We start from the raw sequence: 72,089 nt of genomic DNA on the forward strand, positions 1-72,089 counted from the left end.
TCTAAATCAGCAAACCAATTAATCTGATTAAATTTGCCTATGTTACCATGAAAACACTTGTCATGCCTTGTGAGACTTATACATTTAGTCAGTCGCATAGAGAAAGGTAAAATTCTCCTCTCTTCAACTACTTGTTAATTCTTCACTTGTCTCCAACAGTTCTCTAGTTTCCTTTCCTCTTCATTATTCTGAAGAAGTTTCTAGATTACTGATAATTATCACCCCAGGTCACAGTTCTTCACGAGGCAGTAAGGAAGAGGTTTCCACTGAGACCAAGGAAGCAACAAGCAAATAAAATACCTGTTATCCCAGCTGCATGTCATACAGCTCCACAAAAATGTTTCTCATTCACAGCTGCTTGCAGCCCTCCCCTGCCTTTGTGATTACACTGAAATTAAAGGCAATAGTGGTGACTATACTTGTCAAAACATGTTTATGAATAAGTGTTGCTAATTTAAAAAGTAGCAACACTTTCTTTGGTATAATCACTGGAAATGTAAGGATATGACAGTTGACACAAGACTGTTTTAATAAGCTCATCAGCTGACTGAATCAGTTTCATAATTATTTTAATCTAATTATTTTAATCTGTATGATAGCAACTGAATTGATTATAAACAGCATAGGTATCATTTTATAAGAAGTAATCTTTTATTCCTTTGTCTGTAAAGCAGGTATATCATTTTTGAAGGTTTAATAACTATCAGACAAAGGCTTTTTGCCTTAATAATGATGCAAGGACATTACGTTTAGATAATACACTTCAACATTTAGTACAACAGTTAGTTCTTTATGTAAGCTGGAGTTGCTTGAGATTTTTGGGAACAATATACCCTCATTGCGATCCATTTCAGGCCAGTCATCGGCTGTGAAAGGAGTAGATAAATTGTTATCCACTGTCCACAGCTGTGCTGGAGTGTTATACAATCCAGTCTTTATGTAGAAGTTACTCGTGATTTAGGTACACGGGTGTTGTGCTGTTATAATACCCGATTCACACTGTTGGAGATAATATTTGTTCACTTGTTAACCTGCTCCGTGGATTAGCTTAACGATTCGGGCTCAGCCATGAACTGAGCCAAAAACAGAGGACAAAGGAACATAATTCAAGAGAATTATGCATGTTAGAACCAGGTAATACATTATCAGATGTAACCTAAGAAACTACCATTGCTTTAGCGTGAGCATTATAATCATTAATATTACCAATTACTGACCCCATCTAATTCAGAGTTGCAGGAGAGCTACAGACTCTATCATACATGCGTACAAGGCAAAAAGTAATCCCATGCTATACACCGATATCTTCTGGGTCATGTACACAGAGGCATGCACAGACAGAAGTACAGACTGCATATACCTACCCAAAAATGGAGAAATGCTAATTCATTGAAGGTGTGTCACCCACCTCCCAAGGCCAAGTCATCTTTGACATAAGCCAATATTAAGGCAGTATAACTAACCAAGTTTGCTGATGAATGCAAAATGTAGGCGGTTATTAAATAACATTCCTATAATCAAATCATCTAGCATGGGCTGGACCAAATAAAATATCTAGAATATAAGTGATAAGCTTACCCACAATATCAAGAAATGCAGCATAGTTTCTATTGGTAAATCCACCATTATTAGACATACCAAACAGCCAACAGTCCGTTCAGACCTGACAAAGTCACTAAGAAATTGGGCACCTGTCCCGGTTAGGATCCTTCTCATTTTGCACAACTTCTACTTTGTGGTAAGTTCTCAAGGTCCAGAGCAGTTAAATTTCTCTGGTACCCTTCCTTATTAGGTCCTGGATATACTGTCTCCTTCGGTATGCACCTCACTAATCACATAAACCAACTTAACAGACATTACTGCATCCTTGCCCAAAGGATTTGGGGTCACAGTACCCTAATACACTCTCTGCTACACTAACAGTCACATCTCTGTTTTTAGTCTTGTACATACATATCTCAGGGATGATTTTGGTTTTGCCCTTGTGGGAGGGTGGCCCAATGGTTAAGGTGTTTGTCTTACAAATACAAGGTGCAGGGTTTGAGTCTCACAAGGGATAATTGGCTAGGCTTAAAATAGCTTGCAAGGGCAGTTAGCTTAGTACTAATCTATGAACCTATGAACAACTCAGCACACTCTGAACTCTGCTTTACCACTGTTTAAGTAAACTCCCACTCCAGATATCTAAAACCTCGTCTACCATATCAATAACACCAGGTGATGTGTGTCAGGGTCCTAATCCAAAGTTTTCCATTTTATGAAGCAGAATGTCTTTCCATGTAAATCAAGGTACTTTCCCCAATAACATTTAAAACCATTCTAGATAGCAAGATGAGTGGTCGCAAATTTTTTACCTGGTATATGTAGAGAAAAATGTACTTAACAGGAAGTCTCTCGTCAGTACTGCGTCATGTGTCTGAGCTTCTCAACGGTCTTTGTAGCAAAAACCTACGAACCTACATGAAATAGTACACTAAGAGGAGGAATGTCAGACACACTAAAATCATTAACAATTTATTACACTTCCATATCATAGGAAGGTGCACAGACCCAATAACTTATCTGAAGTAGAAAGGTAGTGGCTACAACTGACATGAAGGTAAACTAGAAAATGAATGATCTGTACAAGAATGAATGTAGGAAAACTGAAGGAGCAAAGAGGACAGAAGAGGATACCACTGACTGGTGTTAATAGACAGGAAATTACTGTGTTATGTCTGAAAAATAAAGTTATACTAGCATATAATGTTCTGTACAATAATAAGGCTCGACAATGAAAAACAGGCAAAAGCAGTAATAGGTGTTCGTAAAACAAACAGGGAAGTATTTAACCCTATACTATAGCTGGAATGAAAACATTGTGGGGCAATGTTAGGCTATATATTATAAATCAACTGCATATCTGAGTACTGAAGGTTAGAACAATAAACTATACTACCATAAAGGAGATTATGTACAAGCAAAGGTGATTGCCTTAGCCAGGGTAAAAAATATGACAGCTAGTCATTATTTTCTATAGCTGAAAGATGCAACCTGTAGAAGTTTGGGCCCAAGACAAAGTCCAGTGGGACACCTTGACTGTAAGACAGAATTTCACCTGTCCAATGGCTCTGTGATACTCGGCACATCCTATAAACAAGTCATGCAGCTATCCATCCTATCAAGATTACATCAGTACCTGTTTCCTCTAATTTATTAATCAGTGTTTTGTTTATTCTCCTATCAAATACTGAAATTAAGACTGCTGGCATTATGGAATGGTTGTTGCAAAGGCAAAAGTGCACAGATATCATCTTTTGTGGTCTCTGACATTAGCTGCAAGATTCTTCTGGCATCTATGAGGCATTACATCTTAAAGGTGCAAAGGTTGCCATGCTCCACAGCCCCTGATATTTGCTGCATGCATGCCCGACTACCGATGGTGTCTTACATCTCAAGGTCACACTGTATGCCATGCAGCTCATTTCTGGAATCTGCTGTGTGCCTGACCTGCTGCCTGCTTCACCACACTGCACATTACGTGGGCATACAGCTGCATGTTGTGTACCACGGACATGTATGGCCCTATATAGGCACTTGTGACACTATTCAATCCTGTTGCACGCTGTACTTTCTGCCTTGCCTAAACCATTCTACTCCCCATAACTCCAAAAGAGTCATGCGTGATGCACAGAGGCGTGGATCTATATGCCATGCATTTCCATATTGGTATACTAAGCATGCGCCAACTGCCCAGTTCTATTACATAAATATGACTGTCAGTACCACATGCAGGATCACCTCTAATATTGCTTTTAATAGGCTGATGGTGCATCTCACTGCCTGTGTTGTTTAACCAACTGCAAACAGATGCCATTATCTACTTATTTACGTGTGCATTAACTGGGGTACAGCACTTAGCAGCAGGGACATATGTCAGACTCAACACAAAAACACTGCATAGTTAAGTGGCTTACAGAGTCACACTGCTAGCAAACAGAAGCTGTTGAGACTCAAACCCCTCGACCACAAAAAAAGGGGTAAGAGGACATTAAGAATCGCAGCAACATTTTGGATGGAAGCCTGACAAAACTAACTAGTAATAGTGCTCTGTACGTGCAGGATATTCAGCCAGTTCACATGCTCATTTCTTGATGTGGAGATATACATGTGTGGCAGCAGGACTGGGTGGGTGGGAGCAGAACAACCCACTGGAGGGGAGCGGGTCAGAGCAGAACAACCCACTGACAGGAATAAGAGAAACAAGCTCTTGTATTCTGTAAATAGTAAAACTACTACTATATCTTTTGCTCTCAGATTCAAAACACATTATTTCAGCTATCATATTTTGTAGTTATATATCTTGATAAATTCACAGTCATTTGATCATTGCAATATAATGTTATTTGCACTGTTTCACAGTGATGACCCTGAAAATATGCAATGCACCATCACATCTGTAAAAATTAATGGAGATCCAGACAGTAAAAACATTTAATAAACGATTATCAAGCCTCAGATCTGGAAACACTTTATCAAGTGAAATGTCACAGCTTAAATATTAATATAATATTTTACAAAATGACTAATATCAATGTCTAATTTCCTAATGCTTATTACAGAAGCATATTATTCTGAAAAAGATGGAGTCATTCTGTCACAGCAGTTTGTTTCCTCCGTGCATCCCAAGCAGATGAAATGCAGCACTTTGACAGAAAAGGAAATAAAATGTACAATACTGAGCAAACTACTTTAAACACTTAAGAACATATTCACATACATACCATATTAGAGGATTCTTAGTCCCAAATTTAGTGAATGTCTTTGTAAAGATAATCCCTGAATGGTGCATTCACATACTATTGTCTGTAGTGTATGTTCATCCCAAAACCTTCCAGTCCTGTCAGCCAAGCATGCAGACCAGTGTATCTACTTGGGAATATAAAACTGTCAGGTAAATAGTAGGCACTTAGCTGTACCTCATAATCAACCTCACTCCAGAGCCCCCTGAACCAAACTGTAGAATAGACAGCCCACTCCTTTCCATTTTTGCACTCAAACTCCAGCAAACTATCCCTCTCACCTAAAATAAATCTCTTCTTACCTTTCTTTCATAGCACAACTCAAAAGACACCTGCACCAAAAATCGGTTTTCCCACTGGACACACCCTCCCTCATCTATATAACTTCTGCTTTCACCCTCTGTTCTCACCACCTGAGATTCATATCCCAGATTTATTGCTAAAATTAATCCATATTTTTTTTCTTCTCTGTTATCATTGTTCCAATTGTCTGGTGGACCTCATACCTCTTCTGATTACTCAATGTTTGTATATCAGTTTTGTTTTATATTTTTGTAAATTTCTTCACCTGGGTTGTGCCTGCAAATGGTTTATTGTGATCACTATACTACCCCAATTAACAAAACTAAAGAAAGAAATTAATAAATCAGCTCTAGGTGTACATATATTAAGCAGATGGCATTTATGGCATCAGATGTTAGTCATTGCACAATCCAGTTCTGTAAATGTAAGTAGATAGCAATGGAAAAAAATACTAACCAAACACACCGGACTGATTTTTGCAGGTAAACATCTGTTTATTGTTGCATTCTTTAATTTGTCTCAGGAAGTTTAAATGTTTCCATAAATGTATGGCATCTAAGTCCAAGGAATTCATTGTTTCAGTGTACTTGACAATCATCAGACCTATCAGCGAGTACAATGACTCCCTTTGGTATATACCTAACCAGGCATATCCAACAACTGGGATGTTCACAGTGGTTCCTCACTGAAACAATACAGGGACTAGGTAACATGTCCTATGCAGACTGCCTCATGGCCCTATTCCTGTATTGTTTCCTACAGGCTGTTGAGAGGATATCTATGCCTGGCATACAAGGCATTGTCAGACCCCACTCTGATGGACCTCCTGCATATCTGCAAAACAAATAGAACCAGAATTACTCATTCTAAAGACTTAAATCTTGCCTGCGATATAAATAGGACCTGCTGGACAGACAGGTATTTATCCCAGAGACTACCCCTTCTTTGGAAAGGGCTCCCCATCCATGTGAAGCAGAGGTCCTCCCTAACTCAATTCAAGTGTAACTTGGACAATTGGATGGTGAACAGCAAATTCACCCCTAGCTTGGCACCTACTTGTATAATGGACACAGGCAGCATCTCCTAGGCACCTGCTTGTAAATGTTTCACCTCCCTAGCCCCTGATTACACTTATGAAGGGTACCAGAACTTGGCAGAAATTTCTAGTACATTAGTGCTATGTAAAGGAAACAAGGGAGAAATGAAGATCTCTCCATCTTTTTTTAATTAAGAAAAACTGGGAGGACATTCAGGAGAGATGGGAAACTGAAAATGATAATCGGGTACTTTTTTTTTTTTTTTTTGAGTTTTGCATACTATATATGAAATGTACCCAATTAACCTTTTATTTTTCCTTATAACGTCTCTTTGAGGTCTTAAGTTTTGTAAATTTATTTAAAAAAGAAAGAAAACTAAAACTTTTATCAGATATACTTATGGAGAAAGTCCAGGCGACCAGACCTTTTTCCACTGGAATATTCTCAGATTTACAACAGGCATAATGGTTGTGTTGACCAATCAGCATGCTCCTTTTTGAAAATTAATGGACATCATTGAATATTTATTATATAATTTATTTTCACACATTAATTGTATTTTGTCATCTGTGTGTGTGTGTGTGTATATATATGTGTGTGTGTGTGTGTGTGTGTGTGTGTGCGCATGTGAGAATGTGTGTGTGTGTGTGTGTGTGTGTGTGTGTGTATATATATATATATATATATATATATATATATATATATATATATATATATATATATATATATATATATATATATATATATATAAATATAAATATAAATATACATTCTCAGTATGTCTCTTGCCTGGATGAGTGGATAGGCCACTGAAAATTCTTACTGGGGATAGTACAACCCTCCTGGACATGGGCAATTATTACTAAATACAATCCTGGGTACTGACTAGAGTATCTATGATTACACTGGGATTAAATAGCTAGGCTTGAAATGACCTTTGGGTCAATAGCCTATTAACCCTCCTATGATCCTACTTCATATTTCTTACCATGCTAGTAACAGTCTCCCTTATACAGTCTGAATCACTTTGATATGCACCTCCTGCTGAATGGAACACTATATCCCACACTTGGCCTTATTACACTGCAGTATAAGAAGACATGGCATTCCTACAATCCTGATATATTCCAGCATATGGCTGGCTGTTGTATCTCCAATATCTCTCACATTTTGGAAACCATGAATCAGCCTAGTGGTGATTTTAATGAGGTTTTTCAGATCCTCAGTCCATGCTAATAGTTCATGGTCTAACCCAATTCATTTTGTGATTTCTTCAATTAAAGTCTGCACTGCCTTTGTTTTGCAGTCTAGTAGCTACTTAACCATATGTTGAGCACATTATTTCAAAGTGGAACTGAATGTGTGTAGTCTATGGAAAATGGAATATAAAAATCATAAAACCACTCAAGTGAGTCTCTGACTACAGCTTGGAGTCTACCAGTACAGTTCAGAACCAGAATTATTCCATATGGGCCAGGATTTAACCGTGTTTAAGCTCATGAATTCTGTGACATAATTTTGTTACAAAAATATTAATACTAAATGAATTCTGAATAATTACAGCCCATTAATAGCTACTCTATGATAAGTCAAGTAGGGAACTATAAGTGGAAGCAAGCCAGGGTGAATCCTTCCTCCTGAAATGTTCATTTCTCCTTCACATTTACTCATAGCTTAAGTGAATAACACTAACAGCTCCCCACAGAATGCCAGCTTCACAAAGTATTTTGAAAAAGTGTCTCTCTTAGATATCCCAATTTCCAGTGAGTTAGTAACCCTCTATGAATACATCAGAGATCAATAATAGAAATCAGTTATGTGGCTATGTATAAAACTAATGTTGAAAGTCCAAAAAAAAAGTCCAGTGGATTTTTTCAAGCATGTTGAAATTTTACATCTAAGCTACAGTTTAAAAGTAATTTTTTGGCTAGATAATGTGCATAAAATCTCAGCTTTTCATACTTAATGAAGATATGCCTTAGGCCCATTCAGGGGCCAGATGTAAAATCTGGACTATTCAAGAGGTCCACACATTTTCATAGGCCTTGGAATTAGGATTTATTGTTATACATGAAAAAGAAGAAACAGTAGGACTTTGTATCGTGGCTGCTAATGTTTCAAACTGAAAGTCTAGGATCAACAATAGACTCGCTAAATACATTTATTAATCAGTCTCATTTCTTATTGTTCGATAAAGGTGAAAAGATAGGCCTAAAGTGGAAGAATGCTACTATGTAAGCTTATAGGTTATTCACCAGAAAGGTACCATAAACATACATTTTGATAATGTTTCTAACTGCAGATTCAATGATCCAAAGACATACTCTTCAGGTGATTCTGGAGAACAATGGAGGAGATGTCAGATGCCATACCTGGCTGCTCTAACAGTAGAGAGAGTTTTGGAATAAAAGACTGAATCAGCCCATGGAGGTATAAGGTAAAATGAGTAAAAACCTGCTAGTAACTCTGCTCTCGACAGTAGGTGGAAGGTGAATTTCTATATCACAGCATCTTTGCAGCTGCACACATTGTAACCTCAAGCACATTAGAACTGTCCCTAAGAAATCAAACATGAGACGTGCAACAGTAGGTCTTCAAACATTAGAGAAAGCAGGTGGTGGTGTGGTAACAGACTAAAGGTGAAAAAAGTGATACAGAATGTGGCAGGGGAACAAAGAGCTAATGTGGATCATGGACAGGAAATATTACTCTGAAATGCACAGCATTTGGGTAGGAAGGCAAGGGAGGTTCAAACAATAATGATATGGAGGAGACATGGACTCTGCTGTTACCAAAGAAATATCAATCAGTGGCAAAAGTTGGGACATGGAGGTTTCTGGACAAAGGCTGCTTAAAATGACAGAGGAAAGAAACAATGGGACATGACAGCAGTTTGCACAGAAGAAGGCATCAGATGCATGGTAAGACACAGGGGAGAATACCAAAGCAAAAATGGGACAGAGTCAGGACCTGTACTAAAAGCCCTATAAATTAGGATAGAGGCCATTTGCCCAGTACTGCTTGGACACAGAAGCCACTGAAACTAAGCCTTTATACAGATGGGTGAAAAGGGTTAACTTTATCCTTGACTACATCCCAGAAACTGAGGACATATGCTAACCTGACCACTTGTGGTAAAGTGAGTATGTGTGTCACTTCAGGGCCACCTATGCCCATCAAGTCTTGCACATACATGCTCCTTCTCATGTGGAAGCAATGGCTGCCATCACTGGCTTTAGTGGCCACAGTGCATCTCTTCTATACATTGGCTTGCTGCTATGATCAAAGCCTCTGCTTTGACCTGTAGCATCAGTAAGCAGACCAGGAACTACCTCCCCTACACAGACCATAGGTAGAGCACAACAACCTGGCGATTGTGCTGGGTACAGGTGGTTAGGAGGGTGACTGAGTGACATTAAAGTAAGTGGCTATCTGGCTCTACAGCTATAGCTAAGAGGTAGCTATGCACTTGGCTACAGTTTAGAGGAGTTTAGGACATTTGTTTTCAGTCCTCATCTTTGGGCAGGGGTCATTCTGCACCCATGGCTATGGCCATCAAACATCTGAACTGTTGCTCAAACTGAAGTCATTGCTTGCAAGACAGACAGACGGATGCATGTATAATCAAAACCTTTTTTAACCTATAAAATATTTTTAAAATCATTTATGGAAGACTGTAATTTTGATGTATTTCACATAAAAATATTGAAATACACCCATCTGTGAAACTATTGTTTTTTTTTTTTTTTAACAGAATAAAAAAGTAAGCATTTCCAATTGTTTTCTGTTTCTTCAAGCAGATAAAATGAACAGCATTTCTGAAACATGACCATTAAATGCAGATAGCCAATTTCATGCTTCTTGGACAAGAACACATACAGCCCCAACAAACACTGAAGCACACAAGTTAACATACATCTAAAAACATTGCCGAAAATTAAATAAGTGCACTTCTGTACATGGTAGATTTTAACACAAGCTTAATAGTAAATTTGTCTTTATGTCCCAAATCTATACAGACGCCAAAACACAATAATCACCTAAAATCGACAAGCTGCTCATTGTAATTCCCCTCATTCTCTCTCAAAGACATACAGTACTTGCAGAGTATTAGAAAACAATGTTGGCATCAGTGTGTTTTTGGCTACTGCATACTAAAGGCATATTTTTTCATTTATGTTCAATGCTACAGCTCTTTCTCTAGTCTGCAAACTGTTTTCCCAGCATAAAATAATCATGTTTGCATGAAACCCAATATACAAAATAAATAAATAAATCAATAAAAATGCTACATTCTGTCAGTCTTGTAAAATGGGATTGTATTTGGAGTTAGAATTCATGAGGAAAGAACAAGACAGATAACTACATGCAACATCAAAAATGGAATCATGAAAGCAGGTAAGATCCAAGCATGTCTAACAAAATTAACTTTCAAAACAAAGTTTTTTGCCTTTTTCTGAATTTAAGAAATCTGTGAGAAAGACACATTTACTTACTGGGTGATACAGGAGAAGCAGCCCGCTACCCGCCCCCTTTATACACAGTGATGGAGGAGTGCCTCGCCCACCTGCAAATACAGATTTCATCTTTCATCGTCTTTCAGTGAAATCTCATCTAACTATATAGCATTTTACCCCAAGATCACTTCATTTCAGTACTTGTAGGGTGCATCATAACAGTCATATCATTACTAAAATTTAACTACCAACATCTCTTTGCTGGCTGCAGTATTCTGAATCTTTTTTTTTTAATTACAATCGCCACCTGTTGGTAGAGTAAGGTTTTATTTTTCCAGATAAATGTGTTCATACTGAAATCTAGTTGTGATTCCCTGGGATGGAGATTTAAATCGGCTCAATAGGATCAGTGCTCTAGACCTATTAATGAATTTGAAATAAAATACAATGATTACAATTACCAGAGTGGGGAATGGATATTAGATGACCAGCACCTGTCCTTTGCAGCTGCTTTGGTTTAAAACTATTGGGCAATCTTGTAGCCCACTTCTAAAGTGCTTGTAACCTTAGAAATGGTAGCTGTTACACATTTTGGTTGCACTATCAGTAAACAAATGTCAGTGAACAGCGTATATGTTGATGATACACCTTTTACCAGCTTTGTATACAACCCGATTAAAAGAGAGTATTCTAAATGTATCCAAGCCCATACAAAGCAATTCCAATAATAACAGCTTTTTTTTAATATCTTTTAATGTTTTCCATTATACGGTATTATGCAGACTTCACCTTCCCCTTTTCATGAAGGAGTAACTAAAAGCTATTTAATTCCTTAATGGAGCAGTCGTAAAGCAGTGGATATAATGAAGTAGAACAGAATTAGCAACATGCACAAAAATGTATGCTGGCATCAGATCTTAGTGGAGAATCTTCTTCATCCATTATTTCTTTCTATATAAGGGCTTGAAAGTAGATAAAGAGTCGTGTGAATGTAAAATGCATAATTCTGGACATGCACAACAACCAAGGAAGAGATTTTTTTCTAGTATTTGAGATAACTCATTGGAAGAAAATATTTTTGAAAGTTATTTTTCCTACCGCTTGGCGCAATTTAATGAGACAAAATGAAGAAAACAGACATGTTAGCAGTACACATGTACAAGTTCAGAAAATTATAAACTAGTAAATTATATTAACAGCTTAACAACTAAAAGAAAATGCTTGCAGTTCCAAACAGCACCATTTAAGCTGCTACTGGCAAAAGCAGTGGACAGCTGAGAAAAGGGCTATTAGTGCAACATAATATATGTTGTAAGGGATAAAAGCAAAGAGCAAGGCCCAGATAAATTCTTGACATAGATGGCATAGCCATTCTGGAGTGGTAAATATGACAGTGAGCAACCACAAATGACAAGAAAGAAAGAATTAAATGTTTAAAAAGTGGCCGGACATTATCATAGAGAAGTACGTTTGTGTCTGGATACTTGCAGTCACTGACCATTTGAATTGACTGATCATATGTTACTGATTATGCCATTACATTAATAGTCAAAACTTCTAACTACCAAAAATGCTGTGGTTACAACTGCATTTCATTTTCTTAGGTTCAAGTATATATTAAACAGTCAAACTAAAGACAAACACCAAAGGAATAAGAAGGCAAAAGTGATCATTTTGACTATATAATACCTTTGATGTTAGTATTTGTTTATATATTTATCTTTTTGAACAATGCCATTGAGTTATATATTAGAGCAGTCATGCTCAGCAAGATATGGCCAGTATACACAGAACTAGTGGAGGTGAGTGGTGTGTCAAAATTTGCTTATAAAATGGCTGTGTGTGTGTGTGTGTGTATCAATCAAAAAAATTGTATTTTTAAAGAAGGAAATTTGGATCCTAGATGGGATTCCTAGAAAATGCTATCCTTTGCAGGTCTAGGCACGAAGGCATGGCCATCCCATGTAAATTGGCTTCAGTTGCATAGGTAGTTGCACAGCATTATAACACAGCCTAGTTTGTGTACTTTCTCCAGGGTTTGAGAAGAGAATGTCAAGGCCTTGCAGACCATGACAAATTCCTCACAAATGATGCCAATGCTATCTGTACCATAAAAGGAATGATCAGTGATGGGACCAATAAGCATTGTACCATGCACCCTTAATCCATCCTACTGGGCAAAGAGATGGCTCAGTCTGGAGAACTCCATTTTTCACTAACCTGGTTAGATAAGAAGACAGACAAACTGAAAAAACAATTTCTCATAAGATTAGGATTTCCAGATTTACAAAAACAACTTTACTAGACTTGCAATGGAATAAAACAGGGGAAGATCCCAGGGGACAAGTTAAGAGAAGTATAATGTGGACAACCATAAAACAGAGCAGTTAGCTGCCAGAAGTACAGAGACAGGTCAGCAATGTGCGAGATATCCTGCAAAGGAAAATAAGGTTTTAAAAGAAACACCATACCAGAGAAATCTTAAATTAGGAAAGGATTGACACCTGGCATTTTACTTCTTTATTTCGTTTGTTTACTGGGAGGGTCTGGCTGGACCTAAAGATCACTTTTCAGCAGAGTCCCAGGGAGAAAAACTTCACAGGAAAAAATGTAATATGGGAAATGCTGTTATCAGAATTTTGTTAAAATTCTCAACATTTTGGCAAAATCAGTATGATTAAAATTCCACTAGCGTGTAGTAGTTTTAGAATATGGTTGGCGATAGTATGACTGAAAATGAAAAGGTTAAGACAGCAATAGACGCAAGTTAGATTAACCAGGTGCTGAACATGTGCATAGCCAAGAGATCATTAGATGTTATTAAAGCTTAAATTTAAAGGCTTTGAAAGGCAGAATTTGCTTTCGAGGAAGAGGGGTAAAATTCCCCTATTTGGCCATCAGATGAGGAGGAGTTGGCAGCAGAACTGTTAAATTTAGTAATGGCCTTAAGCACAACTGTTAAATTTTGTAGTAGCCATAAATAGCTTACCAATCTATTGAAGTAGCCTGGTAAGGAATAGTGAGAAGGCTAAGCTAAGCATTAGATAGAGCAGTTAAGACCAACTGTATCTATCATGTTAGCTAATTCAGTATGATACTGGTAGCAAAATTATGAGACATGGAGGCACACCTCTAATGAGGAAAGTTCCTCGTTTTGAGTCTGAAAGAGTCTGCATCTCATCCTATTCCACACTGAGAGAGTCCGTCACATATTCAGTGTTAAGAATTGGTTAAATATCTGTGCCAAATAATACTGAATTATATTACTTTATCAAAATAACTTTTTACAAGTATAATGTAACCATTTTAACAACCCTGGGAGAGTCTTGTTTAAGTTGTCAGCGTGCTGTTAGCAAGTGTTCAGCGTTTTGTCTTTTTGTTCCACATTTCTAGAAAATGAAGGTTGAGACCTATGCATTGAGGATTTGAGACACCGAGGCATTCAATGAAAGCCTTTGTGTACTAGTACATTAACAGTCTAATTTTAAACATTTCTTTTGAACTAGTTTATATTGACAGGAAATTTGGAGATGGCGATATTCGGCCCAAGTGAAGGGCCTAAAGCAACTCATCCAAATAAAACTGATATTCGCAGAGAAAGGTTGTTTCCACTAAGCACTAGGCACTTTTATTCATTTTGTAATTAAAACAGAGGTGGCTTCTGCAGACGTGGGAAAGCCATGAAAAAATAGCAACAGCCATCAAAGCATAAAAGAACCAAATATTAGACCAAATCAACTTTCTAGAAATTATCTTGGAGCTGAGGCATACAAAGCATGTTAGGCTTTGGAAAACCGATCTCTAAAGACAGATCTTTCAGGAAGGAGGGCTTAATCAAATTTGACCAAAATTACTCTAAAAACTTTTCCTCAGGTAGACAGCAATTGTTAGAGTTGTGATAAGGAAGAATGAGGTAACTGGGAACGTATTTTCTTGGAGTATACTGAGCTGGCAGACTAAGGATTCCTTGCAGACTGCCCTATTAGGAATGCTGGGTGAGCAAATTGGTGCAACTAAGGAAATTATTTTTTTTGAGCTATGACACAGAATCAAAATTGAGTAGATATAGTAAGGCCTTGCTGAGAATAATTATGGTGGCTACCAAAAAAGCAATTACTAGAAAATGGAAATCAAAGTCTAAACCAACTTTACTACAAGTAGCGAAGATAGTAACAGAGATGCAACAACTGGAATTAGAATCTTTAGAAAAGGGTGGGGGCAAATTACATAGGAAAAACTGGAAGTGTGGGCTCAATAATTTTAGAGGAAGACGACTGTTTAAAACCAGGCAGAATTTGAATGAGTTATGTGATGTTTGACTGACCATGAATGGATATGTTAAAAGTGATTTATAATGTTTGCAGCTACAGTTGCATCAACATCGTATGGAATGCATAATGTTTGCAACTGAGATTGTATTGCTATGGTTTATTTTCATTTGTATAAATGTAAGATTGCCTATGTCGTACACATTTATTTATTTATTTCAGTTTAACCGGGAAAGTCCATCGGGCCGAGGTAGCCCATTTTCAATGGAGGCCAGAGGAGAAAAGCTCCAGGCAGAAAGACAATATACAATGTATTAGTACAGCATATGAGAACAACAGTTTAACATTCAATATACAGCAAAACAAGATTTTACATATCTTTAAATATATGAGCTGAGTCAATCACTTATAAGATATTAGCAAAAACAATACATTTATGTTCATTTAATACACTACATGTATTTAGGCAAAGGAATTTTAGAGAGAGGAATTGAAGCAGTGGCAGAGATTAGAGTAGAATAGAATAGGGATAGGTATCAGGAATCAGGTAGGATGGGTACAGGAGCACTCCCAGAGGGAGGAGAGGTGAGAGTGGACTAGGGTTTTAAAGGATGGTAGGTTAGGGGTAGTTCTAATGTAAGGGGGAAGAGAGTTCCATAATCTGGCAAGGGAGAATGATAGTAGAAGTTGCCCTGGTGCGTGTAAAGGCTTGTAAAGTTCTAAGAGGTTCTAATTTGTGGATCTAAGTGTTCTATGTGGCTGGTGAAGTTTTAGAGAAGAGGAGAGTGATGGACAGTTAGAAGGTTTGAAACTTATCTTGCGTGCTGTAGTTAGTTGAATGAAATTTAGGTAGCTTGGGAGTTACAACCAATTTAGAGCATGTAGGGGGTTGCAATGGTGAGTAGTGGATTTGGATCCTGTGGCAAACTTTGAAATTTTGTTATAACATGGGGAAAGTTTAGATTTTAGGGATGATTGAAGGTTACAGAGTAGTGGAGCTCCATATAAAAGGGAATGTAGGAGGTAGGTGGTAGATAGTTGTTGTCTAAAAGACAGAGAAAGGTAACACCTGTGTCAATAAAGCATACCAAGTTTTTGAGGAGTCTTTTTAATATTGGTTTGTAGGTGGATATCAAATTTTAGCTGGTCATCGATAAGAACGCCCAGAAGTTTTGTATGGGGAACTATTTCAATAGTTATTTTGTTTAGGCTAAGTATAGAGAAGGATGCTTTCTCAGCAGCAATACGTCTAGAAGGGGGTAAATATCATTATTTTAGATTTGGAGGCATTTAGGGCTAGGTGATTGTCAAGCATCCAGGACTCAGTGGAGGAGAAGGCTTCTTGTGTATGGTTTATTAGTAAAGGAAGAGTTTTGGCTGAGCAGATGATAGTGAAATCATCTGCGTATTGCACCAGTTTAGCATTGGGGATCATTTGGTGGAAATCATTGATGAAAATGTTAAATAGAAAAGGACTCAAAATAGAGCCTTGGGGTACACCTGTTGGGGTGTAAAGGAAAGACGAAGTGCAGTAGTTTCATTTTACAGCTTGTTCCCTGGCTGAGAGACAGCTGGAGAACCATTTGATAGACAAAGTGGAGAGATTAAGATGGGAGAGTTTAGAAAGTAGAAGCTCATGAGAGACAGTGTTGAAAGCTTTAGATAAGTCGAGGAGGAGCGTAGAAACTATGTTCGCAGAGTTAATGATTTCGAGGAAGGAAAGAAGGGCAGTGGTGGTGCTATGTCCTGGTCTAAACACATGATGGGTAGGACTTAGTTGGTTGTCCAGTAGGTAGGGTAATAGTTGGAGGTGAATACATTTTTCGAGTATCTTAGAGATAGGGGATAGGATAGCAATAGGGCGAAAGTTGGAGATTGAACAGTTTGTACCTCCTTTATGGAGGGGGATGATTTTTCCAGAGGTATGGTACATAGGACTCCTGAATGGAGCAATTGATTAGGATGCTGTTTGGAAGGGCTATGCCATCAGCAGCTAGCTGGAGAAAGTTGGATGGAATGTCATCTGGGACATTAAAGCAAGGTTTTAACTTTTGTAGGAGGTTTTTTATAGTGTGGGTAGGAATGGATTTGAGAGTAAAAGGGGAGGACTTAGGGTTCTTGGATGTTGAGTTTTTGTCATCAGTTAAGTTGGGGGGGGGGTGTTGTTAGGAAAAGAAGAGGTGAGTTTGCCTATGGAGTCAATGAAAAAGGAGTTAAATTGGGTAGCTAGGTGGAGTTCTGGGGTGTCTGGGTCAGGGCAAGGGTTCTGTTTTTTGCCTGGGGATAATATTGATGAAATACTATTCCAAAATTTTCTGGGGTTGGTTTTATGATTATTTTGAAGTTTAAGGTAGTAGGATTTGCGGTCAGTGGCTATTTGTTTTTTTACTTGATTTCGCAGTTGCTTGTATTCGGCAAGAGAATTGGGAGTTTTGCATCTTTGGTAGTATTTCCAGATTTTATCTTGGTGATGCATTAGTAGTTTTGTGTCTTTAGTTAGCCAGGGGGCTGTTTTGGATCCGAGTCTTTTGGTTCTACTGGGGGCGAAGTGGTTAAGCATATCAGTGAAAATTCTATTGAAATTGTGAGACTGCGGCATCTAAAGGGAGGGACTTTGGAGGGTTTCAGTCTGTTTTAAGGAATTCGAGAAAATTAGGGGGTTGAAGTTTTGCATGTTGCTGGTGGTAATGTGTCTGTGTTGAAAGAGGATGGTGGAGGGGGAATGGCATATGTAGGCAGGGAGATGGTCACTAAGGGAGTCTGTGAGAATACCACCATCAGAAACTCGGTTTGGGTGGGAGACTAGTATCCAGTCAAGGATGCTACCTGTGGTGTAATTTTATTTGGTCTAGTAGGGGTTTTGATTAGCTGTGTGAATTGATATAGGTTGATGCTTTGAGAAGGGGTAGATGAGTCAATGGAAGACTGGTTTATGTTGACATTGCCTCGGATTATAGTCTCACTATTTATGATGGAAGTGAACCAGGCAAGAATATCTTCCAGTATAGGGATATCATTACCAGGAGGAATGTACAGGGAGGCGATGCATAAAGTTTAATTGTTATTTACTTTGAAAAGGGTGAGGGTTAGCTCGGCGGTGTCAAATGAGGGTATGGGCTTAGTAAAGGGTGCCACTGTTAAGGAGTAGGAGAAGAGTAAGGCTACTCCTCCACCTTTCTTTTGAGGTCTGTCACTTCTTATAAGTTTATAGTTAGGGGGCATAATTTTGGTATCTTTTATGTGTGGTTTTAGCCAGGTTTCTGTGATAGAGACACTATCAGGTTTGTTATGAGAGATCCAGGCGTGAAAGGAAGGTATTTTATTACAAAGGCTCCTGTCATTAAGTGTGGCAAGGAGAAGAGATTTGTGATGCACGGGCGAGCTATGTGAATGTGGTTTAGAGGTGGAGTTGTATGAAGGCCCTGGGTTAGGGTGTATGTCTCCAGAACGGAGGAGGAGGGTGATAAATTTTGAGTGGAGTATGGATAGGTATCTATTTTCTAATGGGTCATAGGTGTAGATATTTAACCTAATGAGGTGAGTTTGGTGGGTATACAAAGTGGTTTACTAGGGTTAAGGAAGAGCTTCCTTTGAAATAGAAAAGATTCATTATGTTTGTAGAGGTGGGGGGAGGCTTGGGTTATAAAGGGAAAGTCTTTTTTAATGTAAATACCAGTTGTATGAAAGGGAGGGGAGTGCTGAAACTGTGGGAGATTAGTAAGGTAGAATAGGCAGAAGAGGGTTAGGCTTAGAAATAAGGGTATTAGAGCATAGGCAGATTTTGTTTGCATGGTGGGAGACAGACTATGAGTTAAGTGAGAAGGATGTGTAGGAAAAGAGATGGTTAAGTTTGAGAGGAGAGGATTAGAATGAAATGTGTGAGGGTGTATTCACAGGGATATAGAAGGGTAGGGTGGAGGGGGGGGGAGGCAGTTGTAGTAGTGAGTGGATAAGTAGTAAGTGGGGATGTTAGTTGTGTACCCAAGAAAACTGAATGCTGTAATTAAATCAAAAGGTGATTCAACAAAGTATTAGTTTAAGGGTGTGCACACACAACAAAGTATTAGTTTAAGGGTGTGCACAATTATGCAACCAGCTTATTGTATGTTTTTTATTTTTTAGATTTTTTCCCCTAGCAGATTGGTTTGTTTTTCAATTGAGTTGTACAGGTTATAGATCACATTAACGGTGGGAAAAGTTTTGAAAGGATTTACTGTGGTCTTTTTTTTATATCACAAAAACCTGGCATTTTAACAGGGGTGTATAAACATTTTATATCCACTGTAGGGGTTTACTATGAGCACAAGGGCCGTTATAAGCCTAGTCATGCATCCCAAATCTCTGACAAGTTCTGATACCCTTGATAACTGTAAGCATAGGCCTGGGAGATGAACCGTTTACAGGTTACCTCTTTGTATTAGAGACTTAGGTGCCAAACCAGGTATGAATTTCCAGTTTCCCATCCTATTGTCCAAGTTGCACTTAAACTGTGTTAGTGAGGAAATCTGCTTCACATGGATGGGGTGCTTGTTCCATAGATGGGGTAGTATCTGGGATACATACCTATCTCTCCAGCAGGTCCTACTTATATCACAGGCAAAGTTTAAGTCTTTAGAACAGATAACTCTGGTACTGTTTGTTTTGTGGATATGTAGGAGGTCCATTAGAGTGTGGGAAACATGAAGGGTGATGTGTACAGTTGAAAAATAAGGGAAATTGATTTGGCTCAAAATGGTTCATACAGGCAGCTAACCTAATATTCGGTACTTCATAAACTATTAGAAGTGTGAAAATGATGCTGTGTTCAGGATAACAGTAAAAAATGAAGTTTACAAAATCAACCACATCAAAAGCTACAGCAAAGCATCGAAGACCAGAATAATGTAGACAGCAGATCAGAGGAATGCAGTCCCATCATGGATCCTTGACAAATGTACAAGAATGGCTGGATAAGACTAGTGTAGTAGAGGCAGTAGTGGACATGTACTAGAGAGATCCTAGGTGCAGACGTGCAGCAGATGCAATGGGTTTGACATGCAGAGTAAGGCAATGTTATTTAAATGCCTGACACCAGGCACTTTATAAAGGTGCGACACTGTCACGTTCAACGGCACAGAGAGAAAGAAAGGCTTGATTTGGAAAAGGAACTCCATGGAGATTATTCTTGGAACCTGGTTCAGTGGCAGATATTGTCTGACTCAGTGACAGGACTGAAAACAATCGACACAACTGTCATTTACCCATGGCTGCTGTTTTAGGATTTATACTGAACATCAGACAGTGTGTGTAAGATGCATGTATATAGAAATTCGCTCAGTGCATAATAAGAACAGACAGTTCTTCCTTTTTTGTAAAACGCAGATTAAAGGACAGTTTTCCCAACCTCTGATTACAGCTCTTCCAGCACATGGTGGAAATACCTTGCAGGTCCTTTCTAGCTCTGGATATTCCACCTCTCTCCCTACTTCTGGAATCTCTTCCTAACAGTACTATCCCTTTTGTATACTATTTCCAGCAAGCTCCACTCCAACTTCCTGGCAGTCCTTTCTACCACTCTGAGGTTAACTTAAATGCACAACTTTCTTATAAAGTCACAGCAATCAGCTAAATAATATAGGTTTAAGTAACGATCAAGTTCACAGGTTCATAGGGGTGAAGGTAGCTAGTACTAGTCATGCAGTACGAGAGACATTTAAAGAGCTTAGACCGAATTTCAAACTGCATCAATGCAATATCTGGTTAAGTGGCCTGTTAAAAGTCACACAGTATGCAAATGAAGGCCGGGGGAATTAAACTCTGTACTAAAGTCGCTCATTAACAGCTTATAGCCTTAACTCTCTGTGCTAACTGCCAGAATATTAAGTAGATTTACGTATACATAAACAAGAAGTGGTTAGTCTCTCACTATAGATATTATTTAAAGGAAGACTTGACCTGTGGAATGAGAATCTATTTGAGGCTACAATGTGGCAGGGCTAGTTTCTAAAGCTTAAAGTTGAGGCAGGAAGAGATCTGCAACCTTGGATTTTTTTTAAATAGGCTTTAACCTATAGGGATGGTTTGGACTGTAAACCTGGGTGGATATGATCTGAGGTTCTATATGAAGATATATAGGTTCATAGGAGGTTACTGGCTATTGCCACTAGAGCCTTTATAAGCCTAGCCATGGTACACCCTTGTTCCCTTATTGACATGTTTGTATGGTCTATATTTGCATTGGGACTTTATCATCAGCACCAACTACCCTTATCTAAGATGGATATAGGGGACACCCCTGGGGTAAATTTACAATCTCTCATATTGTTGTCTATGTTGTACTTAAATTGGGTCATTGAGGAGCTCTATTTTACATAAATTGGGAGTTTGTTGCAGGGAAGTGGCACTCTCAGAGACATATCTGTCTCTCCAGCATATGCTGTTAATATCACAGGCTAGGTTAAGATCCCTTAAGCAAGTGAATCTCGTCCCATTTGACTTGCGGATGTGCAGCAGTTCCATTAGCACAGCGTCCAAGACTGCTCTGTAGGCCTCTCAGCAGCCTATCAGATACAGAGTACAGTGTCCGGTCTGTCCATGTAGTCCATGTGTTGAAGGCCCTGAATTTTCTTGTTGGGAAACCTCTGAGGTTTCTCCAGCTGCTGCAGGTGTCTGGTGAGGTACATACAGAATGGAGCATTATACTCTATTTGTGGTCTGATGAGGGATTAGTACAGAGGAGATGTAACATCCTTAGCTCTGGATGCGATACCCTTACTTATGAGATGTGCAATGTAGGAGGACTTCCTTACCACTGTGGACACATGGTGACAGAAGTTAAGGTCACTATAAACCTGTGTTCGCAAATCTCCCACCACAGAGTTTAAGCTAAGAGGGGTACTGATGATACTGTAATTTGCATGGACTTCCCCTTTGTTGAAAGGGATTCTAACACATTTTTTTGTGTTTAGTTTAAGTCTATGGCTTTGGCATCAATAATTTGTCTGTGTAAGCTCTTTTTGTAGTATGTCAACATCACTGGGGGACTCAGTGATTTTACCCAGTTTGCAGTCATTAGTGAACCTGGTAAGCCACAGGCCATCTATTTTTACCTGGACTTCTGAAAAATAGATTCCAAAAAGTAGGGGACTCAGCACAGATCCTTGTCGCACACCAATGATAACTGGTTTGCTGGTAGATGTGGAATCCCAAGCTTTGACTGTATGCATTCTGTCAGTGAGCCAGTTGACATATGGGTTAATTCCCAGCTGGGTGAGTTTCTCAATGATACTTGAGTGGGGAATTGTGTCAGAAGCCTTGGCTAATCAAGATACGCTGTACGTACTGTTTTGCCTTCATCGAGGACTTTGGCGAAATTCTCAAAGAAGTCCACCAGGTTTAATAAGCATGATCTACCCTTAACGAAGTGAAATTAGTTCAGGTCTAGAATTTGAAGGTCACTTATGTCTGTTGATCATGTTCAAGATGATTATCTCCATTACTTTGCAGATAAGGCTGGTTAGGCTTATGGGTCTATAGTTCCCAAGTCGGTTGAAGGACTCCCTTTGTGCAAGGGAATTACTGTTTCTGTTTCCACTTTGGTGGGACAAAGCCAGTACTTAGACTGTGGTTTAAGAGAGTGCCAAGTGGTTCAAACTAGGTCCTGTTTTAGACCATTTAGTAGGCAGCTTAGGAGGTTATCCAGTCCCATAGAGGCTGTGTTTTTGGCCATGGAGAGTGTGGTTACGACCTGCTCTTTGGATATACTAGGTAGAGGATGGGTATGTTTTAGAGTATGTCTGGTGGGGACAAGGGGGGGTGAAGTTTGCATCACATCTGTCTGCTAGCAGGTTGATGATGTCCACAGGTTCAGTATGAGTGGCATCATCCACTACTAGTTCAGCACAAAGCTGGGCCTTCCCTTTTAGATTTCTGATGTAGCTAAAGAATGCCTTGTGATTATCCTTAGCTAGGGTGCTAATTTAGCTTCAAAATTGGCTTTGGAGAACTTTACAATATACCTAATTTGCTTGTTCAAGCTGTGGAGGGTGTCCTCCTGCAGAGTCAGTACCCTCTCGTTTTTGGACATTAGTTTTTCCACTTGTTGTATAACTTTAAAAAAATGTGGTTTTATGGCAATTCATGGAGGACTCATCACTAAATAATGACATACGAGTTTCAGACTTCATAGCCTTCAGAAAATGCATGACAACACAGATCCTGTTGTTCTAGCAACTTTCTAAGTTAAAAAGAACAATATTTAAAATCTGTCCCTATTTTTGGAAAAGTGTATCTCCATTATTTTAGGCTTTGTCCAAATTTCTTGCACTAAGAGTTTGAGAGGTGTACATACCTCTCTACTGCCCAGATTTTCACCTCATATGTTTGGCCTGTTTCTCATATAATTTGCAGTTTTCTGGCAAATCACTTAAGACTGAAATATTTAAATGGGATATATTTGAGTTTCAGACTTCATTTCCTTCAGAAAAATACATGCCAAGACAAATTCTGTTATCCTAGCAATATAAGAGCAATATTTAAAATCTATCCCTATTTTTGAGCCTTTGTCCCACCATTGTTTTAGGCTTTGTCCAGATTTATTGTGCTAAGAGGTTTGGTATGTAATGCCCTAGGTGGAAGGGGGTGTTAGTCCATTAACTCGAGCAGGCTTCACCCTGTAATGTGATTACTGGAGACACAAGCTTGAATCCTCTACACCAGCTACCAGACTGCTGAAAGAATTGAGTTACAATGGACACAAGAGCCTGAATCCTCTAGTCTGTACCAACTACCAGAATGCAGATGGAATTGTGAGCTTGAGGTTCAATACATTTTCAGGGAATTATGAGTTTCAGTGCACTTTCATAGAACTGTGAGTTTCAAGGGAAGATATATTTACTGTTGCTCATGCTAGGTCTGTTTTCAGTGTGCAGCTAACGGTTTTGTTTAGCAAATGGCAGTCACTGTTTGTGCTGTAGAATCTGAAAGCAGTTTTAGTAGCGTAACTGCCTTGGTGCAGAAGGCTGTGGATTCCACTCCCACACCATGTATATGGAGAGCTGATATTGCAGTACCCTTTCAACTGCTGATTACTTGATGTATTTTAAGGTGGGATAGGGGTTCTGCACTTCTGTGTGTGTCCTACTTTGTATGAGATGCCTAGTAACTATGAACTTATCAGTTTGTCAGTCATTCCCAACTGCAATATTAGCAGATTACCATTTTTTAATGTAACAGAGGCAATTAATTCTTCAAGAACAGCAGGTACTGAATTTGTAGATGAAACACTGAAATGTAAAGTTGTTTGCTAGTAGCAACCTCTTCATTAGTTGGAATTATTCGGATGATTTTTACTTCTGCAGAGATTGTGTTTATTAACTGATATTGGTGAATTATGACAGACGTCTGAATGGCCTTTTCTGGTTGAAATTTTCTGAAACTGGTAGTTTTGTCATTATTGGTTCATACATGTTGTTTCACTGTTTACTGGCAAAATGTTCAAAAAGTACAGTTGTGTACACTTACCATAAATGTAGATGTTTGAGTGTATTCACTGTTGCAGTCATCACAATTGGGTTATCCCTGCCAGGGTAGTCCTCAGCCGGCCCGAATACCAGAGGCTTAGTATTTCTGCATTGGTTGCTGTCACTTTAGGACTGATGTCAGGTCTTCAGTAGTATAAAGTAAGGCAGACAGTACCATTACATCAGTTTTTCTTGCCCTGTCAGCAGCCCCCAAGTGACAGCCAGGTTATGGTGGAAGAACCCCACCAGTAGAAAGTAAATACCAAAATGTTCCTTGTAAGGAGAGAGAGAGAGAGAGAGAGAAGGGAGGGATGGAGGGAAACTAGGACCGCAACAGTGAATAAACTCGAACGTCTACATTTATGGTAAGTGTACACAACTGTACTATGTTCTTTGTGTTTCACTGTTGCAGTCATCACATTTGGGTTGATTCCCAAAGCTGAGAAAAAGGGTGGAGGCATTCAAGGAGACTAGGGGCTGGACAGGAAGCCCTGCAAGACTGCAGTGGCAAAGCCTGCCCTGGATTTGGAGAAGATAGGCAGGTGGTAATGCTTGGTGAAAGTGTGAACAGATGTCTCTGGTGGAGGCTGCTCTGCTGGAGTGAGCCCTGACCCCCACTTAGGTCATACTTCCCTGCTATCCATTTGGAAATTGTTTGTTTGGATATGGCTTTGCCCTCTGCTCCTGCAGCAGAGTTAACCAGTAATTGATCAGACTTTCTGAATGATTTAGTCCTGTCTAGATAGAATCTGAGTGGTCTGTGCACATCTAGAGAGAGCAGCATCCTTTCCCCCTTGTTTTGTGGGTTAGGGAAAAATGTGGGCAAATGAATGGATTGGTTGAGAGCCACACTGGACACCACTTTGGGCATGAAGGATGGGTTAGTCCTGAGGGAAACCCTGTCAGCATGGAAGATGATGAAGGGCTCCACAGCCATAAGTGCTTGCAGCTCGGAGACTTTTCTGGCTGAAGTGATTGCCAGAAGAAAAGCTGTCTTCCAGGAGAAAATGTTAACTCTGCTGAAGATGCTGTTTCAAAGGGGGGGGGGGCAGGGTGAGCTTTTCCAACACAAAGTTAAGGTCCCAAGCTGGGGTAGGTTCTCTTCTGGGTGGCCTCAAGTTGCTAGCCCCTCTTAGGAACTGTTTGATCAGAGGGTCTGAGAAAAGGGGGCTGCCTGGAGTGGAAATGAGCAGATATAGCAGAGGCATGAATTTTAATAGAGGAAAAAGAGAGACCACTGTGTAGCAGGTCAGCTAGCTCCCTTAGCCTGAATCCAGTTGCAGAACCTTTTCCACTTGTCAGCATAAGACTTTCTAGTGCAAGGGCATCTGGCCTCACATATGACATCCAGAACCTGTTTACTGGGGTTGGCAGATTGATCAGTGGTCAGGGAATACACCAGACTGCCAGATTGAGGGTCTGCAATTGGGGATGCATGAATTCTCCTTCCCACTGGGTCAGGGTGGCTGGGGTCTGAGTGAGATGCCATGGTGGCAGTGGGGACAGGCTGAGCAGCAGTGGGTACCAGTGCTGGCGAGGCCAGTCTGGATCAATAAGAATTGTCCTTGGTTTTTTCTCCCTTATTTTGAGCAGTACCCTGGTGATGAGAAGAAGTGGAGGAAATGCATAGACTGATAGACTGACGCAGCAGAAGGATAGGACATCCACTTTCCAAACCATGCAGTGATGCTCCCTGGTGCAGAATTTGCTGAGCTGATGGTTGGTGTGGGAGACAAAGAGGTCGACCTTCTGGGTGCCCTATTTTTGAGTTATTAGGGTGAAAGTTCTTTTGCCTAGCTGCCACTCGTGTGGATCCAGAAGTTTCTGCTTAAGTGGTCTGCCAGAGAGTTTAGAGAACCTGGCAGGAATTGTGCAAACAGGTGGAGTTGCATGGCAGAGGCTGTATGCCAAAGGGTCATGGTCAGCCTGCATAGAGGGTAGGAGCGAGTCCCTCCCTGCTTGTTGATGTACCACATTCACAGTGGTGTTGTCGGTTTTGAACAGGAAAGTCCCTGGGTAGAGGAAAGTGCAGAGATCCTGCCATGAAACGTAGATATTTCCTGTCAATGCATAATGGACAGCTAGCATCTCCTTTTGGTTGATGTGCAGATGGATTTGCTGTGGGCTTCATTGGCCCTTTATGCACCTGCCATCCAGGAGTGCACCCCAGGCATAGTCTGATGCTTCTGTGGTGAGGGTCTGGGCGGCAGGGAGTGGTGAGAAAGTTAGTTCCTTGTTGTGGCAGCATGCTGCTGCCTACCAAAAAAAAATCTTTCCTTAGGCAAGGAATCATTAGTATAAGAGTTTCCAGGTCTTGAGAGTGTTGACACCAAAGGCTTTTTAGGTACCATTGATGTTTCCTCATATGCAGTCTGGCATATGGAATGAGTAGAATGCAAGATGCCATGAATCCCAGAGCTTGCAGGATTTTCCTTGCAGTTAACTGGGGTCTGGGTGGCTAGTTGAGAAATGTAGGCCGTCAGGTAGGTTTGCTTTTCTGGTGTAAGGAATGCCATCTGGGATGCTGTGTCCAGGCTTGCTCCCAGGAATATAATCCTTTGGGTGGGTACTAGTTTGGATTTCTTTTCGTTGATAGTGTACCCTAGGGAGGTCAGTAGGGACTTTACAAAGGCCAGGTGATTGAGCAGCTTTTCCTGTCTGCCTGAATTAGGCAGTTGTCTAAGTATGGGTAAATTTGGATATTCCTTTGTCTGCAGAAGGCAATGGCGGGAGTGAGATATTTTGTGAAAACTCTGGGAGCAGTAGATAAGCCAAAGGGAAGTGCAGAGATCCTGCCATGAAACGTAGATATTTCCTGCATAATTCCCTGATAGGAATGTGCAGGTAGGCCTCTTTAAGGTCTAGGGTGGCTAGTCAAGCATCCTTGGAGAGCATGGGTAGCAGTTGCTGGAGGGTGAGCATTTTGAATTTTGGTATCACCGGGAAGGTGTTTAATATGGATAGATCAAGGATGGGGCACCAGGTGCCCTCTCTTCTGGGTACGAGAAATAGTCTGGAATAAAAACCTTGGCCCATCTGTTCTGCAGGAACATGCTCTATTGCCCTCATAGAGAGCAGGGAAAGGACTTGCTTTTCTGCCTCTGCCCACTGGTTTGGAGGTAGATCTGGGAACCCTTTTGAGACTGGAAGATTGTGGAAAGAAAATTTGTATTCCTGGGACACTGTTGAGGACCCAGTGTTTTTTGGTAATGGTGGCCCAGGTGCTTGCGTGAAAGGAGAGTTTTCCTCCTAGGGGTATGTGTATGTGGGCAGAGGGATGGGGTGGGGGAGTAGAGTCATTGTGAGTTCTTACCATGAGGGGGTGGCTCAGAACTCCCTGGTTTTGAAGTGAGTAATTCCACTGTTTTGATTTCTGCATTCCCTGTGGCTGCTGTCTGGGGGGGTCTGCTTCCACGGGGTCTGGGCTGAATTGACCTGGTGGAAGCCAGATAGGACCACTGCTTGTAGGGGCAATGCCTACTGAACCTAGGTGGCTGAACCTGTAGGAAATCCTTAACTGTGTGCATAGATTTAGCTTTTTCTTCCATCTGTTTTAAAACCTCCTCTGCCTTAGTGCCAAATAAGTTGTTCAAGGGTGCATCCAATAATTTAGATTTGACATGGTGTGGCAAGGGCTGTTGCTTAAGCCATGCACGCCTTCTACGGCTAGAACCAGTGACTGCTGCCCTGCAAGAAGCTTCTAGGGCATAAAAACCACAGTGTAAGGTATGCTTAGTCACTTGACTTGCAGAATACATTAACTCTTGTAACTCTTTAGATTCTGCACAAGCAGGAAAGGAAGACATTTCTTGTTTGAGGAGTTCCAGGGTATGTTGTTGAAATTTTAGCATATGGAACTGACAATGTATTGCCCTGATAGCAAGAGTAGCTGAGGTATATATTTTTTTACCCCATCTGTCTAGTGCTCGGGAATCCCTATCTGAGGGAGTGGGATTCTTAGCAGAGGTTGCTTTAACTTCTTTAGGCCCTTGAGAAATTACCTCAGGGTCAACAGTAGGGTTTTTGCAAAGAAATTTGTGCGAGTCAGTGACTCTAATATCTGTCAGGTTTTCTGGGTGCAGGAGGGAGGGTGTCGGGAGTCAAACTAGATTCCAGGAAAACATTGTCCACAACATCCAGGACTGAGGGAATGGTCAGGGGTCTGTGCTGTGGAATATCTAAGAATTCTCTGAGTCTCTTTTTAGACTGAGGGTAGTTCCTGACATTCCCATTAGAAATGCTCCCTTATGGTATGAAGTGTTTCCCCAAAGGAAAAGTCCTCGGGTGGAGGGGCTGAAGGAATGGAATCCTCTGCATCAGAATCCTCATAAGCAGAGAGGGGTTGCATGTCTTCATACTGAGATGCATAAGAGACATCAGACTCCTGTTCAGACAGAACTACTGGGGATAGATCTATTTTTCCTTTTGGAAGGGGTAGCATGGCTTCCCCTGATCAGCATGATAAGGTCTTCTGCCATTTTAAGCATTTGAGACAGAGGCAAGGAAGCAGGTGCCTGAGATTGGGTCATCAGTTTCTTGGGTGTGGGTCATAACCTGGGCCTTAGAAACTTGGTAGTTTCTGAAAGAATGGTAGATGCGAAAGAAGTCGTTGGTTTGTGTCGAGAATTGGTAGTGCAAAGTACTTCCTAGAAAGCTCAGCGTCTCCGGACCCATCTAGGGAAAAACAACCACAGAATCCTTAGTCAAAGAAGAGTTTTGCGGCATACTGGACTCCGAAAGGGTCTTGGTAGTGGCCTGCAAATCCACAGAACCGGGCATCGAGGGCTGCGAAAGCACCTCACTGAGGACTGAAGAACTGATGGCTAACTTTACAGAAGCATCGTCGGTAGGTTAGGACCTGTGTGGTCTGTGTCTGTCTTTATCCTTACGTTCTTTTGGAAGATCTGCTGTCGGATGTCTTACCTAAGCCATATCAGAATTCGAGGACCATAAGCAAAAATATTTAGCTACAATAAAGGCCTGACAATGTATAATTCTGGCATTAAAGCAAAAAAGTGACAGCGAGGGATGTTGTGGTCTGGGCCTAAGCAAGTGACACAGTCAGAATGAAAGTCTCAGTGTGGCATTTGCTTTGCACAGGGCAAGACAATTGTTAACTTTTTCTGACATCGGTGTTAGTGCAAGAAAAAAGGAACCCCAATGGGGTACTTAGCTTTAGAAGACTTCAGCTTCAATTCAAAAGACAAAACTCAGGCAGCAGCCGATCTGCACTCATGCAAACTGCTTCTGCTTTGGGCTCCTCAGCAAGAAAGACTGATGTAATGGCATCGGCTGCCTTATTTTATACTACTGATGACCTGATGTCAGTCCTGAAGCGACAGCAACTGACGCGGAAATACTGAGCCTCTGGTATTCGGGATGGCTGAGAGATACTCTGGCAAGGATAACCCAAATGTGATGACTGCAACAGTGAAACACAAACAACATCTACAAATTTAAAACACATTCTAACAAGGGGTGCTGGAATATAATTTAATACAATCAGGAAGGTGAATTAAAGAACACATACATGTATGCATGGCCCTAAAAATGTGTGTAAGGAGCCTATAGTTTGAAAATGTCCCAAAGGTAAAGTTAATCCTCCACTGATCAGATGCATTTTCTTTGAATGTGGGTTTTAATACCATTTAAATGAATGGGAGTTTCAGCAGCAGAGAAGTTACTGCACATGCCAAGTCTGTTTTTATTGTATTGTTTGATTAGCAAATGGCTACTAGTTTTTGTGCTATTTTATTTCAATATCTATAATCATTGCAGAAGTGTAAAAAAAAAAAAAAAAAAAAAAGCAGTATGCACACTGACAGGTTTGAACTGTCTTATGGTAACTGGAGAGAAATAGCCAAGTACTGGAACATTGGAATGACTAGGGAGGGGGCTGTTGACAGGAATGGAAAAAGAGGGTTGGATGGGGAGTAAATGGGTGGGGTTATTGGAGGTGCAAAGGGTATCATTGATCTGGCCCTCCAAAACAGTCCCAGCTTCTTATTTGGCTCCTTGAGAAAACTAATTGCCAACGTCTGGTCTAACACAAGCATTGGAAGCACAAGGGATATGTTACTCCAAATTGCAATTATAGTAGCACTGTTTAGTAGGAGTAAACTACCATAACCACTATGAATCCACAGGTGAATTTTCCTCAGACAGTTCCAGTTGCACATCAAACAAACTGAGCACTTGAAATTTGCAGAGAGGAGTAAAGTAGAACAAGCTAAATTAGGCCGAGAAAGCAGCTTCAAGAATATAACCAATTACCTGAAGTAGATAAAGACCAGCTAGTAATATAATAACTACTGTTTAAGTTTGTAAACCTTATAACCAAATACCTGAAGGAGAAAATGGCCATCCAGTAATATAGTAAATATTGTTTAAGGTTGTAAGCATGGGTTCTGTGGCAGGACACTGGTAAGCATGGGTTCTGTGGCAGGACACTGGTAAGCATGGGTTCTGTGGCAGGACACTGGTAAGCATGGGTTCTGTGGCAGGACACTGGTAAGCATGGGTTCTGTGGCAGGACACTGGTAAGCATGGGTTCTGTGGCAGGACACTGGTAAGCATGGGTTCTGTGGCAGGACATTGTCCTCTCACTTCCATTATAAGACAGCAGATACTAACAAGTAGAGCAGAAATCCTCTATAAGCCTTAAGTGAATACTACAGTGGCCCTAAACAACATTACAATGGTACACGCTGAGGTCCCTGCTGAAATATACCTCTATGACAGAGGTAAGAACTCCAGGTTTCTGAGCAGTAGTGAAGCTTTTTTTTTTTTTAGCAGAAAAGATGGTGTTTATGAGAGACCGTCATGAATTTTAGCTGTGTGACTGAGGCAAGAACTCAGGATGTGATCAGTAGTCAAGCTTCTTTTGTTTTTTTGTTAGCAGAAAGGATGGTGTTTCAGACAGAGGCTTGAATTTTAGTTGTGTAACAGAGCTTAGATCTCAGGATGTGAGAGCAGTAGTCTAGCTTCTTTTGTTTATTAGCAAAGCTCAGGGTGTTTTAGAGAGAGTAAGTTCTGAATATTAACAAAGATATATAAGTCAGCAGGCAGTGTCCTTTGACAGAGCAAAAGGAGCAATGGGAGGAAGGAATATTAGTGTGTCATAATAAGGTACATTTAGACTGCGAGTTAATCAGGCTCCATAAGTCAAAAAATGTTTAGTACAGAGTGTTATCAGAGGCTCTGTGATTCAAGCTGTGTTATATAAACATTAAAAGAAGCATAGAAAAAAAGAGAGATGTGTTAAAATGAGAAACAGATGAAAATAGCCTGGGAGTCAAACAAGCAGAAAGTATTCCCAGTACGTCATCAGTGCCTTAGTAGTCCGATAGACCTAAGGTTCGTAGGTGTTCTTTAGGCTAATGACAACAAGGGTCTTTTTAAGCCTCGCCATGCATCCCAAATCTCTGACAAGTTCTGATACCCTTGATAAGTGTAAGCATGGGCCTGCGAAATGAATCATTTACAGATTAGCTGTTTGCATTACAGACATAGGTACCAAACCAGGAAATAAAAGAAAAAAATAGAAAACAATGACAATTAAAATCGATATACTAGTCAGAAGCACTGCTTTCACACCAAAAGGGGAACTTCGTTAGCACAAGAGATGACTACGAATGGTTACAGCAAGGAGGACCTTAGCATTGTGCAATCATTAAAACTTAACAAAAGGGATACTAACTTGAAGTGTCAACTGTGAAAACAATATCTAATGGAGATGTACGAAAAGTATACCCAATAAGTAAGCTTAAAAAAAACAAAAAACTAAAAATTCCAAATTGGAATCCTGCAAAATAAAATGACCAAGAATAAATCTACTGTAAATAGTAAACAAAAACAATTCAAAATGATCTGCCATACCATTTCAATGTACACTACAGCGATCAGTTAAACGAGGTTGAATGTCTCTCTTAATGAAAGTATTATTTCAGTGGAAAAATCATTACATGAACATTTTGAACACTCCGTTAAGCAAATACTGCAGTTATAGCATGACTTTATATGGTTTGTGGCAGGCAAGTGGGATTTCTGATGCTAATGCCAAAACCTGTGGTATAGCTGAAAGTTTTGGCATTTGGGTTAGAAGTATTTGTGCATGAGTGTATGAGGGTTAGATAAAGGGAAAAAATGTTGTGGTGTGTGTGTCTAAGCGTTTTTTGTAGTGGTGGTGTTCTACAACTTTTTGTCAGGGTCTACGGTTAGAGTAAAAGCACAAGTTCCAATGCTGCTGCATCAGATCACACATGAGAAGTTAATCTGGGTCGCAATTTATATCTGTCTTGCTCTACTGCAACCAATGCATTTACTATGATGTAAAATATACCAGTCCTGCAACCAATGCATTTACTGCAATGTAAAAGATACCAGTCTTGCAACCAATGCATTTACTGCAATGTAAATGATATCAGTCCAGCAACCAATGCATTTACTGCAATGTAAAAGATACCAGTCTTGCAACCAATGCATTTACTGCAATGTAAATGATATCAGTCCTGCAACCAATGCATTTACTGCAATGTAAATGATATCAGTCCTGCAACCAATGCATTTACTGCAATGTAAATGATATTAGTCCAGCAACCAATGCATTTACTGCAATGTAAATGATATCAGTCCTGGCATACAGCTGAGGGAGTATAAGAAAAGCAATTTTACTTACTCTTGATTAGTTTGATGCCCGGAAAACACAGGTTGGTATTGGAAAGTTATAGCAATACCAAAAAGCAGAATGGTAGCCATATGGAGAATGTTTCCAGTTCTTGCAGAGCTTATATTTCTCTACTCTGCAACAGAATACTCATAAGGAGAAGCAGCTCTGGGCAGCCTACATAGTATCCTTTGAAAGCTGAAGATTTTCCATTTGACTGTGAAGTCTAAATCCATGCACCCAATCCCAATTTCTACCTAAACCCCAAGCCATCAGGGATTACACATTTCTGTCCACCCCTTTGGCTATACAGAAAAAAGATGCGCAATAGTCATATATGTGGAATAAAGAATCACCAAGTAAACTGCTGTTATTATAAAGTAATTCCGATATTAGTGCGCAAGCATAGCTAAAAAGTAGCAAATAATTATGTTTGCAGAAATGCGTGCATGTACAGTTACTACTGTGTTGAAACGAGTGATAGACTATAGCTTATCATCAGCAAATTAAAACTTGCACTTATAGGTTCATAGGTTCATACTAGGCTATCTGCCCTAGGGCATTTATAAGCCTAGCCAGTGTGTGTTTGGCTTTCGCCACCCATTTTAAATTAATTTTGCTATGCCCTTTTTCGAGGTTAGTATACTGTGCCTCTGTCTAACAGTGACACAGAAGTGATACCCGGGGTAAACCTACGATCTCCCATCCACTCATCAAGATTCCTCTTGAAGAGGGTCAAGGAGGGACTCTGCCTAACCTGGACTGGGATTTTATTCCAGAGTGAAGGGAGCCTCTGGGTTATGAATCTGTCCCTCCAGCATTTCCTATTTATTTCAGTGCTGAGGTCCAAGTCTCTCGAGCACGTAGCTCGATGGGATTTGGATTTTCTGAGGTGCAGCATGTCCATTAATTCCAGGTTGGACATGGCTTTATACGTCAGGCACAGATCGCCTCTGAGCAGGCGGTATGCCACTGAGTAGAGCTGGAGTTTCTTTAACCGGGCAGCATATGGCATCTGTTTGAGCCCTTTGATCCTCTTGGTGAGGTACTTTTGGGGTCTTTCCAGTTGCTGCAGGTGTCTGATAAGGTACATCCCAAAAGGGGCATTGTACTCAATTATGGGCCTGATGAGGGATGAGTAAAGAGGCACGACAACCTCCCCTGATCTAGATGTGAATCTCTTCATGATTAGGTGGGCTATATAAAATGTTTTTCTAACCACTTTGGCCACGTGGTTGTCAAATGAGAGATTGCTATCAACTTGGGTCCCCAGGTCCCTAATTACTTCTTCTGTACTTAATGGATTACCACCTATATGGTAATTTGTGGGCACTTTGTTTTTGCCAGAGGGGATGACTATACACTTTTTGGTGTTTAGCTTGAGGCCATGGCTCTGGCACCAGTTGTCTGTTTCTATGAGGCCCTTTTGTAGGATGCTTGTGTCGGCTGGAGAGTCGATTATGGCACCCAGTTTGCAGTCATCTGCGAACTTGGTCAGCCACAGTCCTTCCGTGTTGGCCTGTACCTCCGAGAAATATATACCGAACAAGAGAGGTCCCAGGACTGAGCCTTGTGGGACGTCACTTGTAACTGGGTTGGAGTCTGACATGGCTCCAGCAATTCTAACCATGTGGGTTCTGTCCTTGAGCCAGTTTGCAACCCATATAGTGACATAGGGGTTTATATTTAAGCTGGTGAGCTTATCTATAATGCCAGAGTGGGGTACTGTATCGTAGGCTTTTGCGAGGTCCAGGTAGGCTGTGTGGACCACCTTCCCCTCGTCAATGACCTTGGTGACTATTTCAAAGAAATCGACCAGGTTTAAAAGGCAGGATCTGCCCTTAACAAAGCCGAACTGGGTAGGATCCAGTGTCTGTAGGTCCCCAATATCTTTATTTATGAGGTCCATGATGATCCTTTCCATAGCTTTGCAGACCAAGCTAGTCAGGCTTATGGGGCAATAGTTTCCAGGATCCGTTGAGGCACCACCTTTGTGGAGAGGGACCACTGTTGCTGTACGCCACTCTTTGGGTACATATCCTGTAGTAAGGCTGAGATTGAACAGTAGTTTTATGTTTGGGTTTAGCTCTTCTTGGAGTTCATGTAGGACGCAGCCCGGGACACCGTCTGGTCCCATTGATGCTGTGTTTTTTGCTTTGGAGAGGGCGGCTCTTACCTGAGCATCTGAGATGTCAGGGGGGCAGCACTCTGCTGGGATAGATATTTGCCCTTTTGGTGGGGAGGGGGGTTTGCGCTGAACCTGTCAGCTAGGATGTTGGCAATGTCTGTGGGTTCAGTGTATTTTTTGTCATGTTGGACTAATTCTGAGCATATCTGGGAATTCCCACCCAGGTTCCTAACATAACTAAAGAAAGCCTTGTGATTATCCTTAGTGTCCTGTGCAATTTTTCTCTCGAAGCTGGCCTTAGACGATTTTATGAGTGCCCGTAGTTTTTTGCTAATACTGATCAGAGATGCCTTCCCTTTTTGGGATTTTGCTCTATCATGTAGTAGCTTCCTCCTTCTATTGTATAGTTTGTTTATGGCTGGGGTCCACCAGACAGGACGTCTGCCTTTGGAGGATTGGGTCTTGGTTTTATTTGGGATTGCAAGATCCATGCATTCCTGAAAGTCTTCATAGAATGCGTTTATAAAGGATTCTGCGGTCTGGGGCGTATTTTCCACAGGCCCGGGGGCTTTGAAGGATTCCACCTAGGTTTTGAGGAGTGTGAAATTTGCTTTAGAAAAGTTTTTCACTCTGGTTTTTTGGGCAGGGGGTGGGGTCGGGATGTGAATATCCAGTGAGATTAGTTTATGGTCTGATCTTACCAGTGAGGGATACACTTCTGGTCTGGAGCATAGAGTCCCCATGTTGGTGATGATCAGGTCCAGTATGTTTTCCCCTTTTTTGGGAGTGGTGACAAGTTGTTCCATAGCATTTGAGTTTATAAATTCTAGGAACCTTTGGGCTAGGGTGTTGGAGCTAGAGTAATGCTCCCAGTCTATGTTTGGGTAGCTGAAGTCGCCCAATATAATGGTGTTTGGAGAGACCTTCATATTTTCCAGTGTTCTCAGGAAGGCCGAGTGGGGTTCCTGGGTTTGGGAGGGTGGTCTGTAGCAGTCTATAAACTGGAAGGCAGTTTTACCCACTGTTAGTTGCACATGGATAGTCTCTGATGCTTCGTGCTGTGCCACCAACCTGGAGGTGTGGGTATCTTTGACGAATATTGATACTCCCCCTCCTTTTGTGGTTCGGTCCAAGTTTTGGGGGCGAAAAGCATGGTATGAGGTATAACCTGGTAGTGGTGGGGTGCTCTCGGGAGCCTTAAACCAGGTTTCTGTTACTGCACAGATATCGATGTTCTCCATGCTAAGGAGAGATTCGAGTGCGTGCATCTTGAGGTTTAGACTTCTGGCATTGAGTAGCATTACTCTTAGTTTCTTATCCCTTGTGATACCTATGGAGGTGGGTTTGTCTTTTGAGCCTTGCCTAAAAAAGGCACTATGGGGGTAGCACGAGCCTTTGCCAATATCCTAAAGCCCATTGGTGACAGGTGCAAGCCGTCCCTAGCGAAGCATCGTAGCTTGTCGAGCATGTCATCCCAGGCTGACAGGCGTTGGATCCCCTTTGAATGACACCAATACTTAAGCCAATTGTTGAATTTGATCATCTTGTCATCATATTGTGGCATCATTCTTGGTGAGGTTAAGATGCTACTCAAGGTCAGGGTCATACCGGCCTGGGCTACATGCTCAGAGAGCTCCTCTATGTCTCTTATCATGTAGTCCAGGGAGGTGCGTCTCAGGTCATTCACACCAGCATGGACAATGACGGAGTCATATTTGTACTTGCCTTGTAGTGACCTGAGTGCTTGTGTTATGTGGCGGATCCTAGCTCCCAACAGGCAGCTCACCGTGACCTTCTCCTTGTTCAGCCTGGTGAGCGGGACGTCAGGCTGCCTGACAATAGAGTCACTTATTACAAGTGTATCAGGTGTGTTGTTTAGCCTTAAGGGCTGTGACTGTTCGGCACAATGGCTTTGTGAGCTATGTGTTGCACGTGTTTTGTTTTGGGGTAGCGGTTGCTTGGGTGTCTGCTTTGGAGGTCTCTGCTGCTTAGGCAGATTTTTATTTAGAGTCTCCGAGTATGTTTTTGTGTGTTTATGTGTTTGGTTTGCTGTCATGGTAGGTCTATGTGAGACTGGAATTGTAGTGAGTGTGGTTTCCTTTTCCTCCTGACTGGTTACACCAGTACTGAGTTGAGAGAGCTTAGCCTCCAGTTTGGCTATATGGTTGCATCTCTCACATGTGTTGGAATTTGTTGGGAGGAGGAGAGGGTTGTCTGTGTACATGAGGCAGTTGTAACATTGCCTCAAGATTCCCAGATTCGCCAGCTGGACCGGAGAGGAGATTGACAACTGACCTTTGGACATGCTAGAATAGTATTGGGAATTCCTTTATAATTGAAAAAAAGGGCCAATGGGGAACAGGGTACTCAAGGGGAGTTTGTGAAGGTGTACTGCTTTTAATTTTTTAGTGCCGACTTATATAATTGCTTTAGTGAGCAAGTGCCAGGTAACTTAAATGCAATGTGTTACAGGTAACAAATGCAAAAACGACAAACAGTAACTTTCTTTCAAGTGAAACAAGGAAATAAGTACAGTAAGCAATGCAGATATCACTAGGGATCCACAGAAGCGCTGAAAAGCCGTGTTTTAGGTGGAATTAGCATTTCAGGGAAATAACAAGCAAACAAACAACAAGCATACAAACAAAGCTAGATTCAGCAGGCCTGGATCTAGTCTATGCTACAGCAAACAAGGTGTACCAATTTCAGTAAGAAGCAGTTCAAATATGCAGGCACTATAAGCCTTTAACCAGAAATTCCCAGCTCAGATGGGCAGAGACCAGCCTCTCCTCCCACAAGAGTGCAGACCACGAACCCTCTTAATGTAAAATAACTGGCCTGAAGCCCAAGTGCTTAAACCAGAATTAATACACTTTTAGAATAACAGACACTGAGCCCTCAATAAGCAGTTCCCAACTTAGAAGGATGTAAGCTACCTGTTCTGCCACTACAGTGCAGACCACAAACCTTCCTAATGTAAAACAACTGGTCTGAAGCCCAAGTGCTTAAACTAAAAGGCTTAGAATGAGTTACACCAAGCAGTAATAAATACAATTGAGTACTTTTAAGATGACGCAAAAGCAAAATAAAGTAGGAAGAAACACAAATACAGTAAAAGCAGATAACATTTTTTTTTTTTTTTTGTGAGTGAGCAAATGAGATGGGCCCAGGAGTTACAGGACAGAAACAAGTGCAAATGCAGGCCTTCAAATCAGAAAGTTGAGAGAGATGGAAGACCGCCCAAACGGCCAATAACTACAAATTCTGGGCCAGAACCACTCCTTATGTGGTAGACAGGTTACCTAGTGCTTACCACTCCCACTGATCAGCTAGAAGGCTTCCCTCCAACACAGTGAAATTGGAGAAGGGAACAAGGAGTAGTTTCACTGCATTGTTAGGGAATATACGGGTGACACCAAAGAGGAAGGGCAGCTTATGGCTGTTATCTTGAAAGGAGATGGTTTGAGATAGACATGCGACTATTTTACCTCACGGAAAGGGAGGGAGGTATGATCCTACAATTTACTGTTGAAGCAGTGAAAAGTGCAAGTCATGAGGCAGTGTCATAAACATCTAAAAAAAAAGTTAGAAATAAAACGGTAACAGAAAGAAGGATAATAGAACAGGGGATAGATGCAATACTGAAGTGCATTTTAAAGTATGCCTTTTATCACCATGTTTCCCGGTACATCAGTACCTAAATTAGTGCAGCTGCTTTTATGCTACAGATTCAGCTTCTAGTGCAAGATGACAGATGCATCAAAAAGGAAACTGTCAGTCTTAGCCACCGTTATTTAACAAGAATAAATCTGAAACTACTTAAATATGTAACCAGTGATTTTTTATAACTAAAACACCAGACTGAATGGGGGTCCTGAAAACTGCAGCCCACGTCTACGGCATTAGGAATTGAAATCTTCACAAAGTGCCTTCAGCATCTCTTAGAGAAATACTCTCAAAGATCAGACCAACTCTTTTCACTTGAGTATTGCTGCGTGGAGTCGTAAAGTTCTAATGGAAAACAAAAAAGTATTGCTGATTCCATAGACAGCAACATGCACACACACAATGTTACTCTCCCTAAATGGTACATCATGGCAGCATTCTTAGAATCTAGTGCATTAGTAAACTCACACCTGTGCCTAAATCATTTCAGTCATTTAAATTCAGAAAGGCAGAAGGTTAAGTATTTGGTGTACAAAAGGTAAAATATTTCACTCTAGTAAAAGGCACTCAATTATTTCTCACATCATGTCTTGTACATAATAAGCTTTTTCTTCAGTTTGTTGTGTGCACTGCTCCAGATAAGCCTGTTGTCTATGATTAATGGTGGACAATTTAACACACCTTCTGTGCAGCTGACTTCTCAATAGCTCATAAATTAAATACAGTATTAGAAACCCAGAGCACAAGCCTAAAAGATAAATATAAACTAGAAACAGCTCTACTAAAAGTTAAATTATTTTGTTTCAGAAACAATGCTGTAAGACTTTCCAGTCTGTGGTTTAAAGTCACTTTACTCATATCCAAGACTTATATTCCATAACTCCAAACATTACTGTTTTGTGAAGCACTTTGAAAAAAAGTGTAAACGTTTTTTTTTTCCAAAATGTTATGTCCAGCATCTCCTGCCACATGTGCTATGGAAAAAGAAAGCACCACCAATAATTCAAAATGTGACATTGTTTTTCCTCATCAGAACTGCCCTGGAATTATTCTCATTTCTATGTGGCGAAGAAAGGATAAACAATATTTCCTTCATCTCACCACGTAAGAGTAATTGCTAGTTTTCATTTAACGCCATCTGAGCACTTACAAGTCATTGTGCAACTGCAACAGGCACCCTTTCTTTCTTCCCCGTTTCACCCTACAGATACAATATCTAATAAATAGTTCCATTACTAAATATTCTCTATTATTTATTTAAAAACTAAACTCTGTAAAATGTTTCATATATAACTACACAGAAAGGGTGAAAATATAGCAACTAAGTGGATTTACTTAAGTTTTTTCTAAGCAAAGCCATTCTAAATATTCAATTGTCCAAATGTCTGCCCTTTCTATAAAATATTTAGTTTCATTCCAGAGTTATTTAAAGATAAAATGACATGCAGGTGGGAAGCTATCAACTATTGTTATACAAGTTAAATGACAGTAAAGACCAGGCTTCAAATTATTTTGATAAGTATATAATCACTGTAGCTAACACAAGATATAGCCCTTTTTTAATTTCTATAAGTGTATTGGGTTTCTGTTACCATGACAGGAATGTACCCTAATTCCTAATTTGAAGTACGATTTAAGTTCATGAAATTACTATTGCTTCAATCCTTGAAGTCAGCCAGAAGTGCTCTTCGCAGCACCCAGTATAGCTCCTATTGAGTGAGCGTTTATGGAATAATAAATCATTTTATAAGTTTAACTACCGTTTTCTCATGCTTCTCAGATTTACTTCATAATTACCATTAACATCCAATTTAACAATAATCCAGTGTGGGCCACATTTGTGATAATCACTTTTTATTTTTATGCACTTAATATGAAGTAGATGTATTAGCAGTTTTGCTCCTTGTCACGCATTAAATCCATGAAATGTAGGTTACAATAACAGTTATATATTTCTGTTTGAAAAGGCTAAATCCGAATTCATCTTAAAGACCATATAAGACATTCCAATCATCAAATGTTTAGAAGATGTGGACTGGCCTTTAAATATTTTAAATCTACCTTCCCACAACCATGGGAAAAATAAAGCACAAAGTACACCAGCAGTAATTTTATAAGAGAAAAAGTAATTGAAGGATTCCAAATTAGAGATTTCATAGGTTCATACTAGGCTATCTGCCCTAGGGCATTTATAAGCCTAGCCAGAGTGTGTTTGGCTTTCGCCACCCATTTTAAATTAATTTTGCTATGCCCTTTTTCGAGGTTAGTATACTGTGCCTCTGTCTAACAGTGACACAGAAGTGATACCCGGGGTAAACCTACGATCTCCCATCCAGTCATCAAGATTCCTTTTGAAGAGAGTCAATGAGGGACTCTGCCTAACCTGGACTGGGATTTTATTCCAGAGTGAAGGGAGCCTCTGGGTTATGAATCTGTCCCTCCAGCATGTCCTATTTATTTCAGTGCTGAGGTTCAAGTCTCTCGGGCGTAGCTCAATGGGATTTGGATTTTCTGAGGTGCAGCATGTCCATTAATTCCGGGTTGGACATGGCTTTATACATCAGGCACAGATCGTCTCTGAGCAGGCGGTATGCCACTGAGTAGAGCTGGAGTTTCTTTAACCGGGCAGCATATGGCATCTGTTTGAGCCCTTTGATCCTCTTGGTGAGGTACTTTTGGGGTTTTTCCAGTTGCTGCAGGTGTCTGGTAAGGTACATCCCAAAAGGGGCATTGTACTCAATTATGGGCCTAATGAGGGATGAGTAAAGAGGCACGATGACCTCCCCTGATCTAGATGTGAATCCCTTCATGATTAGGTGGGCTATATAAAATGTTTTTCTAACCACTTTGGCCACGTGGTTGTCAAATGACAGATTGCTATCAACTTGGGTCCCCAGGTCCCTAATTACTTCTTCTGTACTTAATGGATTACCACCTATGTGGTAATTTGTGGGCATTTTGTTTTTGCCAAAGGGGATGACTATACACTTTTTGGCGTTTAGCTTGAGGCCATGGCTCTGGCACCAGTTGTCTGTTTCTATGAGGCCCTTTTGGAGGATGCTTGTGCCAGCTGGAGAGTTGATTATGGCACCCAGTTTGCAGGCATCTGTGAACTTGGTCAGCCACAGTCCTTCCGTGTTGACCTGTACCTCCGAGAAATATATACCGAACAAGAGAGGTCCCAGGACTGAGCCTTGTGGGGCGCCACTTGTAACTGGTTTGGAGTCTGACATGGCTCCAGCAATTCTAACAATGTGGGTTCTTGTCCTTGAGCCAGTTTGCAACCCATCTAGTGACATAGGGGTTTATATTTATGCTGGTGAGCTTATCTATAATGCCCGAGTGGGGTATTGTATCAAAGACTTTTGCGAGGTCCAGGTAGGCTGTGTGGACCACCTTCCCCTCGTCAATGGCCTTGGTGACTGTTTCAAAGAAATCGACCAGGTTTAAGAGGCAGGATCTGCCCTTAACAAAGCCGAACTGGGCAGGATCCAGTATCTGTAGGTCCCCAATATCTGTATTTATGAGGTCCATGATGATCCTTTCATTGGTTTGCAGACCAAGCTAGTCAGGCTTATGGGGCGATAGTTTCCAGGATCCGTTGAGGCACCACCTTTGTGGAGAGGGACCACTGTTGCTGTACGCCACTCTTTGGGTACATATCCTGTAGTAAGGCTGAGATTGAACAGTAGTTTTATGTTTGGGTTTAGCTCTTCTTGGAGTTCATGTAGGACGCAACCCAGGACACCGTCTGGTGCCATTGATGCTGTGTTTTTTGCTTTGGAGAGGGCGGTTCTTACCTGAGCATCTGAGATGTCAGGGGGGCAGCACTCTGCTGGGATAGATATTTGCCCTTTTGGTGGGGGGGGGGGGGAGAGAAGTTTGCGCTGAACCTGTCAGCTAGGATGTTGGCAATGTCTGCGGGTTCAATGTATTTTTTTGTCATTTTGGACTAATTCTGAGCATATCTGGGAATTCCCACCCAGGTTCCTAACATAACTAAAGAAAGCCTTGTGAGTATCCTAAGTGTCCTGTGCAATTTTTCTCTCGAAGCTGGCCTTAGACGATTTTATGATTGCCCGTAGTTTTTTGCTAATACTGATCAGAGATGCCTTCCCTTTTTGGGATTTTGCTCTATCATGTAGTAGCTTCCTCCTCCTATTGTATAGTTTGTTTATGGCTGGGGTCCACCAGACAGGATGTCTGCCTTTGGATGATTGGGTCTTGGTTTTTATTTGGGATTGCATGATCCATGCATTCCTGAAGGTGTTCATAGAATGCGTTTATAAAGGATTCTGCGGTCTGGGCCGTCTTTTCCACAGGCTCGGGGGCTTTGAAGGATTCCACCTCGGTTTTGAGGAGTGTGAAATTTGCTTTAGAGAAGTTTTTCACTGTGGTTTTCTGGTCAGGGGTGGGGTCGGGATGTGAATATCCAGTGAGATTAGTTTATGGTCTGATCTTACCAATGAGGGATACACTTCTGGTCTGGAGCATAGAGTCCCCATGTTGGTGATGATCAGGTCCAGTATGTTTTCCCCTCTTGTGGGAGTGGTAACAAGTTGTTCCATAGCATTTGAGTTTATAAATTCTAGGAACCTTTGGGCTAGGGTGTTGGAGCTAGAGTAATGCTCCCAGTCTATGTTTGGGTAGTTGAAGTCGCCCAATATAATGGTGTTTGGAGAGACCTTCATATTTTCCAGTGCTCTCAGGAAGGCCAAGTGGGGTTCCTGGGTTTGGGAGGGTGGTCTGTAGCAGGCTATAAACTGGAAGGCAGTTTTACCCACTGTTAGTTGCACATGGATAGTCTCTGATGCTTCGTGCCATGCCACCAACCTGGAGGCGTGGGTATCTGACGGATATTGATACTCCCCCTCCTTTTGTGGTTCGGTCCAAGTTTTGCGGCCGAAAAGCATGGTATGAGGTATAACCTGGTAGTGCTGGGGTGCTCTCGGGAGCCTTGAACCAGGTTTTTGTTACTGCACAGATATCAATGTTCTCCATGCTAAGGAGAGTTTCGAGTGCATGCATCTTGAGGTTTAAACTTCTGGCGTTGAGTAGCATTACTCTTAGTTTCTTATCCCTTGTGATACCTAAGGAGGTATGGAGATTGATGACATTAAATCTCAACCAGTTGATCGCCAAAGAAAGAATTATATAATGTAGTTTTATATGTCTTGTCAAATCTGATTTTTTAAATTTATGATTCTTATGAAAAGTCATACCTTTTGTGTCCATTTTAATGTTTTGTTTACAGTGCATGTTAGACGCATCAAAAAGTGAAACTATGGCTATTTTGACTACTTTAAGTTAGAAATATTCAGGTTTCCAATTCACTCTATACAGGGATTGGACTTTTCTGAATAGGTTTTCAGGACATATTTTCCCAGGCTTTATTTCAATAAACAACAGTTCACCTAGTGTTAGGAAAGCTCTGCCCTACTCTTGGAACACTTTTTTCTGCCTATGGTTTAAGTTCAAAGTATATATCTAACAAATCTACACATTAGTCATGTGCTGTTCTACTGACCAGAGGAGTTTTGTTCTACCCATTTTGAAAAGTAAGTAATCAAGACTGAGGGAAAGATTTGCAGCGTATCTTCTTAATGACCATTAAAAACCATAGTAAAACAAGACACAGGCAGTTCTGTTTAGAAAACAGCATTGCCATCCTTTCTGGGGAGCACACAGTTGCAGTTTTCAGTCACATTATTCAACTGAGCCTTCACTGTCCAGTCTGCTGAATTTCTTACCACAACCTGTTCTAGCGAAACTTATCTCAGTCATCTCCCCAGTATACTTCTTTAAGGGGGAAAATTGAGAGGCCAATCATTAGGGAACAAAGCGCTCAAATATTTCAAATGTTTTCTACACTGATTTTAGTCCTGTAATCACAGTAAAATGCTGTCACAGTTCATGTTTAGAAAACAAAGTAAACTCTAAATTCCTCCAAAGACACTCGGATGCTTTAAAATAGCCATCAAAATACTTTGATATAGATGAGAAATAAGGCCAGTTCTTCATAAAGATGGTGATGTAAAGTCGGTAAACTCACCAAGTGGTATAATTAAAAGTTTACTACTGCATGTTTTTGGCTAAACTCAAATGTGTTTACATGAATTTAATCAGAAAAAGAACACAGTGGCTTTTGATTGGTTAGTTTAACATCTTATTAGGCGTTTCAGTAGCTTAGCGGGTTTTGTTCAGGCATTTGGTACCAAAATATCAGAAAAATGTAAATTCTATCCCTGCATGAATTTGTGTTTGTTATTCAATACCAATTCTGCATGAAGGATGGGGGGGCATAAATCATGGGTACATTAGCATGCCATTTAAAGAATGTGTAAGTGCATATCTGCTTGAAATGGCAGTAGATCATATAAAGCAGTCAATTCAATATAAATTGTTTAAAAAAAAAAATTAACAGGACCATAATGTTCAGACTAACTTGTTTTTTATTCTGTCTATTCTGTCCACAACTTCAACATCTGTCAGTACAATTCACAATATTAATCTTGTAAATACCAGCAGAACATATTCATCTTTCATTGCCCCAGCCAGCCCACAGACAAACGCTTATGGAATGACAACTGGGAATAAAATGTAATGGCAATGACCAAGTTCATATGACATCTTGTCCACACTGTTCATATGTAGACTATAACTGCACATGTAACCCCCTGTGAATTCCATCTGAACTTTCTGCTTTAGAATTTGGCTCCATGGTTAATCTCTTTCCCTCTCACACCTCCACAATCCAAGATTTATTTTTGACATTGAGTCACTATGTGCATAGATGCTGTATTTTTTCCCCAGTTGATCTGTTTTTTTTTTCCTAACTTCCAGTAAAAGGCTGACTGATATCAAACTAAGTCATCCTTATATACTGCATTTAACTTTTGCTTTTTGAATGCAGGTGGTCCTGGAAGAAACATTTTTACTTTAACAATTAATTAACAAATGCAAGAAGTATATCGCAGACCTGTACTGCGCTACCCAAGCTTTTATTATGGCATGCCTCAACTGCAGGTCATGTATTCATATACCAGTTCCTTTGGGCTATATCAATGCGCATAATTGTTTGGAGTTCTTTGAATAAGATCCCAATATGTAGCATTCTCACAGTCACTTAAGTTCTTGGTTTCCCTTTAATAATTTCCGTGGCTAGTGAACAAGTGTAAATGTCTGATCCATACCCATCTCAAAAAACAGATGAAAAATATCTAACTTTACAAACAGCTTCCTATTCGTTCTCACCATAATGGCTCAAGTAACCAGTGGTTAGGTACACACAAATATGGCAGGCCAGGCTCTACTGGACACTGTCCAGATTTCACTGTAGCCTGCAAATTCCTTTAACTCCATCCCTTCAATTCATGTTACTAACAGATTTTGCAGCTACTGGATTATTACCTGACATTTTTAATCATTGTCATAATCTCATTCCATAAGAATGAAAAAGTTACATCTTATGGTCCCATCTCTGTGCATTCCCACTTGTCTAAAATACTGGTGAATGCTCTATCATTCTTATGAAAACTCCACTCAAGTTGGTGTGTCCTCAGAGTTGGTATACATTAGTTTGGGGAATGTGGGGGGCTCATCTCCATATTAGAGGATTCAAGGGGCCTGCCCTGCAAAAAAAAAAGAAAAAAAAGCAGTTTTTCGATCGTCTTGGTTTTCAGGCATTTTTTTTTTTCATTCTTTTGAACCGTCAGCTTACAGGAAGTTGGCTATTCATAGTGGAACCCAGAAAATGATGCTCTCATTTTTCACAATACAAACATCCATGATTTAACCTGACACTTCTCAGCCATTTTCAGTGCAGTTCTCACTCATCTTAAACTCTGCTATAGAATCTCTCAACTGCCGTTTGCTGCAGCCTGCACTCCAGTGGCCAAAAATGTTCTCCTTCAAAAGTTGGAATACAGTCTTCCACTTTTCACACAATACTTAAAGGCTACATGTTGGAGAGAAGAAAAGATGCAGATTCGCACTTACAGCAGACAGAACAGCTCACCGCTGTACTCTCCTACAGAGGCTAAAATGGCTTCAGTTCCTGAAAGGCCAACCTCTCCCCTCAGTACTCTTGTACAAAAATACTAAAAGATGGCTGTTGCATACCTATGAAAATGTTACTTCTAGTCAGTACAGGTATATTCCATAGGAAATACCCAAGATGAGACTATCACTTTATAAGCAGGCCTCATTCAAACCAGCCCTTGGTGAATGTGCCTTCTCCTCACAAGGGCCAGCATTATAGAGCAAACTTCAATCTGAACCAAGGGGTCTTGAATATGACACTGACTCTAGAAATGCTTCCAGAGTACTTGTACAATAAAATAGCTTGCAAATACTTCAGGGATAATGGTTAATCTCTTCAGTTGCCATCGGCCACCTTACCCCACCGCTGGCAAACCAGTCAGTCCATGCCTTACATGCCAGCCTTGATCTACACTTTCTGTGCTGGACACGTCTGACTTTTCACATTGCATCCTCAGGATTTACGTCTAACATCTACCTAATCAGCTTTTCTTTTAATGATTCTGTCATTTAATTCTTTTTTTTAATCACTGTAAGTGGAGACAATGTTCTCTATCTAATTTTTTACTTTTGAGTTGCAGCTTAAAAGGGTCTTTGCACCAGGGCATCTAATCAGTTGCCAAATAGTAAATTCATAAATAATGTGTCTCTCTCTCATAAATGTGACAAAGGCATTTGATTTAGCCTGTCATCAAACTCTGATGAAACTAGCAATTTAAGGTTTAGACAGAAACTCCTTGCATTTCCTTAGGAACTCCTTTTCACTTCACCTTTTGGGCCAAGTACTACACAGACTAAATTCCAGTTACTACCAGTTATAACTAGATCTAGGTAGTGGGGTTTGTATTTTTCAATATCAATTAATGTCATTCTGTTAGCAAAAAAATTTGACATTACTCAGCTTATATGGTAACCTGTTCTCCAGTCACAATGCTACAAGTTCATGCATTAGCTTAGAAAATAAATACAACCATGGCTTGAGTAATCTGACTTGGGCATTGCTTCACTTAAAACCAAGCTATTCTATTCTGTTTAGAAACTATAAACATCTATAAAAATCCTAGACTTAGAGTATAAGTCTCAATTATGATATGTTAAGTCTAAATCTTATAGTTTGCTTTTAGAATATATTCAGCTTTGTTTCCAGAAAATATCCATTACATTTGGTAGAATGTTTTATTTAGATGGACCTCAAGTGTTAAATTTGTACTCATTGTTCTACAGGACACTGAAGGCAAATATGATTATGGTGTCCAAGGCTGATAAAAAAAATGTCCCCTTTTGAATGCCTAGAATTACTAGCCTTTAAGATAAATGCACTTAGACTCTTGAGAGCATAGAAAAGCCTTGTTTTGTAACACTGGAATAAACTAATGAGGCTGAAGACTGTGAAACAGTGGACAATATTAAAATATTGTTGGGTAACATAGTGTTAACACTTTTATTATTAACTATAGGAATTAACAGGTGGGTTAATATACAGAACTGTTCTTATGCACGTCTTAAAAGTAAGAATACATGTGGACAGAGTGGATAATATTTTAAATCTGTAAAAGGCACTCGCCATCCAAAACTACTACTCAGAAGGCAGAAAAAGGCACTGTTCATCAATATGCCAAAATATGTTGTGAGCCTCAGGAAACGAAAACAGAACCAAGTTCAACAGTGCCTTAAAACGTTGTTTAATGAAGCAAAATGCAAATCCAGTACACAGGAGAAAAACAGTTATTAAAAGTTTCATTAACTCATGGCCAGTTCCATGACAGAGGGAAGAGCACCTGAATATAACCCAGATGACCTGTAATCTATTGCTGGTTCAGGTGTTAGATGGAGCAGGTGGCTGATGCCAGCTCATGCATTCGGGGGGGGGGGGGGCTGCCCACTGCAGTTCCCTTCCTTAAAAAAGGAAGAGGTAGAAGTGGCCAGATCAGGGATTTGTGCCTGGTACTGACAAGCTGTAGCCATCCTGTGGAGTATATGGGAGCATGCATGCCCACTGGGTAAGAGTTTGCAAACCCCTTTCATTTATGATCATGTGGGTCAGCAAACAAAAGAAGAGAAAGGTGAAAATGAGAAAAAAAAGACTGCTTGAATGAGGGCCTCCCATGACCGACTTTTACCACATGGGGAGAAAATGGGCCGACTGATTGCAGGAGAACTGAAGGTTGACAGGCAGAGAGAAAAAAACATTTGCTAACCAAGGCTGTTTGCTATGTATTTCATTCAAAAAGCCTATCCACTATTTAAACAGCTGGAACCAGATGCCTTTCGTGTATCTGGATGCTCTATCACTGTCTGAGACTCTGAATTTAATGATTCCCTCCTGGAGAATTTTTCAGTGTACAGCAGTTTCTAACAGTTGTATATATTAATGACTTGTATCAACGCAAGTCTTCTTTCCAAAGACATTTAAACATGATTGTATTGTGAATGTTTCTTCACTACATATTTTATCTCCTCCTTATTTCTACAATACTACTGTCCATATACATCTTTTATTTGATTCTGTATAACAGAATTAACACTATAAAGGCATGCTTCCTCTTTAATTTGCTTGCCAAATATAATAAAATGGTATAAAGGAATATGATGAACAACACTCATAGTAAACTGCTAGGAATGACCATTGACAACAACCTCACGTTTGATCTACATATAAATCAAACTATTAAAAACATTCACAAAAAACTGGGCAGTCTTTATAAAAACAAACCATTTCTAACCCAACCTGCTAGAATAACCATAGCTCAAACCCACCTCCTCTAAACACTATTCTACACCACTCCCATCTTCGCCAACCTACCCAAAACTGAAATGGCCAATCTTAACATCTGCTACAATTAAATTGCCAAATTTGCTACTGGTGCCCCCTACTGTGCCCACCACTGTCATTCACTAAATCAACTTAAATGGCTTGAATTCCCAAATCTCCTCTCATTCCATCAGCTTTCTTTCGCCCAGAAACTCCTACTTCCTGAAAAATCTCAGTACTATCTAATCTACCTAAACTACTAACTAATACCAGAGAACTTCGTTCTAGTGATAAAAGACTAATCAAGGTGACCAAAAGCAATAACACAGCAGGTGACTCCCTCTTCCCGAACTACATCAGTAAAATTTGGAACTCATTACCTTCTGCTATTACCTCAGCCAACTCAATGGTTACATTCAAAAAGCTACTAAAAGAACACCTAAAAGTCACATGGCTATGCCCCTGCTACCCACCAGGTTGGCCCGTATCATACACACCCTCTGACCCACTCTCATGCTCCTTTTCCCTTCTGTCCCTACAAGAAGGATCATGACTCCTCCTTATGGTGCCCCACCTGTGAACACCCACATCAACAGTCAGCAGTTATACACATTGCAACTTTAAACCCAACCACATCTCACAAAACTAACACTAAGATCCACTCCCAACCCCCTTTCACTTACATTTGTCTCAATCAATGTTAATACTGGAAACTAGTGCATCCCAAGTTCTACTTTACTCTAACAAACTATGGAATTTTGTTAAACCTTGCGACTACCAATGAATATTGTATTTGGTAACTTTAAAACTATGGAATCTTGTTAAAGCATGTGTGTTTTCCTATGAAAACTTGCTTTCTATGTAGAAATCTCATAATAGTTTGCTCTTAATCTGTGGAGCTTTTCTCCCCGGGCCTCCCGGTCAACAAATGTAAAATAAAAATAAATAAAATAAAAAATGTGTATGCAAAGACATAACCAGCATATTGGAGTCGTACATTAACCTCCAAAATGTTATCATCCCAGCCTCAAACACTGTATATTTCAACTCAATAAACTTTTCCATTATTGGAAAAAAGATTCACAAATGACAGCCTAAGCAGACAGGAAAAAAATACACAATAATCTAAACGATAAGCAACCATAATTCATAATGCAGTATTTCTTTTTTTATATTTGATATAATGTTTAGTATCTTTAACTGCACTGGTCATTTCGTTAGGATGCCTACTTGGTGCCTGTCATGGGAAGTGTAGTAGGCACAATCCATTGGGATAAGACTCTGGGAGAGGTGTAGCACATATTGGAGAGATGATCTCTCAGCTTTCCTAGGAATCTCAGTTCCTGCAGACTATATAGTTGGAGCTAAAGATTGTTGCCAAGAACAGAAACATTTTTGTCTGCCCTGATCAGATCACCAACACCATGAGACCCTTTATGGGACGAATTTTTGCACGTCATTTCATTCACATGACAGTTTTAATGAAACCAATTGAACTGAATGTTGACCTTTTCTAAATATTGATGTGTTCCTGGTGTTATTATATTTAAGGTTAAGAAAGACTACTGTGGAAAATATGATTTGATCTCTAGCCATTAGAAGGCCCACTAAAAACCCAGATAAGGGTGGTTTCACAGCTATGTCTTGATCAAAACCCAAATGATATACACAGATTAAAGAGATCATGAGATTTTAAGTAGATGTAATCTAACCATAAGCCACTTTCTTAATAACTGCATTGGGGTTAAAGCACCTTGAAGCCATGTTTTTGTAGAGCCCATCTTAAATCCTTAGATTTGGGAAAAAAGTGTTCACAGCTGCACCACCACTTGCCAGGCAGGAGGCAACTGTTGGGAGCATTATTTTCGGAGTTGTTTCCACAAAGGGCTCGTCTCTACAGTCGTCTAATTCCTGTGATGACAGCACTTTCATTTTCCACTGCAGTACCATTATATGGAATCTCATATATTGCACCATAATATTTGTTGTCACGGAGTCCCCAAAGCCATAAAAAACAGACCAATAAAAGCTGGCTTATCACACAGAGGAAAGACCACCATGGAGAGCATATAAGAAAATATTTCTAATGGTAAAAATGCCTTGCTACCTGGGGAAAACCCTATAACAGTCAAACCCTATGCTGGAGCATGGTCAGACTTTGCGAAGTTCACAATAATCCTGAAGAACTTCATTTCTCTTGACAAAATCAGTCATTTTTGGCTCAAATCTAGATTCCTTCACAAGCATATTGATCATAATTTGTTTTTCAGGCATTAGCTTTACAGGGTTACTCCACTGGCACTGTAAGGAGTAATTCATGAAAAATGAATGAGGATCACTTTGTAGAAGAATGTTTTTAGCAGTACACATCACTCTCCCAGCAGCTCCACTGAAATGTGGGTACTGAGAACTTAACGCAGTATGTATGAAACCATAGTCCTCAGCAAATTGCATGCTCTCTGTAGCTCCAGCCTATATGCTGTTATGTGCAACCAGTTTGATTGATATGCCATATGTGGTAAACAGTCTTAAATGTGAGAAGGATTTGTTAGCTGGACATGGATGGTACATGCAGTATTTCTGAATTACCAAACTGGTGCTATGTTACTACATGGTAAAACTTTTCTTTAAACTTGCACAAGTCAGTGACTATTTTCTGCCAAGAACTGAAAGTTCTCTTCTCTGGAATTTTTGTACAAGATACAAAACTGGCATTTTGACAGTGATACGACAATGCCCATGAAGATGTTAGGATACTATCTGGGCATGTTTGTTTTTTCATAACACAGTGAGACTTTGGTATCCTGTGTGTGTATCGGATTTAACATTTCAGCAAGATGTGAAGGCAGCACAATTTTGTCTTGTTATTCTAGCAAACTACTTATTATTTATTTATTTCACATTTATTTACTGGGATAATCTGACTGGACACAGGCCCATTTACAGTGGAGGCCCAGGGAGAAAAGCTCCACAATTAGATTAACATCAACATGGTAATACAAGCAATCATATAACAGTGATAACTGAGGTAAGAACAGACATAAAAAGTCTCATACAATCCAGTGTAAACAATATATCAGCAGTGAGTGAGTAAATTTACAAAGATAGTCTCATACATCAAAGCTTGAACATTGATTAGTGAGACAGGATAAAAAATAAAAAAATTAAAAAATCAAATTATTAGATATGACATATTATGCAATTGCAATTTGATAGTAAGATACCTAACTGTAGCATATATATAGTAGCAATAACAGGAAGGAAGGTTTAAAGTGTGCTGAGATTGTGAGATTCATGCGATGCATGGACATAGCCATGTATTCATAAGATGCGATTTGAGAGCATTTTTGAAATGTGTGTTAGTGGGAGCAGAGGTCAGGGAAGGGGGGGAAGTTATTACATATCATATATTAACTATCATGTGCATAAACATGCCCTTAGACCCCGAAGTACTTGTGCATCAGACACTTTGAGTCTAAGATTTAGGCCACCTTTTCTTACAAATTTAGCACTGCAACTCATCACATTTGATAGCTTGTTGCAAGTTTACTACCCTTTAGGAAGTCACTGGTTGATTTGCCATAATGCTGAACACATTTGCAATGACGTTTTCAGAATCAAATTGTGCCTGGAAAACATGATGGCTGTGATTAACTGTTTTCCAGCGCATGGACTGATCTGACTTCAAAGCATCTGGGTGTTAATTAGCCCACATTGTAGAAATTTGTTAATGTGACCAGTTGTTTTTGACCAGTCTAGACCTGGAAGTTTCTAGCCCCAGTAGGTATCCTGAGAACTTCTCATGCCCATGTACTCGCACAAGACATGTTCCATTTCGGCAAATATCTCTATTCAGCATAAGTTAGCAATTTAGAGCAATATGGAACAGGTCTCAACACTTGTCCAGACAAATGAAATACAGAAGCACCTAGACCTTAGGTAAAAGCATCTGCACTCAGCTGTAGGATGTTAAGTTGTCAATCTCGCCTTCATTCTTGCTGGATGGGTTCGGAGCCGATCCTCGGCTCCGACTCGGCACTTGCTAAGCTCGAGAGCTAATTTTTACCAGCTCGAGGCAACCCCATATCCCATGATGCAAGGTGGAGATTACTCAGATCTCGTTTGCCGCTTCGCTAACGAGGTGCCTTTTTACCAGCTCCAGGTAAGTGAACTTCAATAAACTCTTGTCTACCCCCTTTTATAACTTTTTTCACCTAAGTTTTATTTTTTTGTTAGTGTCGATTCACGTTAACCCTATTCCCGTCAGTGTTCCCTCTTTTAAGTGAATTATTCCCTTACCCTTGTAGGCCTTAGGCCTTCCCCTCCCTAAATTTTTCCTGTCAGGGAATTTTGTGTGAGTGACTGTCTGTATCCCTGTCTGTGTAAAATAGATTCATTTAATTTAATTTAATTTAATTTTGGACTGAGTGGTTGTGTGTCGGTGTGTTTAAGTGTTTCATCGACACAGTCATGTCGAAGGACACTAAGGTCTCAGGTTTCAAGAAGTGTGACTCGTGCTGTCAGAAAATGTCTCTGACAGACGGTCACACTTCTTGTATTTATTGCCTGGGACCTTCTCACCTGCAGGACTCTTGTGCTATCTGTCATGTTTTCAGCCCAAGAGTCCTGCAGGAAAGAAAAAAATAAGCTCATTTTAAGGGGCTTATTGAAACCCGAGAGCTCCCCGACTAAGTCAGCGCCGGGGAAGCCCTCGAAACCTGCTAAGCCTTCGGCTCAGGCTTCCAAGCCGTCGGCTTCAGGTTCGTCTTCACCTGGTTCGAGATCGGCTCCGGCTGGAGCCGATCCTTCTTTACCAGCGTCAGTATCGGCTCCACCCGGCGCAGATACTGTTAAGTCTAGACACTCAGTGTCGGCTCCGGTTGGAGCCGACGTCTCTTCGGCTCCAATGGCTCCATTGATCTCAAAAAAGAGGTCTCGATCCCCTTCTGTGGAATCAATTCATTCGGCTCCGAGATCACCCTTGCTCTCGGAGCGGAGCCATCGGAGCCGATCTTCTCGGTCATCCAGGCTATCTGATCACGACCTTGAGAGAGTGGTGAGTAGACTATTAAAGTCTCAGGCATTGGCACAAATTCTCCATAGCCCATCTCAACAGACGGTAGCTATATCGCACCCACTGAACATTCCTCCTTCGACTCTCTTACAGAGCTCGGAGCCGGAGCTCCTCGGAACCGGTACCATTGTGACCTCGGAGCCGATACAACCCCTTTTGGCTCCGTCGTCCTCGGCTCCGATTTCCTCCTTGAGACCTTCATTGGAGGGATCCGGGCGTCTGCTCTCTCTCGTCGGCTCCGAGGGGGCGAGTGGCATCGGACCCTTGTCCGACCCTGTTCTCCCTCTTGGAGCTTCGGCGTTGGTGAGCTCGGCCCCGACATCTGCCTCGGAGCCTTCCCTATCGGTGAGGCCTGGGGTTCCTATCTCTTCGGAGTGGGAGCCTTCTGGTCTCTCTGGTGGGGGAGCCTTCGAGGTGATGAGGAGTGTACTAGCCCCTGGGCTTAGTCAATGGACAGTTCCATCAGCTCCTCCCACTACAGTGCCTGCTGACGTCTCTTCTCACTCTCTTGCTCCCGGACCCAGAGATCCAACGCCTCAGGTTTCCCCATTGGGAATATCTTCCTCTTCCGAGGCTTCTCCTGATCCGTCAGGAGAACCCCCCGTAAGAGGACATGTAAGAGGAAACATGTAGACTCCCCTGAGTCTACTACATCAGATACTGACTTGGATGAGTCGGAGGGGTCCCCAAGGTCCTCCTCTGAGGATGTCTCATTTTCAGACATCCTTGAAATCCTTAAACAGAGGGGGAACTGGCCCTCCCTTAATCCCTCCGAGGACGAGTCAGTATACCTGGAGGCGTTCGGATCTCGACCCTCCACCTCCTGGGTGTCTCCGCCTTTTGACCCTCTCATGGAAGTAGTGGCTCAGAAGGCATGGATGGCTCCGGATTCGGTGGAACCTACCCCCAGGAGACCTTCAAAATTTATTACAGCTCCACAAGATAGACAATACTTAACAAAAGGTGTCCCAGTTGATGCCATGGTGGTGGCTGCTGCCACCAAGAAGGAATTAGCTGATCCTTCAGTACCTGTTCATCCTCCTAATAAGGATTCTAGGACTATGGACAGGTATGGTAAGCGGATTTTTTCTTCAGCGACTTTTGCCATGAGATCGCTGAACTACCTATGCCACTTCACCCGTCTCCAAAGAGATGTTCTTAAAGAGTTGGGGGAAGTTTTACAGGATCCGTCAGCTGCTGGGTCTCAGGATAAGATTACCTCACAGCTAGGAATCCTTAACTCCATTGCTAACTCCTCCATGCGGCTCATTTCTTATGCAGCCGATGGAGCGAGTAGAGCCGCAGGCACAGGAGTGGCTTTAAGGCGTCAGTCCTGGATGCGTCTTTGTAATTTTGCAGACCCCTTCAAGGCGTCTTTCACAAACTCCCCTTTTGATGGCTCAACCTTGTTCGGTCCTCAAGTGAAAGACACTTTGACTAGATGCGAACAAGATGGCAAGACTCTTTCTGCCGTAGGAGTCCGTTTCTCCGCCCCTTCTAGACCTTACCCCAAAGGACAGAAGGGAGGAAAAATGTGGTTCCGCAAATCTCAAGGAGTCACGCCTGATGCACGAAGTCAGTTTACCCCCAGAGGCAGAGGGGGTAACAACAATAGATGCCGCCCTAGGGGCAGAGGGGGTCCGCAGAATCAGGGTAGCAGAGAGCCTCTTTCTGACAAACCCTTCCAGCATCCCTGAGATGTTGCCCGATTGTCCGCCTTTGGAGGCAGTCGGGGGAAAGTTATCGCTGTACCCAATAGCCTGGCTTTCCCTTTCTCAAGACAAATGGGTACAGTCAATTATATCCGAGGGTTACAAAATTCCCTTTATTCAAACCCCAATTCAACAAAAGGGAACCCTTCCAGACGTTCCACCCGGTCTAAGGGAACTAGCAGTACTAGAAATATCAAAACTGCTAGTAAAAAGAGCCATCCAGCCAGTCCCGGCAGACCAATTAGGATCCGGAATCTACTCAAGGTTCTTTTTAGTTCCAAAAAAGACAGGGGACTGGAGACCAATATTAGATCTGAGCAAACTCAACAAGTTTGTAAAGAAATCAAGATTCCGGATGGTCACGCTCCAGTCCATTCTACCCTTTCTGGGCAAGGACAATTGGATGTGCTCTATAGATCTTCAGGATGCGTACTATCACATAAAAATTCACAGACGCTCCAGAAGATTTCTCCGCTTTTGGCTGGGGGCCAGTCACTTCCAATTCAGGACCCTGCCCTTTGGACTCACAACAGCCCCCAGAGTGTTTACCAAATGCATGGCAGTGGTTACGGCTCACCTGAGACGTCAAGGATTCCAGGTGTTTCCATATCTAGACGACTGGCTCCTCACTGCCACCACCAGGCATCAGCTTCTCCAAGCCAGAAATTACACCATTCACATCTGCAGAGGGTTAGGAATTTCTATAAACTTCGAAAAATCTGCCTTGTCGCCTTGTCAATATATTACCTTTATAGGCGCAAATTTGGACACCGTACAACTTTCTGCAAGGTTGACAGACCAGAGGATCTCGGACATTCAAAAACATGTCCAAGTGATTCTATTCAGCAACAAAATTCAGGCCAGATTTGCTCTAAAAGTACTGGGTCTTATGGCGGCCGCCATAACACTTCTTCCTCTAGCCCACTTTTACATGCAGCTACTACAATGGAGGTTATTCACTCAATGGTCTTTTCAACAACTTCCCATGTGTCACCGGATCATAGTAACCCCAACTTGCAAAAGACATCTGACTTGGTGGATATCGTCCCCTCAGATCCATCAAGGCAGACCGTTTGTTCCTCTTGCCCCAGTTGCCACGGTTACATCGGACGCCTCCCTGATCGGGTGGGGGGGGCATTATCAGGGCAGAATGGTTCATGGCACTTGGCAACCTTACGAGTACCATCTGCACATAAATGTTCTGGAGATGAGAGCAGTGCTTTTAACGTTGCAAGCCCTCAACGACTCTCTTCCTCAGGGAACAATTGCAGTTCAAACGGACAATATGTCAGTAGTATGGTACATAAACAAACAGGGCGGAACCAAGTCCTATCCACTATGTCGAGAGGCTCTCAGACTCTGGCAATGGGCGATCTCCTCTCATCGGTTTCTGATAGCAACGCACATCCCCGGGAAATCCAACATCATAGCGGACAGATTGAGCAGAGCTATTCTCATGCCTCACGAGTGGTCTCTCAAACAGTCAGTGATGGAAGAGATTTTTCAGAAGTGGGGAATTCCTTGCTGCGACCTTTTCGCTACACCCCAAAACAGCAAATGCCCAGACTTCTTCTCTCTCTTCCCCCTCCCAGGCCATCCCCCCAGAGACGCTCTAACCCAAGATTGGCCCCGGGGACTTCTTTATGCTTTTCCTCCTTTTCCGCTGATACCTCAGCTAATTCAGAAAGCAACCGCCTTGAGAGCCAAATTGATTCTCATTGCCCCTTATTGGCCTCGACAGATATGGTTTCCGTTCCTACATTGTTACCTCTTGGTACAGCCATGGCATCTGGACCAGGTTCCAGATCTTCTGACCCACCAGTCGGGTCACCTGCACCAATCCATACCCTCTCTCAACCTCACTGCTTGGTTGCTCCACTTCCATCCTTAGCCAGGCTTCCTATGATTTCTAATCCTGTACGGGATATCATAGTAGCTTCCCTAAAATCTTCCACCAGAAAGATCTACACTAGTAAATGGCGACGTTTCTCTTTCTGGGCAAAAGCTAGGAACATAGACCCCTATACTGCTCCAATTCATTCGGTATTGGACTTCCTAGCTGGCATTTTTAATTCAGGATCCTCTTCTTCCACAGTGAAAGTTCAACTGGCAGCCATTTCAAATTTTCACATAGGCTTTTTGGACCACAACATCATGTCACATAAACTTTGCAAGGCATTCCTTCGAGGTATCTTTTTATTGAAATCTCCAATTAGAGACCCCCCGCCACAGTGGGATCTAAATTTAGTTTTAACATCTTTGATTCTTCCCCCGTTCGAACCTGCAGCTGCCTGTTCCTTGAAATTGCTTTCTTGGAAGACACTTTTTCTAGTTGCCATTACATCTGCCAGGAGAGTATCTGAGCTTCATGCTCTCTGTGTTCGTCCTCCCTATCTAATATTTCACAAAGATAGGGTATCCCTAAGAACTAATCCATCTTTCTTACCAAAGGTGGCATCTCAGACTAACCTAAATCAGTCCATTGATCTTCCAGTATTTTTCCCGAATTATTCTGATAGAGCTGAACAAAAGCTACATTATCTCGATGTTCACCGTCAGCTGAGATATTATCTAGATAAGACAAAAATTTCTAGGAAGTCTGATCAACTTTTTCTATCCTATGCAGAGAACAGGAAAGGCCTTCCAGTTTCTAAGGTTATTTTATCTAGGTGGCTGTCTTCATTGATCACTTACATTTATCAGCTCAGGGGCAAAGAATTGGTTTCTATCCCAAAAGCCCATTCTACCAGAGCTCTAGCTACATCTACAGCCTTTCAAGCTAGACTTCCAATAGACACTATTTGTGCAGCAGCCACATGGGCCTCTCCTCATACTTTTGTCTCACATTACAAACTAGATTTGGTCTCCAGAGACAGAGCAAATTTTGATTCCACCGTTCTCAAGAGTCTGTTCCAATGAGCCACCCAGGAAAGAGGTGCTAAGGACGCGGTCCCATCCAGCAAGAATGAAGGCGAGATTGACAACTTAACATTTAGAAGTTATGTACCTACCATAACGTTCCATGTTAGTTGTCTTCTCTCGCCTTCTTTCTTGCGTCCCGCCCTCCTTCCCCCTAGCCTGGTCAGACCGAGAAGATTATTCATCCTCTATTAAGAGTTTTTTTACCTTTTTCTATCTGCTTAACTCCAAGTTTCGCTAGGTTATGTGGATACTTTCTACAGGTTTATGATGTTATTTAGTATTTTATTTCTTCCTCCTATGTTGGAAGAAAATACTGCTATTTCTTTAGCTACCAAACGAGATCTGAGTAATCTCCGCCTTGCATCATGGGATATGGGGTTGACTCGAGCTGGTAAAAATTAACTCTCGAGCTTAGCAAGTGCCGAGTCGGAGCCGAGGATCGGCTCTGAACCCATCCAGCAAGAAAGAAGGCGAGAGAAGACAACTAACATGGAACGTTATGGTAGGTACATAACTTCTAATTTCATAGCATCAGGTGACCAATGGAGAAGACATAAGCACCAGTGAAGACAGTGACATTTGTTTAACTTTAATAACATTTTCTCTGTGACCAGGGTAATTTAGCATAGCCAATTAAAGCATGTTTTGGAGAAACCTCCAGACTATCCAGAGAAAACCTATAAAGACACAGGGAGAACACGTAGATTTCAGACAGCGAGTCCAAGACAGGATTAGACCCTGCACTCTAGGGCTACGAGTTATTTACACACTGAGCCAACATGCTGCAAACAGTAGTGACCTGGTCCAATATGCTGAACTATTAGGATTGAAAAATAAGGAACAAACAACCGAAGTGACTGAAACAAATCATATGATTGTACATAAAAAAAAAAGGAGAAAAAAGACGGATGGAATTTTAGACTGATGTTATGTAATTATAGACATTCAGAAGCAGAGACATGAGCTTATTTTTTTGATAATCGGTTATTTGAATAGTGTTGCTTATCAAGTTCCAAGGGGCTTGCAAATGGTAAAGGTCAGGTCAGAGTTTAAAAAGTTTAACGGATCAAAATTTAATATAAGCAGTTATGTTTGGAGAACTGCAACTGAATCAGCTGGTCACCGATGACATGCAGGAAGGCTGTTTGGAAGGAAGCATAGAGTCAAACTTGTAGATAAAAGCCCTGATGCTGCAGGGGGTAATGTGAATACAAACATTTAATAGAAGGCCATGACTGAATTGAACTCTCAAGCTGGATAGATCACTGGTACCCTTCATCTGCAAGGGCCAACAGTTAAAAAAAGTGAGGGGGAAAGGCCAAAACAAATAAAATGGCTTGAATATACTAACTTTTGGTGAAGTTTATTCCCTCACACATAAAAGCAATTCATCCCAGAGAATAAAATATATCACACCAATGTCGCCAATGGAAATTGAACTGTATACAGATTACAGTGTTTTCAAAGGTACTGCATAAGGTAAAACTAGTTAAATATTTTATACAGGCTAAAAAGCAGTCACAAATACAATTTTTTTCAGACTTCATATGCACAGCATGTTTTTCTATTTAATTTAAGGGTAGGTGGAGTGGATGAATTGTTTCTAACAGTTCATACAAAAGCAATTTTAAATTAATTATCTGATGAGCAGTTACAATGACTATTCGTTCAATCTGCTGTCCAGAAAGAAATAATGAACATGACATGCAAATTATACCTGATAAACCAAGAATATAAAAATGCCTTTAATATACCAATTAAAATAGATTAATTTCTTCCTTTCTGATACTGTTCTGAACAGAAATAGGTGAGATAACATTTAACAAGCAGGAATGGAATTAATCATGAGAAGTTTACTATGGATAATTATTAAACACATGAATAAATGTTGCAATATATTATTTTAAACACATGAATAAATGTTGCAATATATTATTTTTCACTGAAGCTCAATATTTTACAGCATCTTTAAAAATTCTTCTTAATGAGAGGGAATACCTTTGGTACCACTTAAGCACAACATTACTGGAAATATTTGATGAAACACAGAATAAAACTCTGCTACCCAGATAAATAAGAAATGTAGTTAATTTGGAACAAAAGGGCGGCCACAGTGGTGCAGTGGTTAGCATTGCCACCTCACAGCAAGAGGTTCTCCGGTTCGATTCTCGGCTGGGGTGCCTTCTGTGCGGAGTCTGCATGTCCTCCCTGTGGTCACGTGGGTTTCCTCCGGCTGCTCCGGTTTCCTCCCACATCCCAAAGACATGCTGCAGGTGGATTGGACACTCTAAATTGGCCCTAGGTGTGAGTGTGTGCATGTGTGTGCCTTCTGTTGTAGGCTGGGCACCGGGCTGGCAACTCAACACTGTAAAACTCCACTGCCAATCATGAGTGGACAAGGTGATCTGCTGTGGCAACCCCTAACCGGGAAAAGCCGAAAGAAGAAGTTGTTAATTTGGAACAAAATGTGTGTGATTTTAGTGACTTAAAACTGCAAGGTCACCACTGGGTCCCCAAGAGGTGAAAATCACTTCAGGTTTGGACATCCACTAAATAAATAAATATACCCTAGGCGACTAATTTTTAGGACCAGTATGTACTGTATAATGGGTATTTGTGAGTTCACTGGTCAGATTAAACAGGTAATCCAGAGGCCAATTTATTATAGTTAGTTAGCAATATAAAAAATTCAAATTCAAAAATAAACTATTTAGGGAAAAGTATAGTATGCCAAGTTAAAACCCAAGTTTGCTGTTAGATAAATATCTTGGTAGAAATTAGCAATTATGCAAAATGCACATTGGTGATGCGCATTTATCAAGGTGACTATTTTGTGAACGTGGCACCATAGCTGGGTATATTACTTGACAGATTGTGTGGTGAGTGCAATCCCTCATCAACACCACTAACATTATAAGAACTGGATTGTACACGCCTGCGAAACAATTGAGAAGAATCTTGTTTATTAACTATGAACACTGTCTTTGGAAGCTGCACCCACAGTTTTCCACAAGCTACCTTTGTCTCCAAACAAAATCCACATTTTTCATAATTTAATGCATCAATTTAATTTAATAGACTTATAACTAAAACTATTTAGGTGTTTAAACAGTGAAATATATCAGCATTTTAACAAAATGGTGCAGTATTTGACAAGAGAGTTTACAAATTCATTGTTCTAAGTTTGGGTTCATTGCTTCTACTGCTACTTTAGAATTTTTATTTTAATGAGCCCCGAGATGAAACAGTCAGTAAACTAAACTTCATCCTGCTGATTATTTGTAATAAAGAATATTTTCAAATGAGTGGGAAATACTATTTCATGCATATTAAAGTCCCCACATTTTCAAAAACATTTAGAATCATGTGGTAAAAATGGGGAATGAACTATTTATATTTAATTATTTTCAGATGCTCAGAAATAATAGTACCATGGTAAAGTACAAATGAGTGCAAAGAAAACACCATGGATGGATTGGGTACTTTGCATTTAATTCTACTGCTATATTGTACTGCCTAGGGGCAACAGATCATTAATGGATGCATACATTTCTCAACAACACAAGCATGGACATTTAAGTTATTAAATAATTAATATAACATGACAATAAGTACACCAAGTATGTAATAAACATTTTGCACTGCATGTATTACTTAAACCTTTGTACTTGCAGCAAATGAAAAAAAAATCTTACTGAAAGCATCTGTACACACTGAAATATCTATCTAGCAAGGTGTGATACCTTTTAGATGCTTCCAGTTGGCAAGATTCACAAATGGGTGCTGGTTGAAAGAATCCTGCCTGTACAGTTGCCAGGTTGTTTGATGGGTGAGTAAGGTATAATGCAGGTCAGTGCAAAAAAATATTCAAACAGCCTCCAGACAGGTGTCATCCCTAGGCAATGAAGGACTGCAGCTGTCATCCCTCTACACAAGGGTGGACTATCAACAGGTCCATAAGTTTGATTCTTTAGGAAATCGTCTGACAGTAGACTCATCCCAATTCAGCTTTGTCAAGGGCAGATCATGCCTACTAAACTTAATGGACTATTTTAAAAAAGTCACTAGAGCCAAGGACAAGGGCAAAATACATATTGCCAACCTTTACCTGGCAAAGCCATTTGACAATACCTCACTTGAGTCAAGTAGTATAAACACGTTGGCATGAATCCGTATGTCACCCAATGGATAGCCAAATGGCTCACAGATAGGACACAGGAAGTTAGGGTGGGGGACTCCACCTCCACCATGAGGCCTGATACTAGAAATGTCCTGCAGGGCAGTACTGGGACCTTTCCTATTTGGACTACACGTCTCTAAAGTCAAGGCAAATGTAGAGAGCCTTTGGTTTACCTAATCTGCTGATGACTGCAAGCTAGGTGCACTCAATAAATCCTCAAAGATGTAGATATTCTCCAGGAAGGTCTGACAGAAAAATAACTGGTACCAAAACCATACCCCAAACCTCTGTACAAATATTGCATAATTATAGCCTTTGGAAAGATGACCACCCCTGCAAATTAAAACATTGATAACACTCTTCTAAAATAGAACCAGTGGAATGGGACTTGAGAACTCAAGTTGACAGTAACTTGAACTTTACTCAGGGTAGTAAGAAAATCATTCTATGTGGTGCAACTTATACGTAAGGGCATGGTATCCAGATCTAAGATGATCATACTTTCATTATACTAAGCCATCTTTAGACCAATAATACAGTACAATGCACCCATTGGCATGTACCTGACCAGACATTTGCAACAGATGGAGTGGCCACAGAGGTTCCTCACTAAAAGAATTCCGGGTGTAAATAATATGCCCTTTGCAGTCCACCTCAAAGGTTTGTCCCTGTACAGACTACTGAGGGCCAATCTATGCCTGACCTACAATGCATTCCATGATACAGCTGACATGGATCTACTACACATTTGCAAAACAAACAGTACTAGAATTCTAATCTAAGGATCTAAACCTCATTTGTGACATAAAAGATGTTTGGAGGGACAGGTGTGTGTCAGAGATTATCCCATCTCTGAAACAGACTCCCCATTCATGTGAAACAGAGCTCTTCCCTATGCTTATTCTATTGTAATTTGGACCAATGAATGGGAAATTTAAAATTCACCCCTGGCTTTTCGCATGTGTCTCTTAAGGATAGGGGAATTTTGTAGATGCCCCAAGGCACAGACATATACTAAAGCCATTCTATCCTTTGGGCATTCATAATTTGGAAACTGGGGCATGAATGGCTAGTCTTAAAAAGGGTCTACGGCCATTAGCCTAGTAACCTCCTAGGATATGTAAATGAGTTGATCTAGGGCCATTAGCCTAGTAACCTCCTATGATAGGTTAATAAGTTGGTCTATGGCCATTTGCCCAGTAACCTCATATGATAGGTAAATGAGGTAGTCTAGGGCTATTAGCCTAGGAACCTCCTATGATAGGTAAATGAGATGGTCTAGGGCCATTAGCCTAGTAACCTCCTATGATATGTAAATGAGCTGGTCTAGGGCCATTAGCCTAGTAACCTCCTATGATATGTAAATGAGCTGGTCTAGGGACATTAGCCTAGTAACCTCCTATGATATGTAAATGAGTTGGTCTAGGGCCATTAGCCTAGTAACCTACTATGATATGTAAATGAGTTGGTTGGAAGTGACCATGTTCAGTACGTATGTGAGCAGCCCCTCCAAGTCTTTGCAGTGGCATGACACAGGTGCATCCAATGACTATTAAAGCATATCTATTAAATCATAGGGAAGACAAGAGATCAAAGTCCACTGTATCTAAATGATTCTGTAACAAAGCATGAAATAGACTCTTATGACAAAATCATAATTCATTTGTGAAAAATACAGTTCACGATTTTCCTGACTAACCTTCCTCAGGACTTGGTGTCAGTAGAGTTAGCTAATAAAAAACATGAAAGTGAAATATGAAGACCCTCAACATTACAGGTAAGTATAGCCCCTCATTAGCGTTTATCAGGAAAGTTTGCATGGGTAAAAGCCCCCTCTTCAATGGAGGTGCAGGAAGAAAAGCTCCAAATAATGCAGAATAATACACATGGCACAAAAATGGATACACATTTGTTTCAAGTCACAAAACGATTACATGCGGTACCTGAATGGAATTTTATAAAGGTAGAGTCCATAGAAAACTGTAGTTTGCAAGATGATGAAAGTATGATAAGGTAGGTAAAATAGGTTTTAGTATAGGTTCATAGGTAAGTACTAAGCAATCAGTCTGCAGACCATTTCAGGTCCCTATCAGATAGATGAAAAATCAAAATCTCAAATGGCTTAGAAGTCGAAAATGCCATTCATCGTAATCGCCATTGTAGATCGCAGTACAGTGAAGATCGGAAAATTTGCCCTTTCCTCACTGTAGTGGAGTTGGAATATATGTTTAACGGGGTGTGTGGGGGGCAATATCGATTTAGATTTCCTGCATTTCCACTCTTATGAGCGTTTGAGATTTTGAAGTTTCATCTATATAATACAGACCCGACCATTTCAAGCCTTGCCAGCAAGCCCTATTTAAATTTTCCCTCTAGCCTCAAGGAGGGCAAGACAAGACAGACCAGGAGAGAATTTCAGGCTGCCCATTCAGTTATCCAGGTTCACCTTGCAGGTGGTAAGACTGCTACTCTGCTTGACAAGTGGTGGAAGTTGTTGCAGAGATAAGGGATACATTGAGATATGAATTTATCAACACTGTGTTTTATTTATCTGCTGATGAAGGTTTAGTTCCTTTAACAAAGTATTTGATGTACCATTAATTCTGTGAAGGAATACGAGATCAAATAAGGCTGGAGCTTTCACTGCATGAAAGGCAATGTATAGATATCCTGAAAGGAGCCTGTAAAAAGTTGAGTACAAAGAAATGGCTGCCAGTCTTCTCCTGATAATTAAGATTTTTGAGGCTAGTGATCTTTTTAGTTATGAGGTTTCCGCTGTGAGAGATTTAGAGAAAAACATTTTTTGGGGGTGTGGCATGAGTTTGGAGGATTGAAAGTGGGCTTCTGTGGTAGTGAAAGCCTGCTGAGTGATTGATTTCAGTTTAGGCATAGCATTAGTGGAACAGATTATCATAGAGTTGTCAGCATACCGACTAGAGCGGAGCATCTTTTTGCAGCATGAAGATTTAAAGATGTTACAAATCAGGAAAGAATGGATACTTGTAGAGTACTAATAAATATTTGCAAGGGGTGGAGGAGAACAGATTCTTGTAGGGCAATAAGAAATATTGCTAGGAGGTAAGGGAGATTACATCCTTGCAGAGCACTAAGATATACTGATGGGAGGAAGGGAGAATAGACCCTTGTAGGGTCCGAATAAATATTGGTAGGAGAAGGATTATTGGTGTTTGATAGTATGGGGTCTAATATGTATATAACACTAAATTCATCTGTGAGGACTGCAACACACACAAGGAAACACTTTTTTTTTGAGGCAAAACATTGCACACAAAAAATTGGTAAATTCAGATTTCAAATACAGGTTTTGATTTTTTGACACTTTAGTACCCTCAGGACCATTGTATCCCTATTCCCCAGTCAACCATTGGTCCTCCCACATCCCAGCATCTAGTAAGTCAGGGTCAGAAACAAAATTCAGAGGTCATGGTCATCATCCACGTGGCTTGGAGCTTCTTCTCTTGTCCAACTCTTTTGCCTTGTTGACCAGTGGTCATAGTACAGTCCTTGTATGCTAAGCCCAGTGAAATGCTTGCAACATGTTTCATAAATAAATGAGATTAGTTTTCATAAGTCAAAGTAAATATAGTCTGCTGATTTTTCTCTCTTGACCATTAAGACTCCTTAGTCCTCTGATGTTTGCATCATTTTGAGCTACTTGTTTATATGTGAAATTCTTATCCAAAAATAGTTTAGTGGAAATCCACCAATCCAAAATTCCACATACAAAAAGCATTGTCTTCATCATTGTGTGTTTACAGCAACATTAAAAGCCATGCCAAATTGTAAAGCTGTTATGAAACTACATGGACAGAATGAACCAGTATAACAAAGAAGTGGGTTCATGTAAAGGGAGACTTTTTGACAAACAGCTATCACATTTGCATTTTGTCTACTTACAGATTGGGAAAATGCTTAAGCATGGTGTACATCAGTGCAAATTATAAATACAGATGTTTAAGAATAGGTAAATAAATGTGTGGGCATGATCCAGGAACAACAGCGTCATACCATATCATAATCTAAATGAAATGTTCCAGCAACCCATGCTAAACACAGGACTTTACTATTTATGCCAATGGAACATCATACACGAGTATCAGGATTAGTGCAATTCATAAAATGTAGATCCAAGTCCTACAGCTTTTCCTTAATGACATTTGAATGCAATCAAGGGTTTCTTCTAGTAAAAGGCTCTAAGGTACAGTAGTGACCAGACAGGGACACATTGGGATGTAAATAGCCCGGGCACTGCAAAGTACAGTTTTGTACCTACCATAAATGTAGATGTTCAAGGATCTACATTGCTGCAGTCATGACCTGTGGGTAGTCCGCTGTCCTCGGTCGGCCCGAATACCAAAGGGCTAGGCTGGCGTCGGTCATTGTCGCTTAGAGCCGTCAGTACGCAGTAGTACTTAAGCGCATGACCGCCGCCATATCCTCAGTCTTTCTTGCCCCAGATGTCAGAAGGCCTAAAAGGAAAGGCCAAAGCCAAAAATAGGAAATGCCCAACAACCCCCAGTGTGTAAGTAAAGAATATCTCCAAACGAAACTCAGCAACCCCAACCTATAGAGGGGAAGGAGGGAGGGAAAATTGGACTGCAGCAATGTAGATCCTCGAACATCTACATTTATGGTAGGTACAAAACTGTACTATGTTCTTCGTCTCACATTGCTGCAGTCATGACCTGTGGGTAGAATCCCAAAGCAAAGGAAAAGGGAGGCTGGCAAATTACAAAGCATTAGGGGCTGCTAACATGCCCTGTAAAACTGCAGTGGCAAACCCAGCCCTGGACTTGGAATAGAGAGGGAGATGGTAATGCTTAGTGAAAGTGTGTACAGAACTCCAAGTAGCTGCCTCCAAAATATCCTTAGTAGCTACACCCCTCAAAAAAGCAGTAGAAGTGGCAGTAGCCCTAGTAGAATGAGGCCTGATCCCAGCAGGGACATCCTTCCCATGATGAGAATAACAAAAGGCAATACAATGACCAATCCACTTTGAAATAGTTTGCTTAGAAACAGCTTTCCCCTGTGAACTCAAAGCAAAAGAAACAAATAACTGTTGAGTCTGTCTGAACTCCTTAGTTCTGTTCAAGTAGTAATGTAACTGCCTATGGATATCCAAAGAATGCAAGACTTTTTCCCCTTTATTTTGGGGTTCAGCATAAAAAGTAGGCAAATGAACAGACTGATTCAAGGCCACACTAGAAATCACTTTAGGCATAAAAGTAGGGTTAGTCCGCAAAGAAACTCTATCCTTATGGAATATCAAAAAAGGTTCTACTGCCATGAGAGCCTGCAATTCAGATACCCTCCTGGCAGAAGTAATGGCCAACAAAAAAGCAGTCTTCCAAGACAAAAACTTCAGTTCAGACGTAGCTGCAGGTTCAAAAGGAGGTAAAGTAAGTTTCTCCAAAACAAAATTGAGATCCCAGGAAGGAGTAGGAGCTCATTGGGGTCTTATATTCTTTGCCCCTCTAAGAAATTGTTTGAACAAAGGATGGGAAAATAAAGGAGGGTCACAATCATAGTGAGCAGAAATGGCTGCAGCATGAACCTTCACAGAAGAGAATGACAAACCCTTGTCCAGTAATTCAGTAAGATACTGTAGTGCAAAACTCAAATTAGGCACTGAAACATCAAAACGCTTTGCAGTGCTCCAAAGGAAAAATCTCTTCCATTTATCAGCATAAACTTTTCTAGTGCTAGGCCGCCTAGCTTCCAAAATGACATCTAAAACCTGTTGAGGAAGCTGAGACCCCACTGGCTCCATCACAGAATACGCCAGGCTGTCAGATGGAGGGACTGCACCTGAACATTGAGAAAATGATTGTTTGACTGGGACAACAAATGAGGAACCTGAGGCAGAGGCCAAGGAGGCTCCTGGATTAAACTCCTCAGCAGAGGATACCAATGTTGACGTGGCCAGTCTGGTGCTATTAGAATCATGCAAGGCTTGTCTCGTCTGACTTTCAAGAGTACCTTGGGGAGAAGAGGCAGAGGAGGAAAAGCATAAACGTGAAGGTTGTTCCAACTGAAAGACAGAGCATCCACTTTCCAAGCATCTGGGTGGAACATCTTTGTGCAAAATTTTGGAAGTTGAAAATTCAGTGGTGAAGCGAATAGATCTATGTCTGGAGTTCCCCAAGCCACAGTCAATTGTTTGAAAATCTGAGGATCCAGTTTCCACTCGTGGGGATCCACCATTTGTCTGCTCAAAATATCTGCTAGGGAGTTCTGTGCTCCTGGCAGAAACCTTGCTTGAAGATAGATTCGCAAACCCAGAGCAGTCTCCCATAAAATCATTGCTAGTCTGCAAAGAGGGTAGGAATGGGTTCCCCCCTGCTTGTTGATGTACCACATGACTGTTGTGTTGTCTGTTTGTATCAACACCTGTCCTGGCTGAAGGAGTTCCTTGAATGCCATCAAAGCAAATTGAACTGCTAACATCTCCGTCATGTTGATATGCAAATGTAGTAGTTTGGGAGGCCACATGTCTTGTATCCATTTTCCATTGAAGTGTGCTCTCCAAGCCAAGTCTGAGGCATCCGTCGTTAGGATCTGACTCGTCTCTGGTCTGGACACAGAGAGTCCCTTGTTTAGGTGACATTCCTGAGCCCACCAAAGTAATTTGTTCTGGATGCAAGGTATAATCCGAATGACAGTGTCCAAACTGTGGCAGTGTTGAGCCCACACACTTTTGAGATACCATTGTAGCTTCCTCATATGCAGTTTGGCATTGGGAAGTACTAGAATGCAAGATGCCATGAACCCCAAGGCTTGGAGGACTGTCCTTGCAGTCAGCCTGGACATTACTGATAACTGCTGGAAGTAGAGAGGAAGAGTTCTTTGTTTGTCCGGGGTCAGAAATGCCATCTGAGAGGCTGTATTCAGTCTCACACCCAGAAAGCACATGTCCTGAGAGGGCACTAGACTGGACTATTTCGTTCACAGTATACCCTAGGCACCTTAAAACTGTCATTACATACTGGAGATGCTGTAGTAATTTGTCTTTGTTTTGAGCAAGAATCAGGCAATCGTCCAAATAAGGATAAATTTGTATTCCTCCCTGTCTGAAGAAAGCAATCACAGGAGCCAGAACTTTTGTGAACACCCTGGGCGCAGTAGATAAGCCAAAGGGCAATGCAGAGAATTGATAATGTGAAGTACCAGCCCGAAATCTCAGGAATCTCCTGCAGCTGGGCTTGATAGGGATGTGAAGATAGGCCTCTTTGAGATCCAGGGTTACCATCCAATGATCTTTGCCTATCATAGGCAGAAGTTGTTGTAATGTTAACATCTTGATCTTTGGAATTTCTAGGTAGGTGTTGAGAATGGACAAATCCAGAATTGGCCTCCAAGTGTTTCCTTTCTTTGGCACCAGGAATAGAGACGGGAATAAGGAGGGACCACCTGAATTGCCTCCATCTGCAAAAGTAAAGAAATCTGCTTCTGAGCCTCCAGCCTTTGCTGAGGAGGCACATCCGGCATGCCTTTGAAAGGAGGAAAAGTGTGAAAATAAAACTTGTAACCTCAATTTATTATATCTAACACCCATTTGTCTTGGGTGATCAAATTCCAGTTTTCTTTGAAAAGTCCCAACTTTCCTCCTAGAGGAGCTGCCAGTAAGGGAGGGTCTGGCAGCGGAAGATACAGGTCATTGGGTCTGCTTATGAAAGGGCTGACCCCTGCCCTCACCAGAAGACTGTGCAGGAGAACTCCAAGTCCTAGGTCTGAAGGAACCCTGAGCGTGATCCCTGCCTCTACCACGTCTAGACCTGCCCTTAGGCTGATAATCCGAAGAAGGATAAGACCATCCCCTAGCAGGCCAATTCCTACTAAACTTAGGGGCTGCACCTGCAAAAATCCTTGACCGTCTGCATAGACTTAGCCTTATCTTCCATCTTTTCAAAACTGATTCCACAGGAGGACCAAAAAGAACTTCAGATTGAAGAGGAGCATCCAAAATTCGAGCCTTTACATGTTCTGACAAATTTTGATCCTTAAGCCAGGCATGTCTACGAATAACTGAACCTGTAGCAGCCACCCTAGAAGAAGCCTGAAGAGCATCAAAACCACACTGCAAAGAATGCTTGCCAACTTGATCTGATGCATGAACCAACTCCTGGAGCTCCTTACACTCTATACCCTCAGATAAAGCATCCACCTTAGATTTCAATTGGCCTAATAAAAAGTTCTGATACTTCAGCATATGAAATTGGCAATTCAAAGCCCTCATAGCTAACGTAGAGGAGGTGTACACTTTTTTCCCCCACCTGTCTAACGCCCTAGAATCTTTATCCAAAGGGACTGGATTTTTAGCCACAGAAGCCCTAACACCCTTAGGGCCTTGAATAATGGTTTCTGGATCAGCCCTAGGACTCTTATACAAGTACTTATGTGCTTCTGGAACTCTGTAATACCTGTCAGGCTTAACAGGGGCCAGAGGCAGAGAATCAGGATTAAGGGAAGATTCAGAAAAAACATCCTGAACAACATCTAAGACAGGAGGAATAGCCAAGGGCCTATGTTGTGGCAGAAACAAAAATTCCCTAAGCCTTTTCCGAGAATCTGAAAAATCTTGAC

Source organism: Protopterus annectens, chromosome 14.part0 (assembly GCF_019279795.1).
Source record: "Protopterus annectens isolate FY-2018-M chromosome 14.part0, PAN1.0, whole genome shotgun sequence".
In the NCBI taxonomy this organism is placed as follows: Eukaryota; Metazoa; Chordata; order Ceratodontiformes; family Protopteridae; genus Protopterus; species Protopterus annectens.